General features: G+C 39.4%; 4 protein-coding genes across 10 annotated transcripts; 3 read left to right on the forward strand and 1 right to left on the reverse strand.

Moving 5' to 3' along the window:
- Positions 1–1335: 1335 nt before the first annotated feature.
- relch (RAB11 binding and LisH domain, coiled-coil and HEAT repeat containing) lies at positions 1336–29426 on the reverse strand. 5 transcript variants are annotated; one of them, XM_068303953.1, is made up of 31 exons: positions 28881–29426; positions 23632–23721; positions 21470–21541; positions 21275–21330; positions 21045–21158; positions 20595–20789; positions 20326–20420; positions 19729–19864; positions 19413–19576; positions 18593–18668; positions 18414–18509; positions 17739–17762; positions 14704–14816; positions 14522–14612; positions 13863–13934; positions 13640–13780; positions 13357–13521; positions 13092–13239; positions 12763–12919; positions 12544–12667; positions 12032–12080; positions 11605–11684; positions 11311–11417; positions 10531–10630; positions 8258–8340; positions 6717–6780; positions 6473–6611; positions 6227–6343; positions 4730–4818; positions 4208–4278; positions 1336–2798 (listed from the first exon to the last, which is right to left on the reverse strand). In XM_068303953.1, the coding sequence occupies exons 1-31, from the start codon at positions 29332–29334 to the stop codon at positions 2678–2680; spliced, it is 3603 nt and encodes a 1200-aa protein (XP_068160054.1). In that variant the 5' UTR covers positions 29335–29426; the 3' UTR covers positions 1336–2677. The 5 variants fall into 5 exon arrangements, 4 of the variants coding, with proteins under 4 accessions (XP_068160054.1, XP_068160053.1, XP_068160056.1 ...); XM_068303952.1 differs by lacking the exon at positions 8258–8340 and adding an exon at positions 9012–9094; XM_068303955.1 differs by lacking the exon at positions 17739–17762.
- An 852-nt stretch (positions 29427–30278) lies between these two features.
- pign (phosphatidylinositol glycan anchor biosynthesis, class N) lies at positions 30279–41358 on the forward strand. 2 transcript variants are annotated; one of them, XM_068304289.1, is made up of 29 exons: positions 30279–30579; positions 30985–31248; positions 31413–31534; positions 31624–31722; positions 31956–32062; positions 32412–32536; positions 32691–32821; positions 32936–33055; positions 33234–33274; positions 33377–33436; positions 33673–33765; positions 33992–34047; positions 34666–34744; positions 35030–35212; positions 35319–35467; positions 35808–35907; positions 35986–36078; positions 36926–37017; positions 37652–37757; positions 37843–37951; positions 38111–38213; positions 38315–38417; positions 38623–38709; positions 39079–39134; positions 39445–39520; positions 40104–40177; positions 40325–40367; positions 40488–40540; positions 40689–41358. In XM_068304289.1, exons 2-29 carry the CDS (start codon positions 31022–31024, stop codon positions 40810–40812), a joined length of 2811 nt encoding a protein of 936 aa, XP_068160390.1. In that variant the 5' UTR covers positions 30279–30579; positions 30985–31021; the 3' UTR covers positions 40813–41358. The 2 variants fall into 2 exon arrangements, with proteins under 2 accessions (XP_068160390.1, XP_068160389.1); XM_068304288.1 differs by having other exon boundaries at positions 35808–36078.
- Positions 41359–42879: 1521 nt separating this feature from the next.
- gpr141 (G protein-coupled receptor 141) lies at positions 42880–45105 on the forward strand. The gene is made up of 2 exons (XM_068304286.1): positions 42880–43093; positions 43334–45105. Exon 2 carries the CDS (start codon positions 43371–43373, stop codon positions 44322–44324), a length of 954 nt encoding a protein of 317 aa, XP_068160387.1. The 5' UTR covers positions 42880–43093; positions 43334–43370; the 3' UTR covers positions 44325–45105.
- Positions 45106–45888: 783 nt separating this feature from the next.
- Positions 45889–57454, forward strand: hnf4g (hepatocyte nuclear factor 4, gamma). 2 transcript variants are annotated; one of them, XM_068304139.1, is made up of 11 exons: positions 45889–46070; positions 50748–50913; positions 51095–51189; positions 51858–51964; positions 52103–52252; positions 52616–52703; positions 53237–53389; positions 54510–54559; positions 54743–54929; positions 55920–56039; positions 56458–57454. In XM_068304139.1, exons 1-11 carry the CDS (start codon positions 46040–46042, stop codon positions 56577–56579), a joined length of 1269 nt encoding a protein of 422 aa, XP_068160240.1. In that variant the 5' UTR covers positions 45889–46039; the 3' UTR covers positions 56580–57454. The 2 variants fall into 2 exon arrangements, with proteins under 2 accessions (XP_068160240.1, XP_068160241.1); XM_068304140.1 differs by lacking the exon at positions 51095–51189.
- The last annotated feature ends 14270 nt before the right edge of the window (positions 57455–71724 follow it).

Consider the following 71724-nt stretch of genomic DNA (forward strand, 5'->3'; position numbering starts at 1 on the left):
AATCATTCACACTAAAGTCAACCCTAAACAACATAGCCCCACTTAAAACATATATAACAAGGAAGCTCGTTTTGAAGTTTAAAAAAAAAATACAACAGATGTACTGCAGGCCGACACCATGCTGGTTTACAAGCATCTTATTTCAAGTGGCCCGGGTCATAGCACAGGCTGTGCAGCTCTGCTAGGGAATGGCTTGTATTGATTAGTATCCCCCAGAACGAGTCAGAGTTCATGAAGTCAGCCAACTCCAGACTGCTCATAGAACCTGCTTATAAAAGCACACAGCTGCTTGGTGAATGGTTTCCATTAATGCAAAAAGAAAGCCACCCCAGCTTGCATCAGTGCCATGGTTTTAAAGAGTTTGTGTTGAAATCATCAAAAAGTAAGCTGGGCTAAAAAAAAAAAAACGTGCACATGGCAGTGACATACTCACAGATCAGAGTGGAATAAATATATTAAGCTTTAACCACTGTGTTCTGGTGGTTTTAGGGTTGAATCGGCTTCGCTTTTGCTCGCATTGGGCAACAGATGTGATCTCCAAGTCATCCCCACCGCCGGTGTCATTCGCCATTTGATACTCAGGGTTTTAGGAACACATGCAAGCAGGATAAAGTCCAGGTGTACATGCAGGTTTGCATATTTGCAATATGAACTCACATGCTGAAAAGAAATCAGAATATTTGGCCGCATAAAGAACAGACCACTCGCTAATAAGGCAAATCATATATCAGGCTTCTGAACTTAATGTGCAGGGAGATACTACACGTGCCCAAACAGGATATAACACAAACAGTATATTCACATACCCATCACTTCAGAGAAGATTAACTGAAATGATACCAACTATCATTTCAAGTAACTCTACTTTAGTCTAAACTAACCCTTCACCAAATATATTGTTATTTAAGTCAAGGGGGATTGTAGTTTGTTCCCAAAAATATAAAGATAAATCTGTGTCAAAAGATTTACCGGTAAGTCCTCCCACAACTTTAGTAATAAAAACACTAAATACAGCCATGCCCCTTATGTCTACCTCTTCCCTGTACCAATTATTTGTCCACCTGGTGTGTTATCAGTGATGAAGGTTGAATATTAGCCTAAATATGCAAATTCACTCATGTAATGTTCAACCACTGAGTGCAGTTCTTCCAACCAACTTCATCTATTTCCATTTAAAATGCACAACTGTGTTTAATTCTAATCCAGGTCAATCAAAACCGTACAAAACCAGGTAGACATAAGTAAAAAAAACAAACATGCATGGATCAGTAGAAGATACATACTGTAATATGACAACAGATCTTAGTTACTTCTGTATTTTCTGAGTTGTTAGGAATGCCCCTTAAAGTGGACTTTGGTTTGCCGTCCTGGGCGGGTAAATCACTTCAAAGGGTGGGATGTGTGGAGCTGGGACACCAGGAACGTGTCCTTGTCTATGAAATGACTGTTTTACAGCCTTCTACACCTGTCGACAATTAACAGCAATGAGCCATAAGCCACACTTTCCAACGCCTGTAGAAATACATCTAAAAACACATCTTATCTCCATCTTTTATTACACCATGACACCACTTTCAAATATACATAATGGATACCATCCTCTTCAGTTCAGTGTATGATACAGGTATTTACTGTTTGTCAGAGCATATTGAAAAAGAACAACAAAACAGGCTCAAATACCCACTTTAGAAAAAAAAGTACAGTTACCAGAGACACCGCAACAGACATACAAGATGCAACAGACATAAGGGAATAATTATGACCAGTGTTCTTTGCAACAACATATCTCCAAAAATGAATCAACAAAAACAAAATCCATTAACTCTGAATGAAAACAAACATAACAAGGAAAGTGAAGTGCAAATATTCTTTGGACTTTGGAATAAAGTATGTGTGTAGTTCATTAAGACATAAATAAGTTATAAAATAGAAGCTATCAAACAAAAACCGCAGACAGACTTGAGAGAGATGAAGGCAAGTTGTTTCTTTTCCGAAGCTTCAAGTAGATGATACTTCTGAGCCATACGAGTTTTTCTTAACAGGCAGGAATACAGAAAAAATGCGAGTTAGAGCATCTTCTGCATAACTCTTTCATCCAAAATAGAATTTAAAATTTTAATCAAAAATCAGATAGGCCACGCTCAGAGCGTTCTTTTCATAAAGATGTGTGATGGTCTTCTGACACAAGAAGTACGACACTTGAGTTAAATTCTGTGACACTGTCGTGTCCAAACAGGCCCAAGAAACAAGTCCGTTGTTATCACTTGGAGGGGAAGAATCCCAATACTGTTCAGTTTCTCCCTCTTCTCTATCCCCTCTTTATGAAATGATGATGTTGACAAGGCGGTTTAATGGAAACAGATTCCTTCCATTCATTCTACTTTTGTTATGACTAAGGAGACGAAAAATGAGAAGAGGGGGAAAAATCTCAGCTGTCCCTGCAAAAAAACACAGTTCTGTTCACCTTAAAAAGTGAACTGACTTACTGTAACAGAGATTTGAAAGCAGGACAACTTTCAGCAGAATTACAATTTCTTGAAATTTAATCAACAAAAGATTCGGTTTTCTTCTTCTTCTTCAAGCTGAACCAAGGTTTCCAGTAAAATGAAATGTTCCCAGTGACCGCAGTGGGACCCATCAGTTAGCTGCTGTGATTGATCAGCGATTAGTGTTGCGATCACTTCTTTCTCTGGAAGACGTTGGCCAGCATGGCGCCAGAGGTCGTTAGCTGACCCATCTTGCTCAGGAACTTGGTCTTGGCATCCTCACCCACCAAACTGGAAGCGATCGACATGGAACTATAGGCACAAAGGATAGAACATTTATTTGGACCAGGCTGAAGCTGCAACTTTTAGCTCAGATTTATTTACACAGACTGAAATATACACAAATGCACACTATCTACCATCATGCCTTTACTACAGAGGAAGTACTGTTTGCCAGCAGAGCCCCTCCTGGTTTTTACTGTCCAACGGCTGCTTAAGTTCCTCTTTTGACTGAGCCAGGAGCCATGCTGATACTTTTGAGCAGTTACAAGCAATTTAGGAGAATTGCTCAACAGAAGGACAAACATCATATCTCAACAGTAATGTTGCACTAAGTCAGCAGCTGACATGGAGCACAAACCACATTTATTGATGCGTCAAAATGTGCCCTCCAAAGTCCCTTGCGATCTGTTTCAGTTCACAGCTCTGTGTATTATAGGAAATCCACAGGTCTCAGTATCGTATCGCACACCTTTCTGGTTTAAACCCAAACAGTCATCAAATGGTACCTCCATTCTTAAGAAAACATATCTATTTGCCCTCAGCCTACATGTGTTATTTGATGTGAGGTGTGATTGACTCACTACTGCTGTAGCCCAAATAGACTGTGGGGTAATGTTGTGTTTGATGGATTAGGCAGTCGGTCATGCCAAGATGTGGTCAAATGTTCAAAAGTCTGGCTCTGCTACTTGCCTGTGGTGTGGCATGGAAATTTCAACATCAATGAAAGAATCAATGCTGCATAGCTACCAATAATTACATGGATGTTATGAGATGCCACTTCAAAAAGTTGTTCCGTTAGATTGCTCAATCAGCTGTGACAGCCAAACAGCATCACAGTGGCCAGATTATTTCATACCAGAAGGTAAATCACGGGGAAAACTCTAAACTCTTCTAAAAAAATACATGCTGTGAAGGTAAAGACATTAATTATAGAAGGAAATCTGGAAGAAAGACAAGACAGACCAAAATTAAAGAGGAACAAAATACTCTTGGAACAATCACTGAGAATTTATCCTCAGTTTTTAAGCGAGGATTTTGGTGGGGCAATACCAACAAATACTGCATGGTAGAAGAGCAGAGGCAGAGATACACACTTCTGACATCCATATAAACACACTCCTCTTTTAAGTAAGTGCCAAAGTCATGCTAAAAAGGTGAAAGCAACTTTTTGCCACACTATGGCAAGTGTCCCAGCACTCTGAGAGTGAACAAAACCACTCCTCTCCTCTTTCCTTCTTTGAAGGTTTCCACATAAAGAGTGTGGGTATCACAATCCCACTGCCATTGCTGTTGAGTGACCTCTCTCATCAGAGGGCTACAGCTTCCTCTCCTCTTCATACTTTGAAGCAATAATATGTTGCAGTCCCAACATGTAATGCACCAACAAATATTTTGCTAATTGATTTAGGACGAAATGAAGATACGAATGAAACTCTCACCCCTGTGCATCTGCCATTCCTCTGTTTTCCACCTTGATCTCACATTCCTTGATCATAGAACTCAGAATAACCTGTGGGGAATTTGAGAAAGACATATCAAGCTGATAGAAAAAACGTATTTGGTGTACAATAAAAAAACAAACAAATCCTAAAACATACATAATGACTGGAAAATAACTGTTGTTCCCTTTCAGGTAAGCTTTACAGACTGACTGAATGTCTGGAGACAAAAACAGTCAGTTGATCTTTAGTCACCGTGGGAAAAATCTCTCATAAAGTGGATTGCGTGCAATTCTGACACACAAATAAAATCAGAGAAAGAAGCAAAGAGACAGACAGTCTGTCTTTATCAATCGTGATGCACTGGGAGCAAAACAGAAAGAAAGTCTGGCCTATCAGCGCAGGAGTAGACCAAAGGGATTCCATATGCACATGTGGGTCTGAGTCATTCTCTGGATATGTGAATGAAATCTCCCTCCATACTTCATGTCAATGTATGTCTGCCTTCGTGTCTTTCTATACCTCGTGCTCGGGGGAGAGGTGCTCCATGTCAGTGCGGAGACACCTGAGACCAGGCAGGAAGTGGTTGACCATCACCTCCTCAGAAATGACTGCACAGTAAGTTAAGGACTAGAAGGCACATCTGAAAACACACGGCAGTTCATCTAAACGATCACCATGAATGAGTATTATTATCTACACAGCAGGAACCACTATAACTCTATATCAGGGTCACAGGAAATCTGGCATTGAAACCAATTTTAACTGAACACAGCTGATACACAGTTTTCCTTAGGGGCACAATCATTTCCAAAATACTTCAAAACTTAAACATCCCCTTATGTTTTAATGTCAGTGTGAAGCTGCCTTTGTCTACATTTATAGACAAAAAAATAACAGCTGGCCGTGAAAACAGCTTTTTAGTATTACGAATTGGTTTTAGTTTAATTTTAGCATCCGGTAATTACCAGATAGGTGGAGTTTACTTCAAGATTGACCTAAATGTAAAAAGTAAAACCAAAAGCGTGACGAGAAACTTTTTTTTTTTTTTTCCAAATCAATTTGCTATTACATTGAACCAAAGTAGGTTGACAGAAACTAAACCTTCATCACAGCAGTACTTTTGCTCTGCCACCTGTCACAGACAGTTGAGCTACACGGTATACTGAGGGAGGGGAAAAAAAAGTATTTTTGGAGATGGGAATGTACAATTTCAGAGGTTGTCACACTGATTACAAGAGAAAGAATTGCAGTGGGAGGTAAAGCCTCTGAGGTTAGGGCTATACCTCCTGGACACTGCTGCACTGTGAAATCACAGCCTGACAAAAATCCACAGGAATGAACCTCAGACCAGCCGCACTGTGTGTGTGTGTGTGTGTGTGTGTGTGTGTGTTACATCTGGGTGGAGCAGGGTGAACAGGACACAGAAGGGGGAAAAAACAACGTGAGAAAGAAGGAATAGTATGAAGTGAAATAATCAGAGAGAACAACAGAATAGAGGTAACGCAAATGTGAGCCCTATCCTGGGAACTGTTACTGGGGATTAAAAATGATGTTCAATGCTTTCCTTCTCTCTCACACATTCTCCTTTTTTCATCCTTTCCTTTGCTTAACCAACCCTGTAATTACCTCTAGCCCCAAAATAGAGGCAGCTTATTTTCCCCTTTCTCCTTCAGCCAAATGATGGGCAAACTGTACCAACATACACACTAACCAATCCTGATATGCTCCACAGCCATGCAGGAGCAGCAGACAGGAGCACCTCAAGCCAGTGTAGCTTGCATCCATTCAGTCATTTTAACTGCGTCCTATGTGTCTGTAACAAGAGATGACGCTGAAAACGAGCCGCCTTTGAGGCAGATTTCTTGTAAATCCTTTGGCAAAACGAAGAGTGGAGTATGCGTGAAATGACTTCTTGGAAAAGCAGACAGATTTTTCCCTTAAGAGTCACATTATTATCTCACTCTTACATAGAATGTGTTGGGAACTCAAGTAAAATCTCGCTCTATAGAAGGATACAGCAGCAGGAGAGGGCGCTGTAGGCTTCAAACAGCTGGGTGGCAATATCAATCCTCTTGATCTCTACCGCCTGGCAGTTGTTAGCCTGCGCCAGCTTGTGAAGGTGGGGTAACACGACTAGGAGTTGACAAAATTATACAGGTAAACGTTTAATGCACAGGAAAGGAATCAACGACAGAGTGGACATGATCAATAACTTTATTTTCTTAAATGTAATCTATGTGTATATTTCTGCCCTTTACATACATTCATCTCTGAAGCGCGGCTCCGCATTGGGTCCCACTCGTCCAAATGTCCTAATGATCTCCATGTGCAAAGAATGCTGGTCTTGGTACTGCGGGTCTTCCAAGAATGAAGCTAGCTGCATTTTCACACGCTCCAACAGCTACAGACATGTACACAGACAACATACATTACCATTAAATAAATAATTTCCCAAACCACTACTTAAATGTGTGCACACTGTGCATGTGAGCAGTTAGTTTTCTACCTCTTTTTGAGTGACAGTCTCCATGATGGTACCAAAGGCAGGGATAGTTGATATCCTCACTGAGCTAAAAGCAGCAGGAGAGCAAGACAAAGGCTTCACCAGTCACAGTCACAGTATCACTCTTCTAAGTGTTTCTCCATAAAGCAAGAATTAGAATGAATCAACATGATTAGCAAGTAGTGATTCGATTTTTAGATGTAATCTGACTAAATTTGCCCAAGGTTATGTTATTAGTGTTTACTGCCAACTGATTAAAATATGGATTGAACTGATGTGTTTATTATGATCTGTAATAATTCATTCTAAACCACAAACAAGCAGGGCTTCCTTTTTTCTGCTCTGGAATTATTCCAAATACAGAAATACATAGATTAAATGCCAGCGGCCACAGGGATGAGTCAGGTGGTTGCTTTGTCACTAGAGGTTACACAATATAAGCAACCTATAAAGGGAACTTAACGGCATAGCAGTGACTGACTGCTAGACTTTAGGTTTTACTTTAGACACCATATAACCATTTTATAGCTGACCGGGCATCAGTAACCATCATGAACTGATAACCAATGATTTATTTTTATTTAAAGGTCTTTATTCCATTGTAGTACACTCACCTTGTCCTGTTTGACCAGAATATCAATCCTGCCAGGATAACATGTTCGCTTCTACTTTAAAAGTTAAAAAATAATTGATATACAGTAGTTTTAAATGGTCGAATGTGTCATTAAAATAAAATAAAATAAAAATTCACAAAGCATTTAGAGAAATATTAAATAATAATTTAAGATTAAAGCAAATCAATTATGATGAATGAATGAAATGCAGTAATCCCTCGCACATTTCTGCATCAACACGCGTGGCTTCACCCCATCATGGATTTTTACTAAGCAGTCACCTGATACTGTACGCGCATTCTATTGGCTGACGGCATCCGGAAGTGCGCTGCGTTCTGTGAGTCCCAGAACATAGTGCACTTCCGCGAGACACAAAAGTGCTTTAAACAGGCGATGAAAGTGTGGGAAAAGGTAATACAGATAGAAGGTTGTTTAATATAAGTACGGGGAGGGTTCATAAACGATTAAATTACTGTAGATAATAACATAAATAGTTTGGCACTATATTGCAGAATTTCATTTTTGCAGGTGGTTCCTGGAACGCGTTAACCACGAGTAACGAGGGATCACTGTACTGTTGAGTTGAATCATTCCACTGTCAGTAGCAGCATGAATGACATAAAGGTACAATCTATAAATCTGAATCTATAAGTTTAGGACAAGTACGTACCAATTAGTACGGCATGTCAATACAGAGAGAGATGAAATGAAACGGGCTGCATTCCAACAGTGTTATAGTGTAACTTCATTCATCTTGACAAATAATTGTTTCGCTCACAGAAGATCTCCAGTAAAAGGGTTGACTGTGGCTCTAGATCAGTAGACAGTCACAGCACCCGTAGGAGCTCAAAGGACTGATTGACACTGTAAGGATGCAGCCCACACAATGACAGTGATTTCAGAGAGGGTTTCTTGTGTCGATTGACTCACAATTCAGGCCCACTGCACAGAGTTATAAGGGCCGGAGCCGCCCGGCGATCTACTAACGCCTCACTCATGCCTCGGAGTACCAACTGCAAACCCACCACACATCAGGATGAGAGAGAAGGAGAGGCGGGGTTGGGAGGAGACAGAGACAGGACGAGAGCCGTATAAAAAAGAAAAGAGGCAAAGATAGAAGAGAGGTGGAAAGATACGGAAGAGAGGGGAAAATAAAGATAAAAGTAGAGTGAAAGGAAAATAAACTGAAAGACGGTGAAGACAACCGACCGCTAGATGATGGATCGGTCGGGGGAGGAGCCCAGCGTAAATTTAGAGGGGTGGGGGAGGAAGAGGAGTAGTGGACGGTTCACAGATGAGCATACTGGAATGGTGCTTTGATGCATGCGGGTGCACATACAAATATGGATTTGGTTATTGTTGCAGACAGATGAGGTGGCGGCAGCTGGCGTGGGTTAGTGATGCAGACTGATGACACAGACGTCCAGAGTGTTAGTGTTACGCTGATGAACTACCTCATGGCCCCGTCTAAACCTACACCTCCACACATCTACACCAGGAGAATGCAGAACTTATTCCATATCAAATTAAATCTCTGTTCGTTAAGGAAGATACAATCTGAGAAGTTGTTTTGTGCTGGATTAGCTCCTGGCAGGTACAGACTTGTTTCAGTGTGATAGATCTCAGGCGGCGGAGAGAAGGGGGGAGAGACGCGTTGCGGGTTTATTGTTGTTTTTCCACTTACATTTCAGGGTCGGAGGACAGTGTGATGAGAGCCGGCACCACTCTCTGAGCTACCAGCGTCTCATTCACCCCCTTCACCAGCAGCTGATCGGATTGGACAGAGCCAGCCGTGATGTCACAAAGGTGGGCGGGGCATTGGAGAAGAGCGAGCAACACCGCCAATAGATAGAGAGGAAAGAAAAACAAAGAAGCAAAACAGAAAAGGGTAGGGAAAGAAAAAACAAACACAAAAAATAGGAAGAAAGTGATATACACTGACAAGAACTTTAGCTGCAAGGCATGGAACGGCACTGCAGGTATCAGGCAAGTATGTGTAAGCACACAATCACACACACACAAACAAAGGTACACACATGCACACGCACATATGCACAAGAAATGGCAAAGCCAACATAGCTAAACAGTACAAATACTTTTACAGTATGGTGAGCGTAAAGCTGTGGGGTTTTTCCACAGAATCCAGGTCAGATTATTATTCCATTCATTTCACTTAATCAAATTGTTGACAGTAAATTGATCTGATCTGGCATCTGTGGCAGTTTTGATAATGGTGGACAACTATTATGGTGAAAGTGGGGTGTGTGGAGAAAGGGCAGGTGCTTCACATAATGGCAAAAAAAAGGGGGTCTGTGAATATCGCCTAGGGCTCCTCCTCCCCCATGTTTAGATCAATATACACTGGCCTAGTTTCATTGCTATACCTAGATCATCATCTCAACATTTGAACTTCCAGTGTGCACAGATCTCTATGGACAGGGTGGAGCCATTTAAGGAATGTAGCTTTAAAATGGAAATGATCAGCAGAAAATTAGGACACAAAAAGGTAAACTACCTTTAAAAATAATAAAAGAATTGTATTAATAGGTGACTGAATTACTGAAAAGCTATAATAAATACTCATACTTTTTTTTTTGACTGAATCTTTCTTTCCAAAATCACTGGGAAACCACAAGCCTTGAACTATTATAAGCTTTCAGGTTGCTGACTTCAGCTTCTCTCTGACATACAACAGATATTTATGCAGTCAGATTTGTGACCAGTGCACGCTGAAAGGGCTGATGTTGGCTCTAGGAGGGCGTCATCACACACTAGGAACCAGGGCGCTGATAACCTACAGCGGCCTTTACTCACACTTATAGACAGAGTAGCTAAAATGCATGTAAAACAGCAGCAATAGCAAGCAGAGCTAGCACAAGTACAGCAAACACGTAAACACAATTGTATGTAACTGCACAGGATATTTTCTGCTCAGTAATTTAACTGAAAATGTAATATCTAGTACAAAAACATTCTTCAGCAGGATAATAGTTATTTACAATAGGAAATTATTATGGATTATTTCTTTATAATAAATTGTGAATCCATGTTATACTAGTATGTACTTTGTGCTAAATAGTCATAGTTTCTTCTTCATATTTCATCAACAATGACATCTTTGTTGTGGTACTTATAAATCATAATCTGATCAATACTCATGTGGCATTAACAAAATACTCTGTGTTTGTGTTTGTGTTGTGTACCTCAAACATCCGTGCAGCAGTGCACCGGACCAGTGCAGAGGTATGGACCACCCCATACCACAGTACAGTTAGTAGCAACTCATGATAAACAGGGTTGGCACTGAAGAGACAGCAGAACAGAAATACATAAATACCAACAGCTGCCTTCAAACTGTGAGATGCAACAAAAGCACTGCAGTTCAATTAGACTGTAGAGAGATAATGTGAGTGGAAATCGTTTTCATTGAAATCCACAGCAGAGTAAATACACTTGAGTACATGAATGTGTGGCATTATATTTGCCAGCAACGCTCCAAAAAGTCAACATAATATTTTGGAGGCACAATAATGATCATCAACTTAAATCATTGCCAACATAATTTCTAATCAATGGGCCTGTAGGTGTGTGAGTGTTCAGACTTTAATTAGCACACAGAGCAAGATTCAAACTCCTGCATGTATGAATAGCAAAGGTAAGAAGCAAAGTGAAAAAGAAAAAATCAAAAATGTAACAGTCCTAGCTTAGTTTTCTATCACCGCAATTGTGTGGTTGACATTTTATTATTTAGATAGTGTGTGTTTGATCGATAGGGATTCATTATTACATTTTGTGCATACTGCAGAAAACAAGACCCATTCTACTATATATACTGTATATAATGTACAGAGTCAGGTGTTTATTATCTGAGTCCTGTTTAGATAGCAGGCAATGGATTTTACACTCTAACACAGACAGGAAATGATACAAAATGAAGGAATAATTGTGAGACAGAGAGAGAGAGAGACAGAAATATGACTCACCCCAATTCTACAAAGGAGGCTTTAAGGCTGTCGAGAGGTGCATGTGATAAAGACAGGGTTGTCATGACATCCTCTAGGAAACCCACCAACAACTTGCGATCCTCCTCCTGTGACGTAAACAAAATTTTGAAAATCGGTTGAATTTTTACATCTGTTACAATTTCTTAAAATCCATATTTTACATTTAACATCCACATTTTGGGTGTTTTATTAAGAAGTTCTGTTGTCACCAAACATTATGTAAGAGCCCACATCAGGTGTTTCCCAGTCACTGACATTGTGCTATCCCTCTACCTGGTTATAACAAGTCAGCACTCCGGTGGCATAGATGGGGACTGTGGCTTTTGTGAGAATATCATTTCCTTCTGAATCATCTGAAAAAAGGAGTCAAATTTAAAAGGAGTCAAGCTAAAATATAGGTGAAAAATGTAATTGCTGGAATGAATATTTCAAAATTATATTGCGCTCTGCATTTTGTAATCTGTGTTGATGACATTGTCTCTACATCATAGGACACATTATATAATTATGGTTTTATATGGGACAAATGCAATTTCAAAATATTTCATCAATGGCCAAAGTAGCGAAAAAAAATCTTTTTGCAATCAGCTGATAGCAAACCCTTTTTCTTTTCTAACAACTGAAATATATTTGGAAAAAGAAAAGTATGAACACTCATATCTACACATAGCAACAGCATCTGTATGTGAACGCCACCTACCAACATTCTCTTCAGATAGTCGAAGGATCTCCTGGAACTGTGGTTTAACCTGGAAATGTCATAAAGATAATCAAAATGTCATCACTTCCTTTTTAAATATCACTGGCAATTCAAAGCTACAGAGTCCACTGTCTGCTCTTAGATGCTCCTCTTGAGAATAAAAACGCTACGGCCACTATTCCCTAAATGATTAGCAAACACATTCTTTGGGTTCTTATTAATAAGCATTTTGTAACGATGCTTTCTGTTGCATTGCTGTGTGCTGTATACATTATACATTATAGTACATACAAAAAATAAATACATGCCACAAGTCAAGAAAACTACACAACATAAAGTATCCTAAAAAAAAAAAGACTAAAAAACCAAGTCCAGTTTGAAAAGAGCCTCAATCTTGATCATAGCTTTTTTTCAGTAACTTAATCCATCTTTACAGCCATTTCAATTGTCTAATGTCCAAAGATGATATGCATACACTGGAATGTTTGATTTGACAGGTCACATGGTTTTACCTTAGTGCTGGTAAAAATCTTGCCGAAGGTGCGACAGAACCTCCAGAAGAAGCGAGAGAACTCGTGTACGCAAGTCGACGACATAACATTGATACGACCCACAATCTCTATGAGCTGGGGGAGGCTGGAGGTAAAATGAAATGAGTGCAGGTGTGATAGTTAATGCAGACTTGTGATACCACAACAAAGCTGGTACGTCTTTACGCGTGTGGTTCTCACAATTGATTGACCACCCATAGCAAACTGTCCCAGCCGGTGGTTCCCTCGTGCTCTAGCTGGTTGTCGTACAGCAGCAGCAGTGCACTCAGCATCTCTCTGCTGCCGATGATGGTTGACACATCCTGGAGGGGAGAAGCTGGTCTAGGGAATCGAGTAACTGCAAGAGATATAAGCAAAGGCAGGTTACTGATTTAAACAGGACAAGTAAAAAAATGTGACACCATTGTGTGTGTGTGTATGTGTGTGTGTGTGTGTGTGTGTGTGTGTGTGTGTGTGTGTGTGTGTGTGTGTGTGTGTGTGTGTGTGTGTGTGTGTGTGTGTTGTCCTACCCTCTATTGCAGGTGTGTCTCCACGGAGTTTTACTCTGCTGGTGAAGGGTGCATTCTGGAGCACCATGGCAAACAGAGGAGGGATGAGAGACTGTAGTGCTGAGAGGAACACATGCAGCTTGTGTTCATCCAAACCATGTTCTCCTTGCTGTGAACGGAGGAAGGATGTGTTGGCTTTGAATACTTATGTCAATTCAGGTACATTTTATAAAGCAGGTGTTCCAAAATTTTAAGATCAGCAATGATGCTGTATGCTATTTCTTACCATAAGTAACTTTTCTATACGTGCCAACAGAGAGGGAATGAGTGCAGTGTGCAGGGTGCCCAGCTCGGTGGTCCAAGCAGCAAAGGCAGGAATGAAGACCTGGTGGACTGCACTGACGACCCGCTCTGATGGGTCCCCGAGCGACAGCAGCATCAGCTCAAACCCCTGGAAGACATACAAAAAGATTGAGAAACGATGATCACAAAGATTTACAGGAATGGTAATATTAACGTAACACATAGCAGAACAGTTCAATAACACTTCCCCCCCATGCCCCACATACCTGGGAGTACTTATCAGTGTCATCTATGTAACCCATGATAATACCCAGACTTTTGACCACAGCTTCTCTGACCATGTCAGCCTTATCCTCAGCAAGCATCTGCTGCAGCATAGACAACACCAAGGAACTGCGGATCTCTTTCTGCAGAGACAGAAAACTTTGATTTTATGGCTTTACAATCATGTCATAGTAATTCTACATGCAATATTATACACATTCTTACAGGCAGGTACGGTGCTAAGGCTCCACAGGACTCAGCCACCAACAATCTCCTCTCTGGGTATTTGTGGTTAATCTACGGATGAGAAGAACAACAATTTGGGGAAAAGGTGCTGGAAGAAAAGAAGCAACAGATGTTGCATGGGAGAGAGAAGTAGACTGGATGGCAGCCACCGCAGAATGGAAACAACTCCAGTATCATCAACACGCTGACCCTGTGGAAACTGCCATCAGTCTTCCTCGTCAGATTCTCAGCCTCCTAGCCGCTGGCAGCTGTTGTTACCAAGAATTTTGTTGCTCTGATACCACATTTATGTCAGGGACACCATAGACGTGAAGATAATTCTGAATCAGATACATATAACAGCAAGACACAACTGAACTCTTTTTTCACTTCACACAATAACAGTATATTTGCGCATTACATCTTGAAGCGTTTCATATGGAAAATACATTTTTTTGTTTGCCATTCTCAAATCTATGTATGCAAGAAGCCCTGATCATCAGAACAAAGAAATAAGATATCATGAAAAATAAACTCAGAGGCACAAATGATGTTTTTGTTCTATTGGAGCAGAAGTAGGTGAAGCCTTTTTTGTGTGTGATATCATTTAGAATTAGTGATAGCATAACAAAAGGCCACCTGCTGTGTATGTACTGTACCTGTTCCCAGCATTGAGGTAGTAGCTCAGCCTCAACACGCGTGGGACCCACATGCCTCGCAAATGCAACACACCCCGTCAAGATCATTTGTCTTAAGAAACAGACGGACGTGAATGAGAAAACACTGCTGGAAAAAGTCTGCTTGCTGAATTTGTTCAGGCTTTACATGAGCACATACGGACCTCTGCTCATCATCTGGTCTCTTAATTAAATTAAACAGGATGTGGAGGAGCTGGTCTCTCTCTTTCGGCTCTGGGTGAAGGCAGGCGGTACACAAGATGAGCGGGATCAACTCCTGCAAGAGAAATGAGGAGACAAATAGAGAGACAGCAGTGGAATCAATTTTAATCATTTTTTCAAAACAAAGTACAACTTAAACACACAGGGAAAGGATGGTTGGTAGCAGTCAAGCAGACCAGGAGGTCTATGGAGGTGGGACAAAATGGGAGCAGAAAGATGATTACTGAAAACAGGAGAAAATGGGAAAGTCACTGGGGGAAAGAAAATGAAAAAGTCCCCGCTGAAACTATCAGGAGTAAGAAAAGAGTCACACACATACAATTAAAACCACACAAAGCTGACACTGAATAGTGCATGCACACACCCAGAAACAGCTGACAAAAGACAGACAGACTTTAAGAGCTAATGTATGGTTCCCCTACTGCAACCCTGAGTTCACATTAAGTTTATGAACCCTCCACCTAGAGGGGAGAAAGCTCAGCCGGCATCGATCAAGGATCTCCATGCCCAAAACGTTGGTCAGACAATTCTCACCACACACAACCAAATTAGAGAATGCATACAGAGTTAAAAATACGGTCTTCTTTTCAAACAAACTATGTTTTTTCAGGAAGATATCGCATTCTCCTGCCAAGTGCAGGAATAACAAGTAAAACCCCAAATCCTGGATGGACAAACAGACATGACAGGGAAGAAAGTTGTGATGAGTCACTCGCTCAAAGCTGGACAAACCCACTGAAGTCAGTGGCCGTCTTTTGAATGATATGGTATTGAAGGCTCAAAGGGTCAAAATCAACAGCAAACTATTAATTAACTTTATAAATCACAATTTAACTGTCAAACTCACACATCTTAAGTCCTTAGACCACAATTTCACAGAAGACACTTTCAGAGCTGTAACAGCGCTGGCATATAAAACAAATACAGGAATTCAGCGCACATCTGAAAAGCCAGAAGCCACACTGATTTATTTCTGTGAATTTCAGCATTTCTGATGTGAAGACTGTCAGGTTACAAACATCCGACCAGTCCAGGACAAACATTGTGGGCAGGTAGAGTGTACAGCAAAATGCCAAAACCAGAGGCCCATGAAGACTGACGATCAACCTCAAAGAGCTGAGCCTCTGCTAATTACATTTCAAGCACCACAGTGTGCAGGAATGCCCATCTAAATGCACAATTTTGTGTTGTAATCACATCAAGGGTCTGAAACAAATATATAAAATCTTGCCTTTGCATTTTGAATTTGCTATTTGTTGCGATATTAAGCTGTCGATGTTAAAGGTCAGTCAGTCATCAGCGCACACACAGTATTAACTTCATCTGTTTTAATGCTTCTTCTTGTTTGAAAAAAAAAAAACACAGACACATCCTTCATTCTATATGAAATCAAAGATCTATAAAAGTGTGTGGCAAAAAATCTGTTAACCCCAAACAGAATGAAAAAATAAGGAACGCAAAACTATAAAGATAATGTGCATCACATTGAGCTGCGATGCCGCACTCTACACTGAAGAAAAACGTAATAGTTAATGATTTACAGTGTCTGATAATACAGCCAGGTGGCAGGCAGAGTTTAAATGTATCATTCAAAGTTTCAAGTCAAATGTTTTTTTGTTCTCAAGTGGGTGTCGCATTTAAACATCAAGGTGTGTCTATGGGTTTGTGCTGCTAAGAAAGCATCAAGCTGCAAGATGGAAGTGTGAACAGCTGCGTGTGTGTGTTTGTGTGTGTGTGTGTGTCTCATGTCATGGCCAGTGAATCTAACGGTCACTGTACAAAGTCCACATAGATTAAGAAGAACCCAGAGGCGTCAGTGTTCTCTCCACTATGTTTACCTTGATTTTACAAAGAGATTTAGGTCTCCATAGCCATGGTGGTTGACTGAAATAACATAACCACAATGATATGCAAAGCAGCCTGACTGAGAACTACCCCAACCAGACTTACCTCTTTCAAGCCCACCGTTTGGTGTCTTATCAAGTTTCAACCATCTGTCTTCTCAAGCACACTCTATTTGCATGCTCACGCACTCAAATTACATGTTAGTAGTTATGTAAAGGTAACACACCTGTGCAGATGTTTGTATTACAGACAAAAAGGAGTAACAGGAGTAGCAGTCAGAGACTGCTACATTCCGGGAAGGGTAGGTCAGGGTACCCTGAAAGTAGTACCTGACAAGTACATAAGTTTGACCTTTCAAGGTAGGTCAAAGCTATGCACTAGCTTTGACCATAGATCAAAGCTCTAGTTTTGATCTATGGTCTTACACTGGCCTTCTCCCTCGTCTTTCTATCTTATCCGGTTCCTGAGAGTACAAAACTTGAAATTTGACCTTGACCTAGTTGTCTCAAGGTCAAGGTCATTGCCTCATTTTCATCCCCTTTTCCGCCCGAGTAATCTGTTTTTTATTTCATCTTTCTATCTGCAATGATTGCGAAGATATTTGGTGGACATACGAACGAATGGACGGACACACAAACACTGACAATCACAATACATCACCGCTTTGAAGCGGGATGTAATAAGTATCTTGTCTCCTCAGTGGAAATAACATTTGGCTTGTGGAAACAAAAGTAGAAGGAAAGCAGGTTTACAAACATAATTTTTCAAGGGAAATTTGTTAAGATTTAATAATTATGTTACTCAAAAGACACTTTAATGTATGTAAAATAAGTTGCAGCAAAAGAAAACAGATAAAGGACCAATTAGAAAACAGCACAGGTTTAAGAGATGTACATCTCCCGCCTGAGGCTAAAGCTGCCTACTAAAATCTACTGTTGCATATTAGCTCATATTTTTTAATATGTACATCAGTGACAATACAAGACAGCTTAATGAGCCATCAGAGCTTTCAGAGCTATTGCTAATCAGAAAAATGAAGCAGTTTTAGCCACCAGGAGTTGGGGATTCATTACATACAATTTTGGCTACGGGTCATGTAGAATCCATGCAGATGAGTGTGTGAATGACTCACCTGGCAAAGATGTGTAACCATTCTCTAGAAGAGAGGCATGCATGAGAGTGAGAGAATGAGTGAGACGAACAACAGAGGAACAAACATAAAACCAGTGAAGGCAAAAAGGACAGCAAACATGAGCGGAGGGTCAAAAACAGCAGCGAAGAAATGATGAGAACATCGGTCTAAAACGAATGCCGTCAGAGAAGGTGACACCTCCAATCAATAGATTGACACAAATCAGCTAGGAATCAGCAGGAAAAAAGATACTTAGCAAAGGACAAAGTCAAACCTGCAAAGGACAACAATGATAATGGTGCTACTTAAGTGCAACTTAAGACAACTGTAAATTCCAATAAACAAAGCACCAAACATTCAATTCAGACCACTGCCAAGAAGACTGGCAGCATTCACACAGACACAAACTACATTGTATTTTAGCTGCCTATTGGAAATGCATTGTGGTTCAAATCCAGAGGAGAGAAGTGTTTTCATAACAGAACTAAATGGGGTGGATCAAAAAGAGTCTAGATGGAAATTTGCAAGTTGAATATCACGGTGTTTCTTCCAGGTTTTAAATTTCAACCCTGCTGAGCCTCGCTGCTGTGTGTGAATCTATTGGACATTAAAAGAAGAAGATTCTGATCATGAGAGGGTAGATGCACACGAGTACACGCAGAGAGAGATAGTTACCTCTCTTTTAGCTAGGAGGACATTGGGTACAATGTGAGGGAGGCAGCGGCCCAGCATCAGCATCACACTCTCCTCGCTGCCTGCTATACGTGACACCTGAAAATCACACATTCTTGTTAAAAACCTCATCAAAAATGTTCAGTGTTTCTCCATCCATTTGAAAGAGTGCATGAGCTGACCTCTGCTCCCAATCGACTGTCGGAGCACATTCTGCAGAAGGATAGCAGGGCTTGCAAGAAGGCTGGGGACAACTTCCTGAGACACCACAAACAGCAGCAGAGCAAAAACAGTCACTACAGTCTGGGCCACTTTATCTGGACTGAAGATTTCCCTGACCACTGAATGATTGAAGACTGGCCTCTGCAAAGTTGGCAGAGAGCTTAAGGCTACCACTCTCCCATGTCACTGCCATGTTTCCAAATGAATGGAAAAAAAATACAAACATATATAAAGAAGTGGGGTTCATCTGCAAGACATTAAAGCAACACTGGCATCTGTTCACAAGCAAATGATACAGAACTTTAATTAGATAGCAGATGGATTTAAAATTTCCAAAAAGGAAACATATGAGGTTATGCAGGAAAGAGCATTCCATTGACCAGATGATTCACTACTTGTGGGTGCCTGAAACATACTAGAGAAAAGGAAGGGATGGTACTGAGAAATGTGTATTTAAGACCATAAGTCAAAAGTTCACTTGCAACAGTCACTTCTCTGTGCTGCGAGGAAATTAACCAGGTTGCAATTCAACACAAGGTTAGCCACCAGTTGGATACGCCCTACCTACTTTTTTTCCACTGTGGCTACATTGACTGATAACTACTTCCACCTAGTGGTTACAGTGAGCATCTACACCCAAATGACCACAGTTTGTAATAAAGACATACCATGTACAGTATTCTGAATGTGGTTTTCTTTATCCTAGCTTGAAGTACCCTACAGATGAATATGCCATTCATATAAAGGCAATTCACATTTTTCGTCTAAACTTCCACTGACCTGTTTGGTTTATCAAACTGAACAAGAGGCTGACTCTTGAGCTTGCTTTGGGGCTGAGGCTGTGGGTGGGTTTGTGATGTGTTCTGGGTAGAGGGAGGGTCCAGGTCAGTTTCAGGCTCTGAAGCCCCCTGGATGTCCAGATACTTGCCGTTATCTGTTGGAGGCTGAAAGTAAAACTAGATTAGCTTCGGGGTTTCTTGAAAGTCTTTAGAAAAATGTGAACATTTACTGGAATCATTTCACAGAGGAATCTGTATTATTTATGCTGGAGCGGATATCATTGTCTGGATGGTACAAAATCAGTCTGACCACTTACCACAGAGAGAGGGTCTGAGGAGGAAGTGTTGGTGGTGGTGGAGGAGGATGAGGAAGGGTTGGATATATTTTGCGATCCCAGGTCCAGAGTTGTTGGTGGTGGGGAGGAGATTGTCCTCTTCAACATCTGAATCTCACTGTGATTTGGTGGCAAGGAAATGGAACAAGACAATGTCAGAAAGAGTCGATTAATTTTTATTCATGACGAGGTGAGTACATGGATCCCTCCATCGCATAACAGAATCGTTTGTTAAAACGGTTCAACGAGTCTGGATTGTGGAAATGCAATTCTCTCTGAAGGTTACTGGAATCAATATAAAATTCTACATGGAAGGAAAATAAGTTTCACTAATGCGTCACAACAGCCATTCCCTGTAATTTCATGCAGTAGTGGTTTTTCCATGCTGGTTCTACCTCTTGGCCTTTTTTGGTCAGTTACCATCATAATGTGGACAAACGTCTTCAAAGCATTTTACATTTTTATGGATGCTTCTCATTTCCTTCCAGTAACTGTTCCTATTTTTAAAAAAATAACTGCAAACGTTGACAGTACCACCATCTAAGCTTAATAACAGTGGTGATGCATTCAGGCACACACCTCTGTAGTTTCTTGATCTGCTGGGCGAGGCTCTGCTTGTCATTGTTGAGGAGGCCTATCTGATACTCCAACTCTTGAACAACTTCAGTCTGTTGCTATTGGAAGACAAAAAAATAAATAAATAAAAACACTTTAAGACATCATCTAAGGAGCAAATGCTTCAATAAGTTGACGTTCCTCATGACTTGTAGACATCTTAATTCTGATCTCAATGCTTTCGATATGGTCATGAAGAAGTGGACAAAGACGAGTTACACCCACATACAAACCTGCAGGGAAAGGTCTGGCTTCTTTTGGGAATCTTGAGCCAGGCAGTTCCCAGGAAAATCGCCAAAATCCACCTCTACAGACACATCAACGGTGTCCCGAGGAGAAGAGACAGGGGTCCCGCAATTCCTGTAGAGCTGTAATAGGTCAGGGGGCTTTGGAATGTTGAGGCCAACATCGTCCCATAACTCAAAATCCTGTAAAGAAATAAAGACAATAATAAAACAAGACTAATTTGTGGCAACAGAGGTGGTGTCCTCTGCATAGCTGAAAAAAGACAAGCTGAACAGCTGTTGAATGTATTAAGGCCACATAAACCTATTACTGCTCTGAGATCAGAACTCTAAAAAATTCAACACCTCACAGTTTGACCATAAATGTACCATATGAATGAAAAGCTCACATGTGTAATTTGGTTTTATTACATGCAATGGCACAGAAAAAGAAATTACCTGGTCATCATTTTCATCAGAGAAGGTGATGGATGAGAGTTTGTACTCATTTTTCAATAAATATTCATTCACAAGAAAGTTTAAGGCTCTTTTCTCCAGGGGGCGTATAGGCTCCTGAGGCAGAGAGAAAAACAGTGGTACCATCACGTGGGCTTAAAAATTGTTTTTCATCTGAGAAAAAAGGAAAGAAAATTGCAAATCTTTTCATTGTCATCTCTACGATTCCCCACCTGAATTTCAGGACTCGACTTGAAGTTTTTTCTCTCTTGAGAGGGCACTTCACTCTCTAAGAAATTGAAAAGACATTAGCGGAGTTTGAAAGGAAGCTGAACCTTATTCATCTAGAAGAATTCTCTCAGAACACAAGACAGAAAGCTGTAACAAAAGAGGGTTCAGGTGGAGAAGAAGTTAAAAGTACGCCACACCTGCTGCCTGAGTCAAGTTGGCGCGTAGAGCCTGAATGGTCTCCTTTGCTTTCCGTAGCTCAAACTCCAGCACTGGACAGGAAGTGACAACACACACAGGAAGTGCATCCAAACAAAGACAAGGGAGGAATAAAACAAAAAAAAAGATGGACATGATAAACAAAACAACCACACAGAAGTTTATAAGAGTCATAAAACAAAATGAAAAAAGGAAGCATGCAAATCATGTGTCTAAGAAATGCATGCAGCAGAGGATCATGGTGAAGCCAGCAGAATGACGGACTGTCTGACAAGTGTGTGCAATGCACCGAGACACTTGAGCAAGTATAACCAAGCTAATGAAAGTAGCCCTGATAACCTAGGAGCTGTCTGACAAAGGATTTTTTCCAGGCCTTACTAACATGTGATAAAAATCAGATGATTTCAAGCCACTCAAAACGACAGCCAATGCTCAAGTTTTCAATTCATAACCATTTAGGCCATCAAACAATGAACAATACAATCCAGGACATTCTTTAAATGATTACTGGATTTTTAGGAAGTTATCAGAAACAGGTGACATTTTGGATAAAAATGTTGATTTGTATATTGAAATTTGAGAGACTAAACTAACACTGGATAAAGAAAAAGAAACACACAAAATTCTTAGATATGTTAGATAAAAAACACACGCAAAAACTAATAAGCGATGGAGCAGGAAAACTATGTTTGCATAGCTGTGCACTGAAAATCTATTTTAGCCCCCGATCTGTCATCTGAAGTTGAACTTGGACATTTAACGTTCCAGTGAAAGGAATGGAAAAGCTGGCTAAAATATTTTTACCTCAACATTTTGTAATAAATACAGCCTATGTTCTAAATTTCGATCTAACATCGTCAATTTGCAACTTTTTTTGAGAATGATTGTCAACTACTTTAATCCTAACCTTCCCAACAGATCAAGAGTGCACAGGATGCAAATGCAACAAAATGGAAAACCAAGAACTGATTAACGGGTAGAAGATTCACAATAAATAAATAAAAGCAAAAGGCTAGTCTGGATGGAGTGACTTGTCCAGTATTGTTCACTGGGGTTTGATCAACGTCAGGAGAAAGCCAGAAAACCCAGAGTCAGACAGCTGGGGGCAGGTATCTTGGCAAGGAGAGGTTCAGGGGGAGATGAGAGTGGGAGTGGATGAAGAGGGAAGAGAGGAGGGGGAAGGTGCCAATTTGGCAGAGTGGGCAGTGGGTGTGAATAACAGTCATTTTTTTAAAAAGATGCAGAATTTGCAGTTAGGAACCAACATCTCTGCTGCATGGGTTTAACTGACTGTCTGATAAGAATGCTTCAAAAGAACTGATGACAGCACCCAATTCATCATATACATTTTAGCTGCTACACTTACCCTTTTACAATCGTTGTGAATCTCATTAATAACAATATAAACCGTCTTGTATGACAATTGCATTATAGACAGAGACAATTATTTTACAATATAAGAGGATACTCTAAGTATGTTTTCGAGTTTCAAAATTAAATTGGAGGGATATACAGTAGTTAACATAATATGACTGCACTATTAATCTAAACTATATCTGTTTGTTTTCCTTTGATTAGCGATAAAATATTCTCTTCACACAACATCGTAAAGCAAACCATGCACTCGTGAGCAGCTGCTCTTCAAGCCAACATTCTGGGATGAGCTGGCATCAACGTCAGATTCAGCTGTTAATGTATTTAACTCCAACTGTGTAATGGTGTGTCACGACGCAGCGTCAGGGGGAAGGGGGGTGATTTGTGAGACGGGTCCCATACCAAAAATACCAGTTAGACAGAGTAAAAGAATACTACAATATTACAGATCGGAAGCTGAAGATGTTCAAGATTTTTTTGCACGGCTACCATAAAACAACAGTGACAAAGAAGTAGGTTATTTTAACTGTTGTTTACTGTGAATTATTACATCAGCATCACTTTCACAGCTGTGTCATGGTGACAACATCAGGAGAAACATATTTGACTTCTGTCATCACTATTCACCATGACTCAGTCTTTGTCTCTGCAGCTGCCAGCTTTTCTTCCGTTTCCACGCCACGCTGTCATCGCTTCTCCTGACTGCTGTCCATCTTTTATTTACCCTAGGTAAGCGTACTTTCACTGCTGACAGGACGGTTCATCTTACCTGCCACCCGCTCGTCTGACTCCCGGTTGCCGTCATCTGAGTAACGGGCAAAGTCCAGAGAATCCAAGGTGCTGATGCTGCCTGCTCGATCTGGAGAGAGACAGAGACCAACACAGCAGTGAGATGAGGTCAAAATAAAATATGAACGCTTTCAGAGATTAAGACTTTGGTTTAGACTTTACGAGATCAGTATTTCATTTACTAAAAATATGTTCTTTATTATGTAGGAAAAGCTTGAAGAGGTTTCGCCTCTGATCCAAGAGGCTTCAACAGATCAGAAATGAACTGACAGGTGAAGCATCCTCAAACTGTTCCTACAAGTCCAGTTGAATTTAGTCAATCATCACCTACAGAGAACCTCCACAAACATGCATTATATTATGATGCAGTATCTGAAAGCTAAGGCTTCTTTTTCCTTTAGTAGAATATCAGTGCTATATTTTAGCTTAATGTCCTAGTTAAAGAGGTTTAATACGGTCTTAAGCTTCAAGGGGAGGTTGTGTTCTTTAGTTTATTACATAGCAATCTCCCTATGAAAGTAATAATACACTTAACAATAAATCATTGCTGATAGTGTGGATGAGGATGATGATGTAGTGCATGCTTTGAATTCTTCATAAATAGCTATGCAGTGATAAAATTTGACCAAATGTCATGCAGCAGATGAATACTCATTTCAACCACAAGAAACTTGTGACTTGACTTGGATTTCTGAGACCCGGCTGCCATTTAGTTAAATGAGTCCAAAGTCCAACAGCTCCAGATGCAACGATCCTAAAGAAAAACTGTGCAACAGGTACAAGTTCATCTACACAAAACAGAACCCCAGTATGGTATAGATCATATATTTTGCTTAAGGAGTCTCAAGGGCAACCCTTCTACAAAAGAAAAAATGGAAACTAATAAATTCAGCAAAAAGCACAAAACTAGAACATTAAGGTTAAGCCAATGATCATGAGTCAGTGCAAATGGGAGGAAGACCAACACAAAGACGTTAAGGGTAACACCCATTTCTATACTAAGAGCTCTAAACAATATACCAACATCTGACTTTAGTGATTGTGCAGTCAGCCTACACATAAAGCTGATACACAAATACACCTGTCGTCAGATTTCACTGAGCTACGCCAGCCTTACACCTTAGACCACGGTGTTAGTTTTCCTGCAATACAAGTTCAAGATAGTCTATTTATTCACTGATGTCCAGATACAGCAGAAGGTCAAACATAGCTTGTAGACAAGCTTTTAGAACGACACATGCTTTGTCTTGCAAAGCGAAGAAGGAGTGACTGTGTTAGCGACAAAATGCAAAATGGAATCATTGCCGGAGGAGGATGTGGGCATTTAAGTTCATATTTAACTCAAACTACAGTACAGTCATGAAACAAACGGGGCGGCAGCAGCTCAGTCCACTAAGTGTTGGGCTGAGGACCTGAGAGTTGCCGGTTCAAGTTGCTCAATGGGGCGCACCACGAAGAAGCTGGTTTATAATATTACATGACCTTTGGCATCTGGGTCAAAAGTATTGGTCAAAAAAAAATGTGTGTGTGTATGTGTGTGTGTGTGTATGTGTGTGTGTGTGAATGTGTTGGTATTCTACAATGTGCTGGAGCATTCACAGGCATCTTTTGCGTCCTTTGCATAAAAACAAGTATTTCTTCCTGGCTGACCTTTCGTTTGGGAGCCTGTGGTGTGAACTGCCTGAACTGTCACAGATCTGACACCTCAGAGTGTGACCTATTCGCTACAGTCCTGCTGGGCAGGTTGTGTCACACACACACATGCACACACACACACACGCAGACTGTCTCAAGATTTTACATTCAAAAGTTATGTCGTAAATCGGCTAAAAAGAAAAAAAAATCCTCTATTTGTGTGCTCAATTAATCATATTCATTTTTCATGTAATTATTGCTCTGGGTTAACAGTGAGAGGAAAAAAGTACAATTCCTTTGTTTGTGAATGTAGAAAATAAAGCTGATGAAGAGGGAAGGCAAGAAGTAGAATTCTTTCTTCAGGAAAAAAAGAGCTCATAGATAAAGATAGTTGGTCGGTAGGCAGCCAACAGTCTCTAATTTTAACAGGAGGGATTTTTGGCAAGACTGCTATGTAGAAAATGTAAAAGTGATGAATCAATGCAACAAAAATTCCAATGGAGTTACAAGCTGATACACAAACCTGTATGCACCTTTGTGTCACAAAACCAAATGATGAAAATCTCTCCAGTAAAATGTCACGCTGAATAAACTTGTGCAGAATATGTATGAATAACACTGGAGACACTTTTCTAATATTGAAACACACTGATCATACGTGTAGCTGAGCTACACTTACGATAACAAATGTCATGCATGTACAAGTTATAAATTAACGTGACTACACAATGCACACACAGCTCCTGGTCCCACACATAGTTAGATGGAGAGACCTATAGTAAGAAAAGAAATGACAAAATGTGAACGTGAGGGTGAAGCTGCTAATAACTGACTAATAACTAAACCGGTTAAGGCTGACTATCTCTATAAATAAATTCTACATTCCAAGCATTAAATGTGCCTCAAAAGTGGTGTGTTGTTAATATGGAGTTCATTCATATTGGCTGCAAACCCTTCAACCTAAAACCAATCATGAGAAGATAGTAGTTGGACTACATGAAGTATAAATAAACCAAAACACTTCTGGGCTATTTTCTTTGCATGTATTTTAAATGACTTCCACATTTGCTTCAAATCTTTTTATTCTTTCAAATCTTTCATTTTTTTTTTCAAAGATTCCCAAGTAATCATAAAATTGACACTAAATTAACAAATGTGTATATACAGTAATATACACACACACACACACACACACACACACACACACACACACACACACACACACACACACACACACACACACACACACACACACATATCTAAAAATCCTTGAAAAAGCAGAAATGGGCCCTGCTCCAGAAGCCTTTGTCTTTTGATGCTACAATAGGAGCTTTTAAGCACCTCTGAGGACCGGTACAAAATCGATATGAACACCAGAGCACAACGAGAAAGGGGAAAAACAGCACAGGGAACATTCAGCTGTAACACTAACTGAACCAGGGGGAGACGGGTTCATGCATACTTCCATGCTGCAAATAATCTCTCTTCATGTGTCATGCAGCTTAGAGAAACAGTTGCAGGTATGATTTTGCCTTTAACACTCATTAATCCAAACATGCTACTTGAAATCCAAAGTTTACAGCTAGATGTCGCTGATTGTGAATGAATAATGATTGCACAAATGCTATTTCTGGTTCATCACTTGAATTACTGTATTCCCAAAGAATATACAAGCACCAGACCTTTCCATTTGACACGGTTCAGATGTTTGCTGCCTTGGTCTTTAATATATAGAAAATGAATGTTTCTTCTTCTTCTTTTCCTTTTGGTTTTTCCCTTCAGGGGTCGCCACAGTGAATCAATTGCCTCCATTTAGCCCTGTCCTTTGCATCCTCTTCTCTCACACCAACCACCTTCATGTCCTCTTTTACTACATCCATAAACCTCCTCTTTGGTCTTCCTCTAGGCCTCCTGCCTGGCTGTTCAAAACTCAGCATCCTTCTACCAATATATTCACTAATGTGTACTAATGTAATTCAACATTCCATGCTGACAGGCAAGAGCTGGAGTGAATCTCATTGGCTGGCATCTGTTAACGCCAGCCTAAGAGCAGTTGCCAAGGACCCGCACTCAACTGTCTCCTGAGACATGATGCTATTGTCCATTGCTACTGTATTTAAATTAGGATCAGAAATCTCCTGGTTATGAAACCAAACCCCTCTCTGTCTCTGCTATTTATTTATATGCTGTGCAGTCATCCACATAAAGTTAAGCTATTTAAGAGTTATATTTCATCATTACAATTTCTGTCTTGACATAATGCCCTGAGCTATCTGTAAAACCAAACACTAATTTCCAAACCAGATATTGATGAGGAGGTCAAGTCTCCAAAAATAAGACTCGCATAATAGAAATTAACTAAAAACAAGATTTGAAATGTACTATGCATTGATTCTGATAGTGCAGCTCAACCAGTTCTGGCAGACACTGAAATCCGTATTTATTTTGGCAATTTGTAGACAGAGTACAAGTGGCAAATCACATCTACCAGTGACACATTTCATTGACAAGATGCAAACAGAATCTGATCTCACGGACATGTCATAATTACCAAAAGTCAGGTTAAGGGTCAATGTCTGTGTGTGAATGTCGCTAAAAATGTTGAAACAGGACACTGAACAAGGTGTGCAGGATCAAAATCCAAAACCAATCATTCTCCCGGACAATATGTCCCTTATTATTTAAAAGATAAAGAAAATGTGAACGCAAACATCCATTTGTCCATCTCTCCTGGATCTTAAATAACAATTCTTTTAAAGATGGTCCTAATCACTGAAGAGGAGTATACTAAGCAAGCTGAGTCACATCCATTAAAACCTAAATCATTAAGAGAATTTTTTTTTTTTAAATTTGTGCCAAAAATGCCATCTTATAACTCATGCTATACCTTTCAAATCGGTTTCTTCTTTTCTCTCTTTGAATGGCGCCAGTTTGCTTCATATTGAGGCGCTTCATGTTGTCTTACATGGTTCAGTGAAAAGATATGCTCCAATTGCCTCAATCAAACAGGGATGCAAGAAAACATTTTGCCAACCATCTTTTCTTGGATGCAAATATAAAATATTTGGCATAGTTGAAGTTCCTTGTAATACCTGTATTACTCCCATTTCTTACTAATGGGCGATATCCATTTGTAACTTTGGCTGTCACTGTTTTTACCATTAACATTTCACATTTGTTCATGTGTCCAAACTTTTCAGCTCTAATGAAGTAGATATCCCCAAATGAAAAAGGAAAGTGTTTACTTTATTTATTTATTTATTTTCAAGAGGAGCCAGTTACACTTCAATAATCACCATGCCTGTCTGTGATGCTACCAAGCATTTCCCCTAACCTACTCAATCAGATGATGTGTTGGAGCCTCTTCCCACATCGCAGATGCTCTGGTGTGTGTGACAGCAAACACAGCTGACCCACAAAACCCGCTTGTGGGCTGCGGGCCCTAGTCCGGGAGAGCAGGTGCAGAAAACGGATCTGTCATGATCGATCGGCTTCTAGAATCAATGAATTAGGCTAACGTTTGATAGCTTTTGGGCTAACTATGCATTATGCGCCAGGATCTGGCTACGTGACGGACACTCAGAGCAGACTTACTCAATGGACCTCCAGGTGCAAGTGCCTGGTCTTTGGCAGGGGGAGTGCCACTCTGTCGCTCGAAGTTGCCAGGGTTAGAGAAATAATCTCTAAGCCTCGGAAGCTCTCTGCCCGCCTCTAACAGTTCCGTGTGAAATTCCAGGGCCGTAAGAATGTATTGGTCCCGTAAAAGCTGAGCAGCGATTACATCCACCGACACCTTCGTCTCAGCACTGCCAGCCATACTGGAGTTGACCACAGCCGAGACGGAGATGCCCTCACCGCTAGGGCTAGTCCGGTTGCTAGTCAGGAGGAGAGTCGGTGCATCGGCGTCCGCAGGCGGAGAGAAAGGATTGCCCGTCGGTGGGCCCGGCGCGTCGCCACTCGGGCTTCTCGCTGTGTCATCTGTGTCATTAGGGTTCCGTTCAGCCTCATCTTCAGAATCACTGATATTGAACGGGTTGACCGACGTCATGTTTTCACTGTAAAGGGTTTTTAGCAGCCAAGGCTAACTAAGCTAATCAGAACCGCTTCTTCCTGAATAGATACTAGATAGCTGGTTCGGTAGGTGGCTTTGACAAGTGGGAAATAACGTGAAGCTGTGATTGGTTGAATCTGAGCACTTTACACTAAAATCCGCCCTTTTGGTGACGCAATACAAAATGATTGGATACTAGCGAGGAAATAAAGAAAACGGGGCAGGGTTCTTTTGACAGCTGATAGCCGAAGTGTAATGAAAGACGAGTCTTTTTCGTTATTACTCCCAACAAACCAAGGTCGAAAACCAGGCGTTTTCCTTTTTCTATCCGGAATAAGAATCCTATACAATAAGGCAAAGAAAAATCACTTTAAAACATAAATCTTCTTTTAGACCGGATGCAGTCATCGGACTACAAAATAATAGTATCAAAGTGGTAGCAAAGGCCCCCGCCCGACCGGGACACTACCTGTGGCATTGTGGTACTACACCATGGCAACCCTGAACATGTTGTGACGGCAGACGGGCAAAGCTTCCAATTTGTCTAAGGACAGATAATATTCAGATTGTTGTTTTTTTCTTTTTTTCTTTTTCTTTAATTGATCTACAATTATTTTGCCCGGCGAAAGTGACTCAGCCGGACCAGCAGTCCGACATTTGCACGTGGTGCTCTTTTTTCAACGAGATAATCGCGTCTAGTCTTTTGAAAGAAAGTAAATCCAAAATTAATATATACAGACTTTTTTTAATTCTGTTTTCCAATTACCTGTATTTCACTTGTTCTTATTTAAAATAGGAAAGGCATTTCTGAAACAAAAATCGTCTACAGACTCCTATTAAACTCGTGTATTTGTATAAAGCGCCGAGATCGTCCGTCAAATAAAGAAATTCAACTACAATACCCACAATTCAATTGTACCGCATGTACGTAGCCTAAACGTCGAAGTCGATACAAGGAAGTGCACTGAAAAAAATTGTAGGAAGTGGATGCTCATACCACCTGGACTTATTGTGCATATTTTAAATAGAGCAACGAATGGCTTTCTGAGAGGACGTATTAGATCCTGTTTCGCGTAATGATGTTTCGTATTGACTTTTAGACTGGCGAGTTCTGTGCAATTATTATTCGTTGTGGAAGCTAAATAATTTGAATGGGTGTCGATAATAGTTTTGCTCTCATTGTCAGTACCTAATAGACACCATCGTACTCATACCGGCATATTCCACTGACGTTACTAATAGGTAAGATTTTCATGGCCTGATGATTTAAATTGGTTTACATTTTGTTTATGAAGAAAAAAGCCTCATTGGCAGCTAGTCTGTTGTCACGATATGCTAACTTTCCACTGAAGTGCCAAAAAAAATGTCAAAATTATTATTTCTTCACATTGGCTAAAGCCATGTCGCGGTAGAGACATCACCTCCTCGCTCAAAAGCCGTGTTTATATGACAGGTTTTTGTTTTGTTTGACCAGTTTATATTATAACAAACCAAACCAGTACACTGTAATTCTTTTTCTAATTCAGCGAACCTTTGACCTTAAATATGAAGTTAGATTGTATAATTGTGTTTGTCAATATACACCTCACTTTATTTGTCATTTCAACTGATAATACATTCAGTCCTTGTCTGATTCTGTTCCCCCAGATGCGCTGCACATTCCTCAGCGGGCCTGACTCTTAAAATGAATGTGATCACCTTCTTCTTAGTTGGGCTGACAGTCCATGTGGTCTTCTTCCTGTCTATATTTGACATCTACTTCACGTCTCCTCTTGTCCACGGCATGACACCCCATGCCACATCACTGGCACCCCCAGCCCGCAGACTATTCTTACTAGTGGCTGATGGTCTCCGGGCAGACAGTTTCTTCGCACCCCTACCGAACGGTGCATCCAGGGCTCAATTTTTGAGGTTGGAAACTGACACAAATTAGTGATCTTCGATGTGCTGTGTTTGAGTATATTGTATATTAAGTAGTCCAGTACATAATATCCTATGTACATGTAAAAAAAAATATGTCACATATATTATCATCTTTTTCCATGACTTCTGATGTTTCTGTTTCCCAACATCAGGTCTGTGATAGAGGAGCAGGGTACCTGGGGTGTGTCTCACACACGTGTGCCCACGGAGTCTCGTCCTGGTCACGTTGCAGTCATTGCTGGTTTCTATGAGGATGTTAGTGCTGTTGCAAAAGGTAGGTGTGTGTTTGTGCATTGTGTGTGACTGCTGTTGTGTCTTTGTGACTGCAGTTGCACATACTGGTACCTTTTATTGTGTTTTTAGGGTGGAAGGAGAATCCTGTAGAATTTGATTCAGTGTTCAATGAGAGCAGAAACACGTGGGCCTGGGGCAGCCCTGATGTTGTGCCCATATTTACCAAAGGTATTTGTGCGCACACTCACAAATTGCATAATATGAATCTCTAACTTTATCCAACTTCAAGGACAGCAAATCAAAAATAAAACCTGCACAATTTTGAAAATAAATATACTATGATTTTACGTTCTTGAAGAACAATAATAGCATTGAAACATTTTTTTTTTCTTTATGATATTTCTGTTATTCCCTCATTGCAAAAATTTTAGTACCAACTTGTTGTGATGTGGTTCCTCTAGGTGCCCATGGAGACAATATACATGGCAAAGCATTTGGACCAGAGGAATTGAACTTTGCCTCCGTAGATGCCTCAAGGCTGGACAACTGGGTCATCACTAAATTCAAAGTACTGTATGTTAGGGAAACTGCAGCAATAAGGACTGATGTTCTAATGAATTTAAATGTCTTTTTAAGTCAACAAACTGTTACAAAAACATATATAGCTTACACTTTCCACTTTAGCGACAACTTCAGGGCTTTAGGTAGAAGGCTTGTTTATTTTGAGAATTTTATTTAGGCTATTTGTGCATTGCAAAGTGTTAATACAATAATGATAATAGCAATAATAATAACAGTAAATATCAACCCAGCTGCTACATGCTGTATTTGTGTAGTCTTTGGTAGTCTTGGTGAGAATTTACATGTTGCCACATTGAATAAATAAATAAAAATCTTTATTTTTCTATTTCTACCAGTCATTTTTACAGACGGCAAATTCTAACCCCAAACTGAAGGCCAAGCTGCTCGAGGATAAAATCATTTTCTTCTTCAATCTGATGGGCATAGACACAAATGGACATGCTCACAGACCAAAGTCACAGTATGACACATTATTATGATTTGTTTGATTTAGTATTTCCATTTATATTTAGTTTGATAGCAGTCAATTACCTGAAATGAAATGAACATACTATTTCAAAGTTTTATTCTCTTCATTTTTGTTGTATTGTTCATGTATGTATCTTGTTTTACAGCCGGTACCTGGACAATATTCGTGTAGTTGACAGTCATATTGCTGATCTGGTGTCTGTGGTAGACGATTTCTTTGGTCATGATGGGAAAACGGCCTATGTATTTACCGCTGATCACGGCATGACAGATTGGGGTAAGAGTTTTATGTGTCTGTATCATTTCACATGTCTTCTAAAGGAGCTTCTGGTCTTGACTTATCAATGTGTAAATCTTTTATCATACCATCGTCTGATGTGTCTATGTCAAGGTTCACACGGTGCAGGCCATCCCTCTGAAACCCTTACACCTCTAGTGGTGTGGGGAGCTGGAGTTGAAAAGGCTCACAGAGTGACTGAACCCCAACCATATAGTGACGGATTCCTAAAAGGTACTTATGCAAAGTCATTTCTGCTTACTTACAAGTCTGTGTTGTTTTATTTAAATTCAGTTTTAACCTTCCTACAGTTACTTTTCAGCAGAGCAGAATTTGTGTATATTATTTGAAGTGGAAAACACATTGTCACAGTTTGGGGTTGTTTTTTTTTTTTAAATTTTGTGTATTTCAGAGTGGAACTTGGAGCACATACGTAGAGTTGATGTCAATCAGGTGAGGCCTGTGGTATGTTTTTCATTGTCTCCCATCAATTATTAGCTAGAGACGTATAAAATAAACCACCGTCAGTAACACCAATGCTGCTTGTCTCCACAGGCAGACATCACTCCACTCATGGCTTCTCTTATTGGGGTGCCCTTCCCTCTTAATTCTGTTGTGAGTCCAGATAAAGCCAAATACTAAGAAACTCAAATTTCAATCTTTTTTTTTAATTCTATCTTTAATATTTCTCAGTATGCACAGCATTAATGAAGTTGTCACAATTTTCTGAGACAATCAGTTATTTTTACTACAAATGATGTGCTGTATCTCACATGTACATCATGTTTATGAAGTTTTTTCTGTAGATGTCACAATACATGACTTTATCATATATGCATTTGTGTGTTTAGGGTGTGTTACCTCATCTCTACCTGAATAACAGCGGCCGGTTCAAGGCAGAAAGCATGTACACTAATGCCATGCAAATACTGGAGCAGTTCAAGGTAGATGATCTTTGCTATAACTGACAGGCTGATCATGTTTCTGAAAATAATCAGTCATCATTAACTGAATGCATTTCAACACGTACTAATACTTTGGCATTAATAATATATGTCTCCAGCAATATTTTAGAAATCTGGAAAGCCAACTTGGATGCCATCTGTGTTCTAAGCTGTTTTAGGATTGTACAACTCTTTTCAGACTGATCTAAAGATATATTTTTTTTAGATTAAAATGGCCCAGAAAAAGGATACAACCTTGTCCTGTCTCTTCATCCCATTTAAGTAAGTGCATACAAAATTAAGATTAATCAAGATTAAAGACTAACCCTATATAACTCTATGATTTACTCAACTTTTCCTTCTTTTGTTAAGTTAAAAAAATCACACATGTGATTCACAGCAATACACAATACAACAAAAACAATGCAAACACTATTGACATTTCACTGTACCCATACTTAACTAGGCCTGTTTATCATTTTTATTTCTATACCTATTTATTATTTTTCTATTTGTATATTCTTGATGGGTTATTTATTAATCTTTCTATTTGGTGTTGTACTACTTTCTATGTGCTGGTGCTTTCTGTGTGCTTTCTCTGTGTTTTGTGTGCTTACTGTGCTGTGTGCGATGGAGAAATTAATTTCCCTGATGGAACCTCCTTAAGGGATAAAGTTATACTGTACTCTCTACTGTTTTTGTAAATTATTTTCACTTGTACAGCACCTGTAATTATATGCAAACAATTTGAAATGTTTAACATTAATACAGTTTGATTGATCAATGCTAAATCCAAGTCATGTTAATGTAAGCAATGAGCAAATCATTCTTTACATTATTGTGATTAAATTAAGTTTCTTAATTTTGTGTCTTATTTGCATCATTAAATTTTTTTCCCAGACCACTGACTGAGTCAAAACAAGCAGAATTCATTCACAAGGTCAGGACGTTGATCCTGATGGAGAAGTATGAGGAGGCTGTGAGTATCTGGAAAAAGGTCTCTTGCAACAAGTGAATGAAAGTCAGCTTTTACAATTTTATAACATTAAACTGTTATTGACGCATGATGTTAATGATTTATGCACCAGTGGAACAGGTTTATTATGCTAACATCAAATGTTTACACCCAAATTGAGTTGGAATTATTACATTCTGTAACAGCTTCCTTGTCACTCTGAATTCCTTCAGGATTTGTCTTTTCTGACTTTCACCTCAGTATATTTGCTTTAGCTGAACTGCCTCACCCTCTTTTGCTTCCTATCAGATCTCTCTGTGCCAGACTTTTATGTCCCAAGCTCTGGAGGGCCTACGTTACTACCACACCTATGACAGGTTCTTCCTTGGTTGCTGCGTGGTTCTAGGATTTGTAGGCTGGGCCTTGTATGTTTCCTTAGTCATCCTGAAAACTCATGCTAGCCTGGATAGAAGTGCTCGTGTCTTCAAAAAGGTTAGAATATACAGTACATAGCAACTTATTCTCCAGGAGATTATTTAAATCCAATAATTAAATGTGAACCTGGTACCTTTTTTTTTTTTTTGGTATTGCTCCCAAGACTGTGGTGATCCCGAGCCCCACTCTGATGAAGCTGTTTATTGGTGTGATGGTGGGGATGACGGTATTTCTGCTTATCCAAAGGAGCCCAATTACCTACTACGTTTACTGCCTCCTGCCTATTCCTCTTTGGTACTTTGTCCTTAAAGAGTGAGTAACATATGCATTTTAGATGCATAGAATGAGTACAAGTATCAACACATGCACACGTACATTACAGACCAGTCAAATGAATGTTTTAAGATCTCATGTTGTTCTCAGATTGGTGGAGCAGGCACTGCACACAGCCACAGGGTGTCAGCAAATGTCAAAACAAAATACTGGAGGTCGAATCAATACATGACTGTTGTACATTTTTAATTGGCTGTAACTGTAACTCACCTCCTACACCCACCCTCCTGCACTACAGTGCACCGAGGCATTAATTAGATTCTTCCAAAATGGCAATGCATCCATTGATGATTCTCCCCCTGTAAATGGACAAAAACAGGTCTGGACATCTAATAGATTTGATTCGCTCAGCTCGCTCTCTGCCTCTTTGGAAATGTTTTGGCTATTTTGTGCTGGTGGCATGTGGAATTGAGCTACTGGTAAGTGTTTTTAAATGGCCACATACAGATTTGTTCGAAATGTGCTGTGCAGGTCTAACTGTGTTCCTCTGCCACCAGGTGGTGAGTTTTTTCCACCGTAGCTTTCTGACAGTGGGCCTGGCTGCTCTGTCACTCTGGCCGTTCCTGGCTGGACTTTTTGACAATGCCAAGGTATCATCGTCTCAAATCAGAGCTCCTGTTTTCACGGTACACTTAGAAAATCATCATGTTACTGTCCACTCCTGGTAAGGTTATGGAAACAATACGTCATCAAAGCTGTGGGCTTCCTGGAAGACGTCTCACCTCTCATTCAAGAGGCTTCATTTCTGGTGATGGTTGGTGTTGCCTCAGCTTCTAAACTCTATGAGGTGTGGTTAGTGCTAGTCATATTCCAACTGGCTGCCCCAAATCATGGCCGGTGCGACTACCAGGGAGTGTCAGTGGTGGTCGTCCAATTACAAATTTCAAAGACGTCACTAAGCCCTCATATGCTAGGATGAACCACATCACATTTATCAATCTGATGAGTTGTTCTTTTGGGGAGTTTTGAAAGGACCTGACTGTAAATAGGTGAATGTGACAGACCCCCTCCCCCCTGGGTTCAGAGATGGTTTCTCTATTTTTACATGGATGGGTTCTTTTACTCCTTTCTCAAACCATCCGTCCTCTCTACCCATAATCTCAGCATCGATGTCCTCACAGTCACTCCAGGACATCAATGTTAAGATTATGGATAGAATTAGTGTTGGGGTTTTGGTGTACTGTATTACATAAGGTATGCTTCATAAATTTCACTGTATTTAATGAATTTAACCTTTCTTGTATTACAGCAATAAAACAAAGGACGTGACTAGAAAAAATTCTGCATACATATCAATTAAATAATGATATTTTGTATATAAAACTAACTTGAACAACTTTAATAACAGTTTTTTTTAACACCGCATTTCAGGTGAACAGCTACCTTTGAATCATCACACCACTCAGTATCTAAGACATTGTATCTGTCTCTGTTTAGTTCCGTTCATTAGGCTGGTTTGTGGGATGTCTGTTTTTGGCCATTTTCCCCTTGATGCCTGTTGTGGGCAGAGCGCCTAATACACATCTTGTGTGAGTACTTCCCCTATTTACATGCATCAGAAAGTTAACCACATTTAAGTCAGTCAGTACGAGAAAAACATTTTTTTTCTCCCTACAAAGGAACGCTTAAAGATCATCACTCAATGCTGAACGCGGTTTTGAAAGCTTAAAAGGGTGGCATGGTTAGAGGAAACATTACTGTATTAAGTATATTAAAAAATGGGGGGAATTAACACAAAATTAAAATGAAATGCTTTGTTTAATTTTAAATTAGTGTAATTGCAACCATTATAAAACTTCTAAAAATGCTGAAGCAGCATTTCCAGATTCATGATCGATTGAAATTCCCCCACTCTAAAGAAAAAAAAAACTTGTAGACTGGCAGTTTTCAAGACCAAACTGAGATGAACCTGTTGACATCATCGTGAGATATTTTCTAAAACTTGCAGCAATGAATCTGAAATTATAGAAGACGTGACGTTTTATTATGACACATTAAATCAGCGCGGTTATTTTAAATCATTTCCGCAATCCACTTTTGAAATCTACGGTAGCTTAAAGGAAGAGTCAGAAGCTGGAACTCCTTATCTTTAAATGACTGCTATATATTATAATCTTATTTACATTAATAACTTCTATTAACTTCTGCTTTTTGTTTGTCCAGTTCTTATGCCGGTTTGCTGACCCTTATTTCTTCAGCCTGTTACCTGTGGTCATCACGACAGAGAGCGCCGCTGCATCTCAGTGACAGATGCCAGTTTGCCATCCAGGTACCTGTGTGTATGTGTGTTTACATGTGTGTGTGTGTTGCGGGGGGTGGTATTTCCTAAAGAGAAGTTCTGACTTATCAAACAGATGGTCCAAGTGGCTGTGTGTGCTTTCATACCCTTCATCACACACAGCAGCCTGCAGAAGCATCAGGGGCTGCCTCTACTTAATCAGATCATCAGCTGGACCACATTAGGTAGGTGGATGTGACTGAGCATCGTGCATCAGGTTTACCTGCAGTCTGTTTATTAATGATGAAGATTATAAATAATGTTGGTGAAGAATTATTCTTCTAGTTGTAATAGTAATACAATGTATCATTTATCAGAAATGCACGTCTCTTGTCTTCTGTCAGCATCTTCCTTGCTGTTTCCTTTGTTGAGCTCCACACGTCTTTTCCACCGACTCCTGAGCATATTCCTGTCTTTCATAAGCACATACCTGCTGCTCAGCAACGGGTAATACATGTGGCATACACATGCAACACAATGTCTCGCATAGAGTTTGAACACTACTCCATTACAAAGTAATGTAATCTCTAATTTGTTCCCCCTTCCAGATCAGAGGCCTTGTTCCCTCCTGCATTATCTTGGGTAATGTTTGTATGGATCAACATTGAGCAGGAGGCATTGATCGCTGAAGGTGCTGCTCGCAGGCAAGAGGTACAACCGTTAACTTAAATTTGATTGTTCAGTGCACATTTGGTGGAGGCCATAGGACAAAAATATCAGTAGCTAGATAAGTGTGTGACTTTTGTATGTACTGCTCAGTAGGTTGCATCAAATTTAAATCACATCTAGCATGTGGTCTAACTGATCGTTATCATGTGTATTATGGGTGTACCTTTGTTTGTGTGTTTCTTTTCAGCTTCTCTCTATGGATTTCTCTGCAAACATTGACATCGGCCAGATCCGACAGCTGAAGTTGGATGATATCAGGAGATCTTTTTATTTTGTATCCTTTGTGAAAATATGGCTGATTTTGAGCCTGTCTTTCTGTCTCAGGAGAGTCCCACTACATAAAATAATATTAATAATGATAGTAAAAAAAGGAAAAACTAGAAAAAGCTAATTGCATTAATGACTGAAGACATCACCTATGGAATACAAACTCATATCCTCGATCACCACAGCGTTTATGGGCGAAATTAATCTTTTTGTTCTTTACACCAGCATGAGTTTAATTTTCCCATCAGGCATCTAATGTTTCTGTCAGTACCTTAAATTACAGGAAATCACTTACAAGATTTGACATGTATCTGTATGAACATTAGTTTTGGGTGTAATATTCTCTGGGATATTCTTGACTGAACCATTTCTCCAGGTATTCTTTCTAATAACGGCTTTCTTTGGCACAGGGAACATTGCTTCCATTAACAGGTATCCACAGCTTTCTCCTGCATGTCGTCGTGTCTGTTCAGCCTTAGTGGGGTTAATGACCAATGATGTGTGCTTTTAAGTCAAGGTTTCATGAAAATACTGGATGAAATAAGACATCTGTGAAATTCTACTGTAGATACTATAGACATATTACACTATTTGCATTGTTTAGATTTGCACATTTCTAAATGTTGTGCCTAATTTTAACTCCATGAGACGTTGCTTTTTTTTCTTCCCTCGTTTCTGAATGCTCTGTTCATCTTTCAGTCGTCTGTAATCATGGTTTCTGATTCTTTCTCCCCTCATTCAGTTTTGACCCAACGTCTGTTTATTGCTTCATCACTGTCTACAAACCCTACATCATGGGAGCACTGCTGATGTGGAAGGTATCCTATTTTGAATACTTGCTTGTTACAGTGTCAAGAGAGTGGACCAATCTTGCAGATTGGAGATTAACCAGTTTCAAATGTATGGTGTCATTTTGATGCTTTGCAGCTGAGCATCTGCAGTTTTGCTGCTCTTTTTAGCACTCATCGATATATTCCATTTTTTGTATGATTTCAATTTGTAATAGATTTTTTTTAAACTATGTTTTAAAATAATAATTGATCTGACTTACTAGGTTTTGAAATAACTAACTAGGTTTTAAACTAACTAGTTTCTGGACTAAATGACTAACTAACCCATTAGGTTTTGAACAACTTAGGTTCTATACTAACTAGGTTTTTAACTAACTCACTTGGTTCTGAACTAACCTGGTTTTGAATTATTATTTAACAAGCATTGTAGTTATATTTGTTATTTAATTTGTATGTATGTTTATTTATGTTTACACTGTATATTTTACACTTATCCTGCTTTATGTGCTTTCATTGCCCATTGGGGAGACAGTTTTTTGAATTTGAATTGAATTTGAATAGATATTCTTTATGAATTAAAATGAAGGCTCTACTCTTCTTTTTCTTCCAGGTTTTTATTCCATTCATTATAGTAATGTGTACATTTGAGACCATCCAAGTTGCAACACAGCTTTCATCCAGAAGGTAATTCCTCCCAAATCCATCTGTTTATCCGATGTATTAACAGTTTGTTTTAAAGGGGATGTCATGATGTGCACAGGGCAAAAGATTTACTGTTATTCTATCACTTGTATGGCTCTCCTTCCTCAGTGTCTTATTTCTCTGTTCCAGTTTGTTCCTCATTGTCATGGTCATCTCTGACATCATGGCTCTGGTAAGGCGTTTCTGGTTAATTTCATACTCTGGACAAAAATGCACTGTTGTATTTTATTTCCTACCTGCTATGATGCATATGTCACACAATTAATTTTTAACCCACTCTTCCTCTCCTCAGCACTTTTTCTTCATGGTGCAGGACTACGGGAGCTGGCTGGACATAGGCACAAGGTGAGTCAACTTGGAAACAAAAATCTTAATTAATTACTGATTAATAATGTTACTTTCATGAACACCCTCCCACTCTCCTACGCCTCCTTTTCTTATCTGCCCACAATTACGCAAGGAAATGTTTAACCTGTCACTTTGTCTCCTGCAGCATCAGCCATTACGTCATAGTCATGTCGATGACGATCTTCCTGATGGTGCTCAGCATCATCACACACATCTTCACTTCGAAAAGACTCATCCCCTGGGGAAAACGGAAGTTGCATTTCACTTAAAATGAACATGTTTGTGTCCAGGGGCTCTGGAACCCTTTGAACCTCCTCTCAGAAGAATTTGTCACATGACAAGAAAAGACCTGCTGATTTGCCAGAATGAACTCCTACTGGTTTCATTCTCAGTAGAAGTGCAAACTTCTTACTAGCAGTTTTTATTTGTTGTTGTATTTAAACATTTATAGTGATTAAGATTTAACTCATGATGCACACCAGCTGTCTGCATAGAGGTCAAGTTTGTGACAGAGCATTTTGCAGTGTTTCCAGAAAGTGGTGTTTGCACTATATTCTTTTGTCTCTCCTTCAATAGGATTGTATTTACATTAATCATTGATGAATTGACTAAGGCTCCTTGAATGCCTTTGACAAAAGTGCTGATTTATGATCCACCAAATAATTGTAACTCAATGATTCCACAAAACACTGTTTCTGTCAATACGCTGAAAAATTTCCTTGATTATTTGTAAAAGGGATGTAATTATTATTTATTGTGATTAAGGAGTGGAATGGGGGAACTTGTGTGCTTTACCACTAAAACATTTGACAGAACTCAGTTCCTCATGTGATTCTATTTGGAAAGTCCTTGTTGATCATCTGTAACTGAGGATGTTGTAACGTCACACTGTTGGGATGTCTTCTTTGAACAAAGTAGAAGAAAACAGTATATCTGATGTGTCACATTGTTCTCACAACCATGGTAGATTTCCATGGAAAACAAAGTATGCTGTATACACTGGTTAAACGTCTAGATGTCATCAGGAGGCATGGTATTAATTTTTATAGTTATGCTGATGACACACAGCTTTACATAGCTGTGTCCCCTGATGACACTGGGCCAACAGATGCTATTTTAAGATGCATTTTAGATATTAAGTTATGGATGGCGGGTAACTTCTTACAGCTCAACCAGGACAAAACAGAAGTACTTGTCATCGGTCCTGAAGCACACAGAGAAAAAACTTAATTTAAAACTCAAAGCCCTGGCTTTTAAGACATCTGAGCAGGTAAAAAAACCCTGGTGTTATTCTAGATTCTAATGCTCGTATCAAAAGTATGGTTAAGAGTGGATTTTATTATCTAAAGAACATTGCCAAGGTAAGGCCGTTTTTATCTCGAACCAACACAGACACGAATGCATGCTTTTATTACTTGTAGAATTGATTACTGCAACACTCTTCTTTCTGGTCTCTCCAAAAAAAGCGCTACTCCATTACAACATCTCCAAAACTCAGCTGCACGAGTTCTGACAAGGACCAGAAAGAGAGCTCACATTACACAAATTTTAAAGTCTCTGCACTGGTTACCTGTACGCTTCAAAATCGATTTTAAGATCCTTTTAATGGTTTTTAAATCTCTTAATTATCTGATTTGCTTTTAACATAAACACCTTCTAGATCTCTCGGGTTTTAATTACACCAAAGGTTTTAACCAATAAATCTAAGTGAAGGTGGGAGGAAGCTGGAGAACCTGGAGGGAACCTGGAGAAGCAATCGAACCCAGAACCTTCTTGCTGTGAGGCAACAGCACGAGCCACTATGCCACCAAATACTGACTACTGGTTAACTTGATTGAAGAATTTATTCTAGCATAGAATACCGCACACACTAAAGTAAATAAGATCCCAACAACTAAGAAGAAAAGCAAAACGGGGACAAGATAAATCACTTCATGACTTCTTGTTTGGACTTCAGGCTTGTATGCACTCACACAACTTCATAACTGGCCTGGAAAGCACATTGAAAAATGTTTAACTATAGGCAGCTTTTGCATCATCGTGCTGTTTAATGTTCTCATAACACCATGGGATAGATGTGAAAGTTCATTTGTCAAGCGAATTAAAGCCCTTTGCATGAACCTTTCCCTTCACTTTCAGTGATAATAGTTCAATTAGGCCTTTGCTGTTTGTACTAAATATCACGCTAATGCTTTGTACTTAAGTGACTCTTGCGGACACTACGTAACAGGCATATTGAAATGGAGGCAAATAATGAGGAACAGGTTCTGGGCTGTGTGTGTATATAAAATCACTTCCTCTTTTGACACCACATGTCGGCACAGAAAACACACAATACACAAACCCTTATTTGGCATGTGACAGTGCACACATTTCATGACAACTTTACCTCAAAGTTAGCACACAGAGCCATGCTGAAACACAGGGTCTCATAATTCTAATTGTGGAACAACGTTTTAAACAGCTTTCTGGAGGTGTCATCTGATGTCAACAACACCCACATCCGTTGATTTCACACATCCACTTGACATCCAGTCTTAGTACCTAAAGGTACGTATGCTTCTCTGCATTTGACTCTTCATCCAGTGTTTTTAACTTTTAATTCATTTTGTAGTGTAACATGTTGTAAACCACTTGAAGAAAGACAGCATGTCATGTTGTATTAGAATGAATCTATATAATTTTTAAACTTCCAGCTCTTTAAAAAACTCTACATCAGAAATTTGACATATTCCTTGGTCGTACTTTGTAAATCTTCAACTAACTCTCCTTTCCTTTTTTTAATGTCAGATGTGCACCTTATCTTCCATTTCTTTTTTCATTTAAAATGGCTTCCAGCAAAATCCAAAGATTACTACCCATGGCCATAAACTCCACAATGACATCTGGCTCTTTACCAGGGACGCCACAGCCACTGGATGACGATAAAAATATCAACAAGTACCACACAGTCCTTCTGGCCATCTACGTAGTTGTTCTGCTTTGCGGAACCATTAACCTCAGCCTGACGATGCACATCATGAAGTCCAGCACGACATCCATCACCTCCATCGCTGTACTCAACCTCATTTTCACCCACTCCATCTTCCTTCTCACCGTTCCTTTCAGGATTTACTATTACGTGACTGATAACTGGAGCCTGGGCCTCAATTGGTGTAAAGTGGTCAGCAGCATGATCCACATTCACATGTATATGTCCTTTATCTTTTATGTCATCATACTCGTTACACGCTTGATGACATTCTACTGCCAGTCTGAGAGAGTAGCCTCCTTACGGAAGATGCATGCGCTCCTCATCAGTGCAGTTGTGTGGACTGCGGTTTTTGTTGCTGGGCCTTGCATTATCTTTATTTCTTATGGCAAAAAACAATTGGATGGGATTGACAAGACCACTGCTGCAACAGATTGCTTCAGGTTTGGAGACAACATTGGATATACTGCTAAGGTGTTCAACTACATCATAAGCACGGTGATTATAATGGTGACTGCAGTGCTCGCAACTCTTCAAGGCAACGTTCTGTGGGTTTTATACAAGAAGCATCGCCAAGGATGCACCTCTCAGCAGGACTTCGGGGCTCAGCTGAAGAGCATGTGCTTTGCCGCCATCATGGTGATCTGTTTCATTCCCTACCACCTGTTTCGGATGTACTACTTGGATCACATTGATCTACAAAATGTCAATGAGGTGTTTCTGAGTCTGACCACCTTTAACTGTCTGGACATGCTCACTTTCCTGGGTAGGAGAACCTGCTATGTGTGTTTCCAAGGTGGGGCCATTTGAAATCCACCAGTGGGATTTATGAAGATTGCCACATGACATGATTTATTTTGAAGTTCAGTCTACATTACTGTTCTTAGGCCTTTGAAGAGAAAACTTCATGTTTGCTTCCTTAATAAAAAGAGACATGATATAACACCTTTTCAAAAGCACCTAAGAAAATTCTCATTAATGTTCTCATGTTTTTATCATCAAATCAGTCTAGACTGCCTTAAGAAATAAAAATAAAAGGGTTAAATAAAAACTAGTGTCACTCTGAATGCATGACAAGGCCTGCAATCACTTTTAATTCAATCCAGTTGTATCCTAAATCAAATGAATAGACCTAAAGTTACAATACATCACTTGGATTGATGGAGTTGTAACATCCAGACATGTTGCTGGATTGCCACCAAACTGGATCCACTCTTGGATCAAAATCCATGCATTAGTCTTTTAAAAAATTAAAATAAAATAGCAACAAAAACAGCCTGTCACATCAATCGTCAGTTTATGTTTCTTGTGTTTTGATGCATGCAGAAGGATGATCACAACCAGCTGTCTGAGGTTATATTTGAATGTCCAAATGTCTCTTTTCTTGAGCAGCAGCATTGCATCAGCTGTGTAAGCGTGTTTAAATACACATTAGCTATTGATCTTTTCAAATGGAACAGATAATGTGGATTATGATATTTTTGATTGTGTTGCTACACCCATCAGTTACTTTTTTTTAAATAGTCATTGTAGTGGTGGTGACATCGTTGGGGGAGGGAGAGGGTGGTTGACCTTTGTGCTCTATTGTTCTATTTGCATTCCCTCATTTTTTATTTAAAAAGAAATTCAATGTTAACAAAAATATGAATGGGGGTGGGGGGCTAGGGTTAGGGGGGGGGGGGGCATCAGTGAGTCTTGGCAGGAAAGGGTGCAAATAAATGTGTCTGGAAGTTACTCAGTTACTGGCATGAGCCATGACGTACAGGCATCAGTCAGCATCCATCTTTATGGACACCTGAGCTATACTATCAGATTGTTGACTCTTTACACACAAGGTAGCCTTATATGGCAGGATGGGGTAGGGTTAGCCACATGCTAACGAAGGCAGAGAACTCCGTAACACAATAGATGGAAGTGGAAGCTTTCTTTTTTTTTGACTGTCTGCTGATGATTTGTCTCAATTTTTGAATGTTTTGTCAACTTAACCACCACTCATATATCACTCCTTTAACCCCTGTTTAAACAGCTGGAGTGCTCAGCTCCACTGCTGAGAAATAAATGTCTAAAATCGTTACTTTTTCACCATTATTTTGTGAAACATTACCTCAATCCTCGTGGATCTCTCTTCATCCATCGTTAGAAATACACACACACACACACACACACACACACACACACACACACACACACACACACACACACACACACACACACACACACACACACACACACACACACACACACACACAGCACAAACACACAGACCTGGTGATCCTTTTCCTTTTGGTTTTATGGCGCTGGGTTACTGTTTAACATCCCCACCCTTCTTTGAGTTTGTTTAGTAAATCGATCTAATGACAGGGCTATGGTGGCGCCATCCAATGTCTTTCTTCATGAACTATAAGGCTGCTCTACTCTCCAACCTTCTCTTTTAATGTTGTTAAACACCTTCATCATTTACCTATTGTCAGCGTCACTAATGTAGCACTGAGGGTCTACTGGAATACAAGGATACAGCCGAATAAATGTACATTCCAGAAGGGAAGAGAAACAAAGGTAAGTCATCGCCCTCCTGAGAAGTATACTGTCTTAGAAATCTAAAATATCGCCATTGCAGCAAGAGTTAAAAGGTGCGTTGATGCTCTTTCGGAGGAAGTGAGGAATACGCTGAGCAGTTTTGCACGGCAGTTCTCTTAAATCACGTGGTTTTACATTTTGGTTGTAACATAATGGTGATCAGTGTTCACACACACACACCTCAATTTGTCATACAGGGGTCCATAACACACTCAGCGAACCTGGAGACAGTGTTCTCACCTCTCAGACAGGGTTTTGTGAAAGCAGATAAGATAAACTCACTTTGTCACGCATGCTGAGCCGTAAAGATCATGTGATAAACTGTATCATCTGTACAAGAATGGAATCTGTGACAGATTACAGAGTGACATAAACTAGGCAGCAATATGGCAATAAAGTCACAAAACAGTCAGCCAAGAAAAAAAAAAAAAGACGTGCAACACAGTGAGCAGAACACTTACACAATATAATACAATCTAAAAAGTATTCAGATGTTTCATCAGATGGGGATAGTGGCAGGAGTAGGACACTCATCACTGCCCTCAGGAAATATGATGGCAAATTTAACTGAGAGTGCACGTAACTTGAAAATGTCATGACTATCTGCTGCTCTGAAGTGTCATAAAATAATTATTCAATTCACATCTTCATTTCCATTTTCCCAAATCCAAACTTATAGCAGCTGCTCATTGTCATTTACTCTGTCAGAATAAAAGCTGATCTCTTGGTACAGTTTTAGGCTTGGATATTTAACTGAAGGGTTTTGTTTTTTTTAATTTTCTATACTATTGACCTCTGTTTGAGGAAGTAGTGGTTTAATGGAGTCAGTTGGCTTCCTGATCATCTTCTGAGAATATTAAACCTCTGAGCCAAACAGACACAACAGTATTATGGCCAGTTCACACTCAGATGGGCTCTCGGCTCTGGGTTTTATGGCTTCAGAGAGCTTTTGGTTGCTAGGCAGACACGAGAAATCTATACTGTATCCTACTAGCATTCCAGGTGAACTCATATTGACTTCATTGATTCAATTTTTTCCTTTTCAGTTCAATATATATGAGTATATTCAAGAACTTCTTTAATTATTTATTATACTGGATATGACTCAGATGCCATGGTATTTAGTTGTACTTATACTAGGATATGGTTCACTTCCAAAGCAACAGTTTTTATAGATTTATTATAGGTAATTATAGTGGAAATAAACAACCAATTAGGTTTGCTGTTTGGAATATATGTTATTTGTCTTGTATAAAAATTACTGCACTTGAATTCTGCTTGTGTGGTACTCAAAAGACCAAAGAGCTTTTGACAGAATAAAATTGGTTGAACCACACCGCATTTTATGGCAGTATTCCTGAGCATCAAACCCTTGCTTTCTTTGTGAGTGCCAATCCCATGTATGAACACGTGACAGTCTCTTAAAGCCCGTGCATGCCGCCTGTACGGCCACACGTGAGCTCCTCTATCTTTTAGACAGGTTTATACTTTCTAATCCTGCTTCGATGCAGTGCTGTAAAGCCCTGCTGCAGCACCCTGTGACAGTCCTTTGTGTGTTTGGTGATTGTGTGGTGATTGTAAAGAGTGAATTCTTCCTCACTCACCACAAACGTGATGAGTCAGGAGGTTTGACCTCAACGCCTGGTTAAAATGTAATCTGCAATCTCCATATCATTTCTCTCTCTGTCCTCTCTCTATCAACCCGTCCATTCCGGCCTCCCTCATTAACTAATACATTCTCTGTGACTGGATCCTAATTACTCTTTCTTTCCATGTCCAGTAACTAATTTGTGATAATATGCATTCTAATTTAATGTGCCCACAGTGACAATTTATTACACTCATATACAGTATAGAGCTTTTCTAACTGGTCGACTTTTAATGTCCTACTACTGATGTAGGACATTAAATTTGCCATAACATTGCTCTTATCATTTACAGCCCTTTCTAATACAATGTCCCACACTGATTACCTTTAAGCCACACAATGAAATTCAGACTAATTAAATTCCTCATGTGAAGTGGATGGGTTGTGACATTGAACTGGTTTATGGTAGTAAATTAGAGTGTGTTTTCAGCATTCCTGCCATGAAGGAAGGGGGCAGCTCTTTGACAACGGTTTAGTTTGTATTTTTTATATCCACAGCCCTTCTGACATTTATGAGAAAATGTCATCTGTTTTTACATTCAACTCACACTTACACATATGAGGATGGTAAATAAGAGTCATAACAGAATCACCATTCCTTGAGATAAAATTCTGTAGGTCTGAAAGGTCTCTCTTACTGTTAAAAACACCACAATGTTGGTGTCTACTGATATGAAGTCAAAAATGGTAAAAATGGCATAATTACAGAATTTAAACTCAAAATAACAATAAATCATGTAAGGATATGGCACCATGAAATTTAAAATGTTTACAGCACCATGTTGTTAATTTGTTTATTTGTATATATAATAAAGTTGCGTCAACAGAGGGTTACATGTAAACACATTGTAAAAATCATCAGCATTATCCAATTTACTGGGTGTTTTTATGGATCGATTCTGCTGAGGTGGTGGTACTATTACTCCACCATTGATTAGATTAAGGAGGACATATAGACACACCTGGAGGCCACTCACACACACACACACACACACACACACACACACACACACACACACACACACACACACACACACACACACACACACACACACACACACACACACACACACAAATGCTATAAGATACTACAGTATAAGAATATACATGTGCACAAAATCCAAACAAAATGTCCATAAAGACAAAGCAAGTCCTCCAAAATGTTATAACATTTTCTTAATGGATCACAGTAAGAGTTAAAATTAAAAGAGGCAGATGGGAGGAGAGGAAATATATCTCCTTCACCTCTGTCTGTCCATCCCAGTGATAAGTGTGCGCAGTGCGGGAGAAGGACAGATAAGTAATTTACAATAAGGTGAGAAGTCTTGGTTGCAGCTCCACCCCACTCCTTGTTCCTGGCCCAATCAGATGGGATTTTGCATCTTTAATGCAAAGGACCTCCCTTGAGATGTTTGGAAGAATTAGAGAATGAAAGACTTTTGGGTGAACTGGGAAGAGGAGAGTACCAAGTGAGAGAAAGACAGACTCCAAACAGGAATGAAGTATCCACCAGCTGCTCAGAGTAAATCTCTGATAGACATGGAAGTAGCAAACTATTGTGAAGGCCTGGATCCCTCATACAGCACACTAGGTTTTGAAAATGCAGAGGTGCTCTATCTGGGGGGAGGTAAGTGCGTTTGCATATAGGATATGACCTCTTTCTCTCTCGTACACACATACACCGACTAACACCACACTTGCAAAAAAGGACATGTACATATAAACACTGAGTGAAGCAGAAGTCTCTCGTGTGGGTTCAACAATGTTCACATTGCATGACAGTGGTTAGGTAAAGACACACACACACACACACACACACACACACACACACACACACACACACACACACACACACACACACACACACACACACACACACACACACACACACACACACACAAACTTTCATTGCTGATACATACATGAATGGACAGACATGGGGCTCATACAGACATTACCTGTGATAAACTTAACTGCAAAGCTTTAGTCCTTTTAAATTTATAGCTTCATCATTTCATCTATTGAGAATTTTGCAGATGGTATCAACTTGAGACGCAGGTGCGTTAGTTTACAGGGATGAGGTGAAGTGAGAGAAGCTGAAGACAATTAAGTTCCTTTTTGTGGAATTCAGGGAGGGTTCGTTTTCGCACTAGGGAGCCTCCCTGCCAGCTGCCAGCTCAGCATTTGTCCATGTATCTGTTCGTGCTGGTTATGGGAAATTAATTATATTCATCCACTGCTTGTAGATAGATGTGCCAGAAGTTATGAAGGAAGGAACAAGGATGCAAGTCCATGTTGATAAAAGCATGAAATCACTTGTTAATAAAACATTTCATTGACCAATAATAATAGTTTTACTAATGTCACCGAAGGAAATTCACCATCTCAGGTAGGTCTGTGTGTGTGTGTGTGTGTGTGTGTGTGTGTGTGTGTGTGTGTGTGTCTATTTAGACATCTTTTTCAATAATATATAGACAACAATGTTGTTTATGGTGACAACTGCGCTGCTTTTTCTGATAATGACAATGATCATAATGATAATAATGATAATGATAATGCTGATAACTGTGAGGAGATGAGAGTAGAAATAAAGACAACGGCAGTAATTTTGTAAACGCATAGTGATTGAACTGATATTTATTCTATTTCCTGACTTTTTTTGAATAATCGAACGCTACATATTCTGTTGCAAATACACAAACCCCTACACACATCTGAATCTACATAAGTGATGTTGAATGTACGTAAATTACACCCAGTATAGTAATATGATGCCATTGTCACATAGCACTTATTCATATATTGGCTTCAAATAGATGACAGTATGGTAAATAATCACCATTAGGTCACAGTGGAAATTTTCTGGATGTGTTCTGCAATTCATGACTTCTGTTCGTATCTACAGCAATGCATGACATAAAAAATTCTGTGTACCTCTGAAATTACATTGGAATTACATTATACATACCAATGTAATTTCATATATGGGTGTTTTTGTGTGTTTTCAGACAGCATGCCGACAGAGCCGAGCTTGCCTGGAACGGATGGGGTCAGTAGTAACTGTGCCATTTGTGGAGATAAAGCCACGGGGAAACACTATGGAGCTTCCAGCTGTGACGGCTGCAAAGGCTTCTTCAGACGCTCTATACGCAAGAGCCATATCTACTCCTGCAGGTGGAGGACCCACAAACACATAGCACATACTCTTCCACACCATTTTGATCATATGTCCATATAAATCCATAGTTTATATCTTAACTGAACTACTGACTTTTCAACCAAATCATGTCAAAGACTCATTAAGTTAAGGTAGCAGTGTTTTACTCTGCGAAGCTACTTATTTCACTGTGTGCAGGTTCAGCAGGCAATGCATTGTGGATAAGGATAAGAGGAACCAGTGTCGTTTTTGCAGGCTCAACAAATGCTTTAGGGCTGGCATGAAAAAAGAAGGTATGAAAACCTCCTTCCTGCCTGCTGGATCAGGTGGAAAGTAGAGAGCATTGTTCTGTTTTCTCAAGATCAATAAACTCTGATAAAAGGTCTACGTAAAATGTACTTGTTATCTTCACATCCTATAGTAGAAACAGCCATTGGTTTAGTTTTCATGTTTATAAGTTGAAATTTTGTATCGAGTTTGTAGTGTGGGAAAGCTAGAAGCTCCACCGAGAAAAAAGACATCATCAGGGAATCTGAAACCTGCTTCAAGATGTTAGAAACTGCTTAGCCATAAAAGTGTGTGTGTGTGTGTGTGTGTGTGTGTGTGTGTGTGTGTGTGTGTGTGTGTGTGTGTGTGTGTGTGTGTGTGTGTGTGTGTGTGTGTGTGTGTTTATGAGGGATATAACCTTGGCACACTGTTTTATGACACCTAATCATGTGTTATTCAAACATGTTGTTCTGGATTGCAACTGGTTAACGTTTGACTCCTCTTGTTGATGCCAGCCTGTGTGGCTATTTTCCTAAATATTAACTGCCCTATAGTATCTGCAGTCACTTGCTCACTTCTTTTAGTCCCCCAGTACTCAAAGATAAACTTACCCAACGCCTGAACCAAGATGACTGATTTTTCTACATCTTTTAACATTTGATATCTTGTCCTCTTTTCTTTTTACATATTGTAGCTGTACAAAACGAGAGAGATCGGATCAGCTCACGCAGAAACACACCTGACTCCCAAGACTTACCACCCATCACCGTTTTGGCGCAAGCTGAATCTTTGTCCCAACAGGTGACACATTTCTTGTTGAATTCTCTATTTTCTCACTGATATGAGTTTGCATGTCAGTTTCAATGCATATAAATGAGTAAATAACCAGGAAGTGACAAGTCATGACCCAGGAGAAGCTAACTTCTGGACTCTCTTCAGATCACTACTCCTGTTGGAATCACGGCCATGACAGAGCAGAAGCTGGCGGCTGTGAGTGACATTTGTGATTCTATGAGACAGCAGTTATTGGTGCTGGTGGAATGGGCCAAATACATTCCTGCCTTTGGAGAATTGCCACTGGATGACCAGGTAACATGACTGATACACACGATGGATCATCTTTAATGGCATAGTGGCTTTTTCTTTCAAATGATCACAGTGGGACAATTCAATACCTATCAGATGTGATTACTTTTGATTAAATATTATCTTTATATAGAGGCTATATTTTGATTGTAGGGGTGTGAGTCTGTTTGCTGCTGACAAAGCATTTATACCCTCAGTTTGGACAGAAGAAATAACCCTTTCCGACTGACTATTGAAGTGCCATGGTTTTAAATGGGCATACAGTTAATGATCAATGTAGGATACAATGATCCATATCCAATATGGTCCCAGTGAAAGTTATTGTCGCATTGTGTTTTTTGTATGTGTGGGTACGTTTTTTTCCAGGTGAGCTTACTCAGGGCACATGCAGGTGAACACCTCCTGCTCGGGGTCGCGAGAAGATCAATGCCATTCAAGGACTTCCTGCTTTTAGGTACAAACAATCACATCTTAATGGCATCTAATTTAAATGTGGTGCATTCAGGTTCAGCCCTGAAGTGTGATGACTGATCAAATGTTGTGTTAGCTGAGAATGATTAACTGAAGGTTTTGTTTCTATGTGACTTCGAAAGTGTCTCATGTAAACTGCATTACTCATTATGGGGACATGTACCAACAGCATACTGTAGGAAGGGCTGAGAAGCACACACACGCACACGCACACGCACACACACACACACACACACACACACACACACACACACACACACACACACACACACACACACACACACACACACACACACACACACACACACACACCTATGCACACTCTTGCATTACATTTCTATTTCACCATAACCTTGACAGTAACCTTTAAATAGAAACAACAAAACTACAAGATTCAACTTATCTTTCTTTCAGGGTTAAATGCTTTCGCACCAGCCTTCCACGGAGTCGCATACCTTTCACACCTTGTCAGTTCCATTTATCACAAACGTTGACCAATACTCTCTGTTTCTGCAGGTAATGGCTGTGTGATCCACCGGAACAGTCCTGAACCTGAAGTGTGCCGGGTAGCCAACAGAGTGCTGGATGAGCTGGTGCAGCCCTTCCAAGATATTCAAATCGATGAAAATGAATATGCAGCACTAAAGGCCATTGTCTTCTTTGACCCAGGTAATAACCATTAAGTCTTAAAGGTTAGACATGAGTGTTTTTTTTCCTCTTTTTCTTGATATAGAGAAAAAGTTAAGTTTTAAATAAATTTAACTGTATTTAAAGTTAAATGTGTCTATCACAGTAATTTCAAGGCTGCATTATATATATATATATATATATATATATATATATATATATATATATATATATATATATATATATATATATATATATATATATATATATATATATATAATTAAGATGTATTGGATGTATTGGCATAACCCTTTGAATATGTTTGTAGATTCACATTCATATAGGTCATGATAATTATGGAATTGGATTGCCATATTTACCCACAAATGCATCAGATTTATTCGTTCATTTTCCAAACCGCTTTTCTGCTTTCGCGGGTCACGGGGGTTGCTGGAGCATATCCCAGTGGAATTAAGGGCACGAGGCGGGAGACGATCTGGACACGATGCCAGTGCATCACGGAACCACATGAAAAACAAACAACTACTCATGCAAACTCACACTAGGGAAAATTTGGAGCTAATCTGAAGTGCACTTGCAGCGCATATTTCTGGAGGTGGGAGGAATCCTGGAGAAAACCCACATAGACACAGGGAAAACATGCAAACCCCGCACAGAAAAGAACTGAACCCGGAACCGTCTTGCTGTGAGATGACAGCGCTACCCACTTTTATTCAAAAATTTAATTGTAGATGTATTTGTTCGATCATCTGCCAAGTGATGCCCTGCAGGGTTGGCATGAATGTGTTTTCCAAGTTAGTAATGTCTTAAGATTCCAAAAAAAAACCCCATGTAGACGCAAAAGAATTTCTAAAATATAGAAAATAAATGTCCCAACCAATCACACCCATCTGCTTTTCTTAATGCCTCCTTGGCCCAGTGTGAGCACCCTCCCTGCCCCCACTTTACTCTACCCATCACTAAATCCTCATATTTTGCCTTCATGTTCCAGTTTGACCACAATGATTCCTTCAATTCCACTCATATCCTCAATCCCACACTTGATCTTTCAGCTCACTCTCCTGTCCTTCAACCATTTCCTCTACTCCTACCTCCTAAATCCAAGCTTCAATTACACAACATTTTGCTTCCCTATCTGCAGATGCAAAGTCGTTACAGCATCCGTCAAAGATCAAGGCTATGCGCCTGCAGGTATGATGAGTAATTTTTCTCTTGTCTCTTATAGTATAGTGTCAAGTATGAGAGTCTGGCTCCTTCATCATCATTATTATCCTATTAAATATTACATTTTATTTAGAGTGTTTTCTATAATATAGAGGACGAGGACAAACGCAGTTTACTGACACTATTGGAAACATGATCTTGTCTGTGTAGGTCCAGATGAGTCTGGAGGACTACATTAATGACCGTCAGTACGACTCCAGGGGTCGTTTTGGAGAGCTGTTACTCCTGCTGCCAACCCTGCAGAGCATCACCTGGCAGATGATCGAACAGCTCCAATTCATTAAGCTCTGTGGCCTGGCCAAGATAGACAACCTGCTGCATGAGATGCTGCTAGGAGGTAAGACAGGCCCAAAATCTGCGCATGGTAATTCAACAGAAACAGAAATAGGATTCAGCGAAACCACAAAACGTTCCATAAGAACTCCTGTACGCGTTTGAAGGAAGGAATAAACCCAGCAGGTATAGGTGAAAAGTTGTTGCTGAAAGATGGTACAGCTCCAAAAAGATGAGGACGAGGCCAAAATAGAGATGCTGCTTGGTGCAAATATGTCTAAATAGGGAGTTCTGTAGTTAAAGGTAGAAAGTATCAGACATGCGCTAAACTTGGCCACAACAGACAACTGAAACACAGGATGAGATGTGGAAGTCAAGCAATAAGTCATCTTCAAATGCTTCCTTTTTTTTTAACATATCAGCTGAATACTACTCTAGAATATAAACTCATGACTCACACTGTACAGAAGGAACTTTTATCAATTTAGATTTTTTTCTTTTACCATCCACAAGGAATGTAGAGTTAACACTTCAAAAATAAAACACTATTCAGAATTGTTGAGGATATTATATTTAGTAATGTGAATGCAGAACTCACAAATATACTGTATATGAACATTAGTGTGAATGCAAAGTTTTAAAGTAAGAAAGAAAATAAGACCATGAGTTTTGTCTTATTAATAGAAAGCATAAGGTGTATTTGTTTGTGGTGCACTCAATTGTAAGTCAACTTATGGAGGCTTGACTCAGTTTCTATAGAAAATTTGTACAATGCAAATACACTACTGAAAGTGCAAACTGGAACAAAAAAGTAAGCATATCAAAGGCTCCAAATAGAGATTTTTTGAAGCACGGCATAAAACTGCAAAGTGAACTACCCATTATTCTCTGGTCTAATGAGGGCTTGTGAAGTTTCCCAAGATGCAAGAAGAGGTGTGTTTTGGAGCAAGTGTGCCAGCCTTTAAATGTCACCTGATTAAATAGCATGTTTCTGAACATTTCTACCACCTCTGTGGGAGCCCATGACTAATGAATCACTGTGTTGTGGGATTAGGGCTCACGTCAGAGCCCACGCATCCTCACAATGCGTCGCACACCCAGCTGGCCCAGGACCCTTTAACTGCACACACGCTCGTCATCAGCGCCATGCCTGCTGCTCACACTCCACTGATAGGTAAGAGCCACATGCTGCGAGACACACATAATGTCATACAAACCACATTCACGCCGACAAGAACAAATACGCACAAAAAATATCAAAGCGAAGTGGGTGTATAATTTATCTGGCGTCATGAACTGCCATCTGACTTTGTACTAAATGTGTTTCCATTAACTTAGAAGGTAACATTTACAAGAATTGCTGGGTACTGGTGTATTGTGTGCCTCCATTAAAAAAAAAAAAGAATTTGGTTATAATACACCACCGAATGGTCACACAAGATTGATGGGGAACAGCATTTATAAGGAGCAAGTGAACTTCTACCATTTCCCATACATAAGTCTGTATATAATGTTAGCCCCCCTGCCCACATAAAATATTTTGATATGCAAGAACATAGTAAAGATCTCTTTGTCCCTGCCTTTTTCTGCAGCCTCTCCAGACACTCCCATCCCATCGCCTCCTCTGAGCATCACTTTGGAGAAGTACAAACCTTTTTCCCACCCTGTGTGTCCATCAGCCAGCCCCTCATCTTCCACGCATACGGATCCCTGACTTCTCCCTAGACTCTGCCAAAGGAGCTGACATGGGATTAGACTCATTGTTCTCTATTCAATGTCTGTTATGGTATAGAAATCATGAGTGTGATCCCCATTCAGTCTGTGGTTGCCTCCTGCTTCCTCCTCCTGTGACTCCCTGTGGCATCCCATTAAGTAAGATGGAGCTAAAGTTAGCACTACAGGTAGCACTTGCAAAAAAAAAAAAAAAAATTCAATGTTTAACTCAATCAACCAAATGAATGCCAAAGTTGGGTCAAATGAAACATGCTATGCATGTTTGCGCTCAGCTTTTTTAAATAATACATTAATGTTTAGAAGAAACCATGTCACCGATGTGATCCAGTCAAAAGGAGAATTGTTGTTGTTTTATTAACTCCTGAACTGCTACATTTGGTAAAGATGTGAAAAAAGTTGCCTTGATATTTATGAACTTTTATGTACAGTCTGTTATTTGGGTGTTCAATGAATGAAAATATCAGAAGATATAAGAGACAATCCACAAATTGCAAACCAATAGCTTACAGTCAACAATTTATAGCTGGCCTTTAATCAAAAATGAAATGCAGTTTTGTTTCTGTAAAAGGGATTTTTTAGGACATTAATTTGTTTGAGAACTGTTTTTGTGTTTTGAACAAGTTTACAGTTTATTTTTTCAACCTAAATTATGTAACGCACAAGTGAAGTTAAACAGATGGCTTTTTGGAAAGTTAAAATGTTAATATAAATCAATGTATTTAACATTATTGATTTATATTTGATTTTTAAAAATGGTACATATATGTTCTTGATATAACTTTATACACAACAAAAAAGGAAGACAATATCAACATGAAAATATTAGTTTTCACCCATTTCTTTAAAAAAAAATACAAGCAGATGTAGAAAGATAGTTACTTTTGAGTAAGCTTGCTGTATATAGTTCAATTGCTAGTGTTTAGATTAATTCTAAATAACCATTTATTATGTTTCTGGAATCAATATGCTTTTTTTATTTTAAAAATGGTTTGCGTTGGTGATGTGTTTTATACTGTTGATTAAAACAGAAAAAATTCGGGTCAAATGATTCTAATGTATATTGACTGAAAATGTGTACAGTAATCTATACACTGTCTCAGGTTATATAATATGGTGCAATAGCGCCCACCTGTGTTCCAGAAATGGAATACAGCGTGCTGTTAGTCAATGGACTGCTTATTGTATATACTGAACATACTGTACATTAGTACACCAAGTACAACCAGTATGTTCATGTATTCATTAATTTCTTGAATAGAAGTGTTAGATGGAAAAAGAGAAACATTTCTTTACAATCAAACATTCATTCACAGATGTGATAAATCATTTCTGTGGATTTTGCCAGAAAAATGGAAACGGACGGGATTTTTTTCTTCATATTTGACCCTGAAAGAAAAAATATTAGGAGTCAGACAAAACTATACGGATGATGATAAATTGACAGGATGTACTTCACTATGGTTTCCCAACATGCATGCATACTGATTCAGGTCTGTCAATTCCTCCCCTTATGAACTCATCATGCAGCCCCATAGTTCCACTGGTCAGGGTATTTTTCTTTCCAAAGCTTTATTTGCAAGCTGTTGTGATTGCACTGTCAGATGATGATGCTCATCTAAAATCAAACTCGCTGCCCCTGTCGATCCGTTTGATAGAACACACTTTCAGACAAACCCAAAAGCTAAACTAGAATGGAAAAACAATAATTTCAACAAAAACCGAGCTACACCTCGTCCACTGAATTTCTAGATGTGTTTTGTTTGACAATCCACATGTAATATTCTTCCTAGTGTTCATGTGTATGTGCAAGCAATTGTGTGGATAGTTGATAAAACCAGGGGATAAAGCTGAGGGCTCTCACTGTCTGTATATCATTGTGTGACTCAATGAAAACACTCAGGTTATTTTTAACAGAGGAGATGATGCTGTCTAGAATCAACATAGCCAAATCCTCCTATCAACTCCATAATGGACAAGCTACCTGGCTTAGGTCAAAACAACACCCACAACGGGAAGATGTGTGTATGCTTATAGATTATATGTGTGTATGCTCCCAGCTGCAATTTATTTATAATCTGTGCAGGCACATGTGTGTACGCTTCTATATGTGTGTTTTTTGGAAGTGTGTGAATGTATGTGTACACAGGGAGCTTTAATCAAAGGCCTATAGTGAGGAGATATGGGGTCCCTGTCTGTTTCTTTTTTCCTCTGATAAAACTGCATGTTAGCATGCCAGTCACATATCTCATCTGAGACGCGCTGCTCTTCTCCCAACACCTCACCACTGCCCACACTGACAGCACCCTATTACACACCAGTATGACGCTCGCTTCACCTGAGGAGGACAAAAAGGGGGAGAAGTAAAAGGATGAAGGGATTGTGAAGTTGGAGGAGGGAAGGACTGACAGAAATATGACTTTTTTGTTTTGTCTTACTATTTAATTGTATGCTTGACTTGATATGTGAGGGAAGGGTTGTCCTATATTCTGTTTAAAATGAAAATTACTTTTGTCAAATGCTTTCCTAAAAAAACTTAAAATTGTGTGAAAGGTTTAAAAACTATAAAAAGAAAAAAACATGATTTTTTCTGGCTAAATACAATCATGATTATAATTGTGTGCTCAGTTCACAGGGATATTAACTTCACTTTTGCATGATACAAAAAAATGATCTTTTTGAAATTGGGGCAGCGTGCTGGCGCAATTTATTGCTGTTTGCCCCCCACAAACATGCAGTTTAGGTGAACTGGTCACACCAAATTGTCCGTAGGTGTGAGTGTGTGAACGTGTCTGTCTCTTATCTGGCCCGGAGCCTCATCCTGGGCGGACCCCGCCTGCAGCCAGCTGGAACGGGCTCCAACAGAGCCGTGACCCGCAAGGTGGAAAAGTGGCTGAAGACGACTGCGATCGTCTCTTCTACAGCAAAACGGTTGAATGATTTAAAATTGCGCAAAACTGTACCTGGGTTTTTGCTTTTATCTGTTTATTCAAATCACTCATTTAATTGTTTTTCCACCGCTAACCACTAGATGGCAGTAAAAGTCTGTAGATTCACTACAGACACATCAGCCCCGGTGTCAGTGTACTTTATCCTGTCATTCTGTACGGAAATAACTAAATTGAATAAATTAATTTAGAAATTCTCTAATATTTCAACGCAATGAATATCATTTCTTTAATTAGTTACAACTTCTGCACCACAGTGTTTACAAATTGCTTCATTTCATTCTTGTCAAAAAAAACAACGAGAATATGGGCATGCCATGTTTTACAGATTTCAAAAAGAAATATATCCACCTAAAAGTTAAGGCACTATTTAAGATATTGAAAATTAAAACGACTTAAAGAACATGTGACATATTCATGTGGTTATGTTTTAGCATTTCTGTTAATCTGAATTTACTTAGCTGGTTCCAAAATATTTGAAGCGATTTTCATGGTAAACCTATGAATAAAGATTTCAAAGTCACACCAGGGCAGTATTGGTGCAGTCTGAAATGAATGGCATGTGTCAGCGATCCCAGATTAGAGCCGGAGATTGCAGACTATCATTCCTCACCAGTACATTTACCCATAATTCCCTCTGTCTCCAACATATCCGTTGATTCTTCCTCTAGGAGACAACGTGAGGCTGTACGAATCTCTGCATCCAACTCCGGAATGAATTTAAAACCTCTCCTGAGTGATTTTCTGTGTCTCTGTCTTGTGTCGTGTGTGTGTGTGTGTGTGTGTGTGTGTGTGTGTGTGTGTGTGTGTGTGTGTGTGTGTGTGTGTGTGTGTGTGTGTGTGTGTGTGTGTGTGTGTGTGTGTAAGATGCATGCATGTGTGGTTTCTGATTATACCACAGCATGGGTGAAGGGAAGGAAAATACAGTGACAGCTTCATTTCCAAAGCTGAGTTCACATAAATGAGGGATTAAAGCAAGCAAGCAAGAGGGTTAAGGCTCACCTCGGCCTTCAATGACAGCTTTCCCTCCTTAAAATTACTTCCTCTCTCTGTTTTTGCTCTTTCTATCTCATTCCTCTGTCTGCCTCCATCTTTATTTTTTCCTCACTTTTCCCTCTTGTATTCTGTCATTCCCTGTTTCGATGGTCCGTTCATCCTCACTGTAGCTCATCTTGTTTGCAAATATAAATCTATGCAGTTAAAAATGTAAAAACACATTTCATTTGCACAGTTACAGGGGATCAAGTTTCCCTACATCATGAAGATGGGATCCAGGTTAGGCCAATGAAACTAGAGGTTAAGGCCAGGGTAGGGTGTGCATGTGTATTTATGTGTATGTGTCTGGGGTACATTAGGGAAATGAAAAGGGGGGGATCACTGATGCTTTCTGAGATGCAGACTTGTTGGAATAAAGGAAAATAAAAAAGACAGGAGACAGAAGAGATGACAGGGCGGATGATAAGATGAGTAGGGCAGTAATGAAAACGGTCCTCTGTACCCCGATTACATGTGAAATGAGATTGGAGAGAGAGAGAGGCGGGCAGAGAGACTGAAGTATGCGTACTGTGGAAGGGGAGATGGGCGCGCTGGGAGGAGAAGAATGGAGAAAGATGGAGACTCATTTATGATGAACCACGGCAAGAGTCAGCAGGTACAGTCATGCTATGGGCGTGCAAAGAAAAAAAATGGGAGAGGAGGAAGACGAGAGGAAGAGAAGAGGTATTACAACTAGGGACGAAGCAGCCCCACTCTGAATGATAAGTGTCTCGTGTGCAGCAGGTTATGGGAAGTTCACACAAACAAATGACACCCATTTGCCAGAGGCGAGGGACACAAGTGAGAAGGAAGGGGTGAGGGAGAGAAGGGGGGCTGCAGGAAGAGAGAGAGAGGACTAAATACAAGAGCAGGGCCTTCAGATTACTCCATCTGTGTAGAGGAAATGCTTACTGTTTTACATCTCTAATGTTTCCGCAGGATTGCAGCATAAAAGAAAGCATCTTTAACCCAAAGCATATTAGGAACCCTGTAGCGAAGTGCAGTAAAGGTCTATGGTTGGTGACTTAAATTACAGGCGTCTTGGACAATAACACAAATGCATTGCAAATTGCATCGCGTGGGTGGGCTATGTTTTGCACTACAAGAGGTGATACCAAACAGCAATAAGTGAACATGAATACTGACTTTATTTATTCTGTAAACAGCGTGATATCAGAGGTAAGTATGGTTGGATACCTCTTTGAAAAAGTCTTCCCCATTGTTGTTTGTATTCATGTGACATCCAAGCAAAAAGTCCGCAAGATGATTCTCTTGTTACTCCCACGTCTCTGGTGTGTTTTTCAGTTAAATTATATGCTTTAGTGCTTGCTTCAAATGACATTCTCAATATTCAAAAAAGCCTCGTGTTTAAGAGCTCTGAGAATAGCTTCAATTTAATAGCATTGAATATACCAGCTAATGAATGGGTCCAACATGTGATCTTCAAGTCATATGTAGATTTAGAAGTCATGTGCAAAATCTGAAGTGATGGTAGCACCTCAGTGAGGCAGTTAACAGGGTCTCATCCCATTTTCTAATGACAATACAAAGTGGTTATAAAGTTTGCTATATCCACCTATTGTAATGTATCAATAGAGTGTGAATCATTGTGGAGGCCCAAACAACATTAACCAAAGTGCAAACCAGGAAAAATATGAATTTCAACATAGCTATTAAACAGATAATATAAAATTTGTAATTTGCCTTTGGTCATGGGATAAATTTAATCAGCGGTATTTCTTTTAAATATTCCTGCACATTCATTTATGCTGAAAACCTGACATATTTTATTAATCTACGTACTGTAAATATCTACTTCTAATCCTAGTTGTTTGTTTTAAGCCAAGAAAAAAGTATTTTTTTTTTCTTTTGTCATGATCTAGAAGTCGATCTTAGAAGAGGCAGAGGTGATAATTCGTCCAGTGACACTCAATGACAGTCCATAATGTGATACATTCAGAGACATGTTGCATCCTGAGTGATTGGTGACCATCATACTCAACTGTGACACTTTCTGTCTTGTTCTTTTTTTCTTCATCTCTTGCTTCACTCGCTCATACGCCTCTACAGCTGGATCCAAGACGTTCAAAAAAATTCACAGAAGGGCTTTTAAGAGGCATTTTGGGAAATGTGGCATGCTGCCAGCAGAAATCAACACGGATGAGACAGGAAGTGCATGTCTCAATAAACAGAAAAGTACTGAACAACTTTACAAAAACAAAACTTTATGAACATACAGAAATTATGTCTTCAGCGGCGGTGGCAACTGGTCATCATTAGCATACTGAGGCATGGCACATTCATCAGCGTGAAACTGTGCTTTGTTGAGCAAATTCAGTTTAATCATAAAAAGAGATTGAAATACACCTGAGGAACATCAGTAGAATTAGACAATGGGCCCTTTTATAACCAGTTAATAAGATTAGTAGGTCTCCATTTTGAATTCCATCATCAGAAACAAACCAAGTGTAAATAATTTGTCTTTCATAGCAGAGAAAAGACACCTCATTGCCCAACAGGACCAGATACAAGGATTTTACCCCAAAAATTGGAAGTAAGCTCAGTTTAAAAGGCACAAAGAAATCCAATGTCAGTGTGTAATTAATTTCATGTCGCTATTTACCTTTACGTTGGTTAATTATAATTTCTATAGACGTGTGCGCTTCACTCACGCACACACATACAGACACATTTTTCCTTCACAATGCAAAGAGTCAGTGGTGGTAAAAAACTGCATTTTACACACGACTTCCTGTCCTAATCAAGGGCTTTCTCAACTCCTATCTAAAAGACACACATGACCGACTCTTTCAGCGGATACCTACACACTGTAGACGTGTGTGATGAGGCCGTGAGTGTATGTAAGTATGCATGCTTGCAGGAGCTCACTAACCCAGCTCTGAAGTGGTAAAGGATATTAGGCTGAAATTGCAAAAAAGATTGCAAAAAGTGACATCTGTAATAGAGAAAGATGACTGTGTGCAATATCAGTTTGATTTGAGCTGTATACATTTTCCTGAAAAGATTCCCTGACAGGGCTCTAGAATGGAAATGCTCCTTCCATTGTTTGTGTGAACAGATTTAAAATGACATTATATATTTAGAAATAAAAGCAACACATTCTATTCTAACATATGCATTTGCTACAACTGATAGTCATTTTAAACATTAATGAAATTCAAGTATTTTTTATATTGATCCATAAAGCTAATTGGAAAATTACAAAGTTCTTTAAAACCTCTATGTCATGTTTGGTCAAAGAGAAAGAATAGCAAGGAAAAGGAAAGAGTGAGAATTTTATGGCTGCATTGACCACAGTTGGTTAAGCAATAAAATGTCAACCATGTTGTTACTCTAAACACACATAGCATGAAATGACACAAGTAGCTGTTTTGATAAGTAAATGGAATTTCGCCCTTGACAAATAATGACCATGAATATGCCCATGTTCGAGTCGGTTATAAATAGGTAGATACAAAAAGACCTTCTGAATGTTACTTTTAAATGATTCCCTACTGTTTTTACATTGACTCCAACCATATTAGCAAAATTATATTCTTAGCAGACCAAAAGTTGTAGCGCCCTTGTAAAAAATAGTCCAACAGTTTTATTGAATTTCCCCGATGCCTTAAAATAAACACAAAAATCTTGTGTGGTGCACTGCGAAGAATTTGTCAGTAGTCAACCCTACAGGCCAAATCATTTGGTTAATTAGAAAACACTTCCTAAAGGTTTACCTCTCATTTCCACCTCATTAAAATTACACTCTCCATCACAACAGCCTTCAATACAGCTGGTGTCAAGTACAGCATTAAATCTGAGACTGCGCCAGGGGAGAAGATGTCAAAATAAAAGTCTCCCGCCTCAGGTCAAAATATTCTCAAATCCCTGCAGTGGATGATCAGTATCAATCAGAAATAAAGTTTGTTAGTGCTGAGCCTGGAATCTGTGCAGGACAAAAGCACCAGGGAGGTCCTTTATTTAGCTAATTCTCCTCTGTTTGAGATGTACATATTTCTACGGCACTTTGATAAGACTTTGGGGACATGCATGTTTTAATTAGACCTGAGCAGCCTGAGCCACCCGGTTGAACAGTTCATAGAAAACTTTGAACATTTTTTGCTGAAAGATTCTCTTTTTGTGACAGGCAATGTGTAATTAGCGGCATATGTGCATTTGCATATATGCACCCTGTGACATGTTGCATCTTATTTGAATAAGTAGACATGTCTTAATGTGATATCCCTGAAGTGAATACATGAATATGAGCCACTAATTATACCAATCTTGCAAATGATCTATTTAAATATTAATATCTTTTCACTTTGCATTGTTTGCTGGGAGCTTTTTTAGTCAGTGAGCTGTGCGTGTTTGTTTGTGTCAGTTCCAGTTATGATGCAGTGGGTATTGTGTTCTGTGTGTAACGAGTGCACGTGTGTCTCTGCATGTTCTTTCATGTTTGGATGCATGTGCTGTCTGGATGCGTGCATATGGTCTCCAGTGGAGACAGACAACGTGAGGTTCTCAGTATTATAGTGATGATAAAAGCCAATCAGTGACGCCACCGTGTATGACATGCTGTGGAACAGGAAAGGAGACAGAAGAAACCTAAGTGTGCCGCATCCACCTGGCACACAGGGACTAGATCAATGTCATCCTTTTTTCCTTAGGTTGTCTCTTTAATTTACACCAAGCATCTTATAATTATACTTCCCTATAAAATGTTCAACAACATATGTTCAACATGAACAGTACATACGAACATGCATACAAATTAATACTGGACAATGCAGAAGGTAACTCTGGGTACACACACACACACACACACACACACACACACACACACACACACACACACACACACACACACACACACACACTGGATACACACTGTGTGTGTACCCAGTGTTACCTTCTGCATTGTCCGGTACTCACTTGGATGCATGTTCGCATGTATTGATGCTCTGAGATGCTCACAGAAACAACAACAAACAACAACAACAAATGTAGATGTGCGTATGCAGCAGTTTTGCCCCCGCGGGCCTGTGGCAGAAAGGGGAACCGGATATAGCGGCACACGTTTTTTCCTATCTCCGAATGTTCGTAAGTCAAATGTTCGTAAGTTGAGGGCTACCTGTTTCTCCTTTTTTGTCAAAAACAGGAAATCATACATTACCCTTCCCTCTTTTGGGCTTTATTGAGATACAGTCATTCATTCATTGTCTACCACTTATTCGTTTATGGCAGGATGTGGATGTATTAGACAGTAACTTTTAAATCTAGAAGCCACACTCTTACAGTGAACTCCAAAGCTATTTGGTGCACACGTGGCTACTTGGCATGGGCGACTGACAGAGGCTCAAATAAGAAGGTCACTGTCAGTACATACTGTAATATTTGGGGCATAAATACCCCTTTAAAGCTATAAAGCAACCTTCAAGCTCCATTCCCTGGATCACTCCTTAAAGAAAGCAGCACCTGACAGAGAAGAATGAGGTTGTAAGACTTGAGTTTATACCAAGTACACTTTGTCAACATCACCTCACCTGACTCACCCTAACTGTCTCGTGAGAGGAAGGAGGGGTCATTTAAAAAAAATAAAATAAAGCAGACCTTCATAAAAAAATCAAATACTCTGCATGACTGACTGGATATTTTAAATATACTGTAGTCACATTGAAGTTGGTATGTGAACTTCTGCATGACATACGACTGTTGTGACAGGAGGGACGTGTTGATGTTGACCTGACGAATATACAGAAAGATAAGGAAGATAAATGTACCATTGATTTCAATCATGCTGTGAATAAATTTATCATATCAACGTTGTTAATTTATTTTTTTAAAACAAATTTCCACTTATATTTCCCATTCTTTGTGTCTTGGGGTTCAATAGATGGTAAAATCTCATTTTCTTTTGATGTAGAACTTAAGGGTCGACTTCTTTTTTTCTCCCACTGACTGGTTGTATGTAATTGCATTCATTTTTGATTCTCTTCATTGATGTTTGGTGCTAAGTGTGCTGGACAATGAAAAGCCTCTGGACAAAGCCAGGCCGGGCTGATGAACACTACTCAGACTTAATTGCATCCTAGTTTTGATGTAAGGCAATCACGAGGTCATCTGTTTAAAGTGGATGGATTTGTTTGATCCATTTTTGCGTGAGTGCACGCATGTGGGTATTTGAATGTCATGTCATCAGCTACCTGGTGTGATTAAGTCAGGCATAAGAAAACGGGGGAAAGTGAAGTGTGTTTTTGTGTGTCTGTATGCCTACCAACATGTAGTGAGGTCTCCCTCGTCCAGCAGTATATGGCTGTAACAGCCAATCAATCAGAAACACAAACCACTGCCTTCAAACTCATTAAAATGAGCATGAGCATGGCATTACAGAGAAACAGAGCATTTGCAAATTAAGTTGTGTGTCCTAATTGTTTTTGTGTTTGCGAGCCTTTCGTCAACTTCAGAAGGCATTTGTTGTTGCTTGATGTATGCTTGCTCTGCCTCAGGCAATGTTTTTTATGACCATTATTATTCAAATGAGCAAGAAATGTGTTTTGAAAGTCCTAAATCATTGAGCATGAATGGCTACTCTTGGCGTTTATAAATGACTTTCCACACAAGCGAGTCTCTGTCTGCATGGCTTACTTCACTGAGCTCATTTGAGTATTTGAGTTCTGTCGACGGAATTCATGTTGGTTGTCCATTTGCATGACAAGTTGTGTAGGAAAGTTTGACCAGATTCTTCAATAGTGCTTTTCAACTCATTTCAGCTTCAGTAACAAACAGTGATGCATTGTTAAATTGGAATGCAGGTAAAGAATGAGCTTCAGCTGATGATTAGCAGGGAAAAAGCTGAATATGGGCCATATGTTTTAATATGGTAGGGATAAAGATGTTGATTAAAATGACATTCTTTCAAAACTATTTAATAAACATGGCCCCATGCTCCACTAAATTAATTGATTAACTTCTTATTCTACAACCTGTTTAAAAATAATGAAAAATGTCAATCAGAGTATCTCAAAGCCTACTTGAAGGTAAAACAATAATCTTAATTGAGTGGTTAAATCCACAGATTTTTATTTTTTTTAATTTGGCACTGTTGCTTGAAGAATAATGTGTGCACATTGGTCTTTTTTAAAAACGTGAAATTGAAAGAAATATGTCTGCCGTGAATGTATTTTTATCTACATATTGTCATTTGTTATGCTCACGCTATTTTATTTCAATTAAAAAAAATAGACTATCATGAATTTACTACTGTGCTTCTGAATGAATAGCCGTCATAAAATAGTATAATTTCAGTTAAATTCCACATTAGACAGAGCAACACGACTTAGCTAAAAAATGGCTCCAGTGGGAGTTATGATCATGATGTTTTCTAAGATTATAAACCTCCACCGCCACAGAATCAGCTTCTAAGCTTCTATCTCTGTTGATAAGATGTGGTTTGAAGATATTTTTGTACCGGCGTAACCATCCGAAATCTGTGTAAAACAATCTGCTTACTCTAAGACAGTAGCCACACACACACACACGCACGCACGCACACAGGCACACACTCAAACTACACATCCCATCCTGTGTCCAGACACACAGAAGTGCAGACGCACACCACATCTTGATTAGGTTTTCATAAAGTCTGGGACTATGCTGAGTCTGTAATTGACTTTGACAGCAGAAGCCTCCATGTCCTATGGCTATGTTAAACGAACAATTTACATCTTCATTTCAAATTCTACATGGATAAAATGCTATTAATTACATTAGTCTGCAAAGAGTCAACCCCAGTTGTATAAAATGTGTGTGTATCTCCGTCTGTGTGCATCTCACCATAACTCATATACACTTTTTGCTCATTTGTGTGATGAAGGCTTGTGGCCGAGCAATGCCCCGCGAGTATTTCTCTTGAGGTTGAAATGTTTTTTACTCACTTGCATTTCAATTCCACCTGTTTTATGGATAGGATAGCGTTATTAAATACTCTGGCTTTACAGTATTAGCACTGATGTTGACCCTTATTCCACTTTGCCTTCATTTTCTTGTAATGGTGTTAGTTAGAGAATATGTTTGTTTTTTTTGTGGCTTGTAAAATATAATCATAAAAAAATTGTTTCACCTAGGTCCCAAGATTCCAGTTTGTGTTCTGTCGCTTATTGAAATGTCAGGAGTGACTGGAAAGATAGACATGTATGAAAGAGACAGAGAGGCAGAGCGAGATCAGCCCAATCAAAGTGAAAAAAAAAATAATTCAAAACCAAAAAAAGGGGGAAAGTGTTTTTGCATGACGATCAAGCAAGTTTTCTCTCTTAGAGTGCTTCCTGTCAGCTTCAAAGAGCACTTTAAGAGGCTGGGAAAGTGGTTCTCTGAACAGCAGCGAGAACAGAAGCATCTCAGCCATCATCTCCCAGCCATCTGCGTGATGGGGGGAACAACACAGACCCCTGTGTTTACTTTGGAGATAGGATGATCAAAGAACAACACTAACCATATAATGAAGGGGCAGATGGACCGTATATGAAGTGAAGAGAGAGAGAGATACATTGAAATTGAGAGAGCGAGAGTGTGTCTGTGTGACAGAGAGAAAAAGAGAATGTGAATGAGAGAGAGAGCGAGAGAGATAGACAGAGAGACGCACAGAGAGAGAGAAAGGTATAGACAAAATCAAACTGCAAAAAGCAACAATCTTTTTAGAAGAGGAGAGAGAAGGAGAGAGGAAGAGAGGTGTGTAGAGGGGATATGATGTACTGAAAAAGTGTGAGCCATCTCGTCGCATGCAGACTGCCTGCACTGAATGAGAAAGCTAAAAGGTAATTTCACGGATAAAGAGGAGGCCTAATGCATAGAGGTAATGTAGCAGGGGATGGAACAAAGGCAAACTTTCATCTCTTTAAGCTTGGATGGAGAGAGAGTGAGAAAAAGCGAGAGAGAAAGCTTTGATGCTTTGAAAATGATAATAACAATCTCAAAGTCAGCCTCAGAAGAGAATGTGCTCCCCTCACTGTGCCCCATCCCCTCCTCTTCTGCCCCGTACCACTTAATACAACTGCACAATGACTGTCTAGGACAAGGTGGGATGTGTGTGTGTGTGTGTGTGTGTGTGTGTGTGTGTGTGTGTGTGTGTGTGTGTGTGTGTGTGTGTGTGTGTGTGTGTGTGTGTGTGTGTGTTTAAATAGCAAGGGTGGATAAATTGTGACATGCAGGGCCCCCCAAATTACTCATGGAACAAACACAAAGATGATGAGAATAAAGAGACTCATTATACCTGAGATTGGACGACTTGCGTGGACACATTTAGGGATGAATTTATGTAAAGATGATCTTTCACATATAGTATATAAAGCTGTATTAAAATATGAATGTCAATAAAAGATTCATAGACTACAGGGTCTTCCAGTTTTCTTCTTCCCTGCCTCTACTCTGTATTAAAGTGAACTGGATGAAGCTGTTTTAGTCACAAAGCACTTTTTTTTTTTTTAAAGCTGTCTGGAGGAAAAACTCATTTTGTTTCCAGAAGCTTCCTTAATGCACATCGCAAGTATGGATGATCACCATTATAAGCTATTTGGCTTTGAAATGATGAAGGTGGATGAAATACCAAGCCATCACTGAAGTGAGAGTACATATTGTCAAACAGATTATATTGTGTTGTGGTGCTGGAACATTCATGCCATTGAGGGGCACAACATTTTACCACTGCTCAATCAAATAAAACAATTTATGTCTGAAATAACAATGCAGCAGTGTAAGTATGACTTAGAAGGATCCAACTAAGAGCATGGCAGAGGGCAAAGACAGGAACACAGTGTAAATCTACATGTGTAGAGATGTTTTCCAGGATAATTATTCGTTCAAATAGTCAAACAAATGTTAGTTATTATCCAGTTCAGCTGCAAATTCAATTTCAGCAGGTAGTTCAAAACAAAGAATTACAGAATAATTATGTGCTCCAAATCAGTCTGTATTTGTAGAGATTTATAATGGTACAATAGCACTGGAAACATTACACAAGATTAATTATCTTACTTCAAATATATTTATCTTACCTTAACTTATTTTATATTTTAAATTTTCTCTCCACATTGAAAATTAATAAAGACATTATGTCCTAAATGTCTGTGTTTCTTGTATTTTAGCTTTTTTTTTTCTTTCTGCATTTTGGCCCAAATTTCCAGAATGGAATGTTTAGGTATAGACCATTATGATTTCCTTTATTAACTTAAAATTCAACAGATGATGGATCAGCTACAGAGTCAACTCTGTCGCTGACCATCAATCACTTCACTTCCTCACATTTTTAGAAGAAAATCTAGCACCAAATATTACATTATTCTAGTTGTTTTAAATGCAATTTTACAATTTACCAAAAGTGTATAACTCTGCAGGTACAGCATTCATATTACATTTAATAAATGAGTGCATCTATTACTGTTAAAAGCAGACCTCCCATTCCTGATACTTAAACTGTGTATTTCTCCTGCATTGTTCAGAGATGTGGTCTCCTCCTGTTGATGGAGAGATTTTGAGCGTCCGATCGCAGATTGAATTCTTGCATGAAATGTCCTTGTGTCCTACCTCATTGGCTATTCTGTCCTGGTTAGTGCCAATTGCACACAGAGAAAAGACCTTTTTTATCCTTCCTCCCTCATTTAGTTTTTTTTCACTCCTGACCCCTCAGAGTATCACCAGACCTCAAAATTGCATTGAATATATAAATGCTAATGCTAATAACTGCTAGCAGGAGCAGATAATGTCCTTGACTGGTACAAGAAAAGATCCTTTTCTCTTACACGACTCACTGCTGCTGAATAACATTAGAAGAGTTCACATCCAAAGCTCTTATTCCTCTGCCATTCTCTTTTCTTTTTTCTTAATTTACTTGACTCCCCCTTCAACTCTAGCCTTCTTGTAGCAGGAAGAAAATCCAGCTGAAGTGTAAAATATTAATTCATTTATCTGTGTGATAAGATCTTGCTGCCTCGCTCGAAATTCCAATGACATCCATTTGCCATTAAGTCAACGTAACACACAAGCAATGAGGCCTCTGGAGCTTGTCTGTCTTTGCGCTCCCCCCACCATACCACGGCTCCATTTTTATGCCTCTGGAAGCTTTTCATGGTAGGAATTAAACTATAATACTCG

Source organism: Antennarius striatus, chromosome 20 (genome assembly GCF_040054535.1).
Source record: "Antennarius striatus isolate MH-2024 chromosome 20, ASM4005453v1, whole genome shotgun sequence".
Taxonomy (NCBI): Eukaryota; Metazoa; Chordata; class Actinopteri; order Lophiiformes; family Antennariidae; genus Antennarius; species Antennarius striatus.

Coding starts and splice junctions, on each gene's coding strand:
- relch (XM_068303953.1), bottom strand. CDS start 29,334: ATGACGTCGGTCAACCCGTTCAATATCAGTGATTCTGAAGATGAGGCT. Junction 14,613..14,703: donor AGACCAGATGATGAGCAGAG/GTCCGTATGTGC, acceptor CTGTTTCTTAAG/ACAAATGATCTTGACGGGGT. Junction 10,631..11,310: donor GCCTCCTTTGTAGAATTGGG/GTGAGTCATATT, acceptor CTGTCTCTTCAG/TGCCAACCCTGTTTATCATG.
- pign (XM_068304288.1), top strand. CDS start 31,022: ATGAATGTGATCACCTTCTTCTTAGTTGGGCTGACAGTCCATGTGGTC. Junction 35,468..35,807: donor TGGTACTTTGTCCTTAAAGA/GTGAGTAACATA, acceptor GGACAAAAACAG/GTCTGGACATCTAATAGATT. Junction 40,178..40,324: donor ACACAGCTTTCATCCAGAAG/GTAATTCCTCCC, acceptor TCTCTGTTCCAG/TTTGTTCCTCATTGTCATGG.
- gpr141 (XM_068304286.1), top strand. CDS start 43,371: ATGGCTTCCAGCAAAATCCAAAGATTACTACCCATGGCCATAAACTCC.
- hnf4g (XM_068304139.1), top strand. CDS start 46,040: ATGTACATTCCAGAAGGGAAGAGAAACAAAG. Junction 51,965..52,102: donor CTGAATCTTTGTCCCAACAG/GTGACACATTTC, acceptor GACTCTCTTCAG/ATCACTACTCCTGTTGGAAT. Junction 52,704..53,236: donor CAAGGACTTCCTGCTTTTAG/GTACAAACAATC, acceptor CTGTTTCTGCAG/GTAATGGCTGTGTGATCCAC.